This window comes from Vipera ursinii (assembly GCF_947247035.1).
Source record: "Vipera ursinii genome assembly, chromosome: 2".
Taxonomy (NCBI): Eukaryota; Metazoa; Chordata; class Lepidosauria; order Squamata; family Viperidae; genus Vipera; species Vipera ursinii.
The window spans coordinates 198,999,470-199,071,558 of NC_139513.1; the positions used below are offsets into that span (position 1 = coordinate 198,999,470).

Consider the following 72,089-nt stretch of genomic DNA (forward strand, 5'->3'; position numbering starts at 1 on the left):
TATGAAGCCAGATTTCTGGAAGACATTTGCAGAGGTGGAGAAAGATGAAAAGTTAGAAAGGGTGAAAATAATGACTGTATCCATGTACTAACGAGGGTGGGATGTCAAAAGGACAGAATTCAAAGGCTACAGCAATTTGCTTACTTGGTACAAGGAAATGATAGATCTGTTCTTCTGCTTTGCCGTCATATCCACGTTTTAGTGGAAACAGAATAATCCCAGTATTGGGAATCTTTTTGCCCGTGTTACGTCCCTATTCATTTTTTTGCTTAGTATTCTTCTAGGTCTTCATTCTGGAAGAATAAGCCATATATTTGTAGGGGGAGGTGTGTGTGTGTGTGTGTGTGTGTGTGTTTGTGTGTGTGTGTGTACAGATAGAAATGGAGGAGGAGGAGGAGGACATGGACATAGGCATAGGCATAGACATAGGCATAGGCATAGGCATAAGCATAGATAATAAAGTGAGGGCAGAAAGAACTGTATTTTCATTAACTTTGGCCCCCTTGGAAAAGGCAGAGTTTGCACAATTTGAACTAAGAAGAAGGGGACGGTTAGAAGCACCTGCTGTCTTCAGATAAGGTGCATGACTTTGTTTAATTTCATAATAGAAAGTTGGACGAGAAAGTTACAATTACTGAAAAACCCGATACACATCTAAAAATTGGGAAAGGACAAAACTAGCAATTAGTGGTTTCCCACACTAATTATTTTTAAAGATACCATCATTTACAGAAAAAGAAACAAATGTGGATGGTACAACTGTTCGTTGTTAAAAATTGCAAGTGCCGAATGAACTCGATTGCAACCGAGGTCTTGGCATTGCTTCATGCCTTCTGAGTCAAGGACAAATGCTCTGTTGTTTCTAATCAAGGTAAGGGATGACAAGACGTTGCATTCTTCAGTGGCTGCAGCTTATCCACCTAGGGTTTTTCCAGTGAATAAAGGTATGCATTCCGATTAAAATTTATGGAGTATCCTGATCATATAGCTAGGAAATACTAACTAGTTTTAATCTTTTTGCATCTGCCTTTATAGCAGGAATTTAATCCCCATTCTCACTAACAGCTATGGATCTATTCAAGGTCATTTTATCAAAAATCTTAAGAGACTGTCAATTTCTGTTTTCCCAGAGTCATAAAGGATGGCGTTCAGTGTTACAATGCCACTATAATGCTTATCTAAATCAGATTGCGCCAGATTGGAGATGAGCAATACGTAGCTCACCAAATGTTATTCCGTCATCTAGTTAGCTAGCTATTAAATCGTTAGCTCACTTTTCTATTTGAAAAAGCACTTAGGGTGGCTTATGGTTTTCATTCTTACCACTAGTAAGGCCATTGAAGAGATAAGATGGAAGATAGTTGAGCAATAACTGGATAATCTGGATAATCACGTATTTCCCATCTCTGGGCTATGTGATCAAGAATTTCATTAATGCCGTAGAAAATATGGCAGGCAAAAAAAAAACACAGGAAAATATCTTACAAAAATTTGCTCTAGCTACAATCTTAACTTTGTTTGGGCCAGCAAATGGTACTGTTTTAGTGCAAGACAAAATAAGTTGCAATAAATGCTGGATTTTTTTTTTTGCAGGTTGTCCAACCACTCCTCCTAAAATGGTCAGAGACTGTGGTTGGGAGAGGTGGTGAGTTCTGGCAGATTGTTACTGCAGTGTGTTCAGTCATCTGTTAAAACCTCTAACTGTTCAATCTGTTGTGATTCAGGGTCAGCCTGTGGGTTCAGCAGTTGGGTCGGACGACGACTCAGAGGAGGAGGGGGGTGTTGAAGATCTTGCTGATGATAGCCCTCAGGCAGGCCCCTCCCACTTGGTCACCATGGAGACCCAGATGTGTGAGCCTGACAGTGTGGATGAAGATGACCCACAGCTGGCCCTGTTCAAGGACGCCCAACGCAGGAGGCAGTCAAGTAGGAGCAAACAGAGGAAGGCTGTGGGGCTTCTCGGAAGGAGGCAAAGAGAGGCCACGCCCTGAACTCTTTATAAAGGGAATGTTTGGGGAGGGCTGGTTTGCTGAAAGCAACCGCTCAGATAGTGTTTCAAAGCTCCTGTATCTTGGTACGTGTCTTGTTTGTTTTTTGTAATAATAAATTTGGCAGACGTCATTCCAGCCTCTTGCCGTTTATAAAGGGGTTGCCTTTCTGCAGGGCCGGTAGCAGGCTGGTACAGAACACAATCTAACTGTCAGACCCATATAAGAAAAATGTAGCCCAGCTGACAGGCAAGATGCTTTAGAAAAGTCCTGATCACCACGGCATTATTTTAGCCACAGCAAACAAAACAGAACCTAAATAAGTAGACCGGGATCTTTCAAAATCAACCCAGCTGATGGGGTATTTATTATTAAATGGAGCTGGCAGACGGATCACTTAGAAGGACACCAATCAACTACTTTCTCTAGCAATCTTGATGGCATTTCTCTACTAAGTGTCGCATCAGTAGTACAAAACCTAGCCAGGGAGGGAGCTGGTTGCAAACAGAGAAAAGGAGAGACCTGTCCACAGCAGCTCATGTTCTGTTCCAGCCTACGACCGGCCCTGTTTGTGTGTCAGGGACAACCCCTTTTTCCTTTTTACAGTCAATAGGCTGGTAAAACCCAACCCAAATTTATTTACAGTTCAAACAAAAAAGCTAAATCAAAATATCAGACAAGAGTCAACAAACAAGAGATAAACAGAAGTAGCAAGAACAGACCAGGATTCTCTTAGAATGTCTCCAAATGGCTGCCTTCAGCAACCAGCCCCGTCCACATCTTCCCCTTTTATTATCAGTCCCAAGGCGTGGCTTCTCACTGCCTTCTCCTCCTCTCACTGAGTTGCCTCATTGATTTTCTCTGCTCTGCTCTACTGGATTGCCTTCTGCTTCAATCAGATTCAGCTGTGACTCTTCTGAGTCCGACACCTCATACTCACACAGCTGAGCCTCATGAGGAACATGACTGGAGGGGCCAGGCTGAGAGTCCTGCAGTGCATCAGAGCCTCCCTCTGACACCAAAGGCTCTCCAAACCCCTCCTCCTCCTCCTCCTCCTCCACAGATTCATTGGACTCAGCTGCTGGGAGCACAGGCTGACACTGAATCACAACAGCTCAAAGCAGGCCACGGAGGTAGAGTGGATTCCAGTCCTTACCATTTCATCATCATGATAGAATGACACAAATATTGCCTATGAATAAGACTAGTAATTGGAGAAGAAAACGCCAATCTAACATCAGAAAAAAATAGTTAGCTATCCTTAACTATGGGTTGAGATGAGAGGAAGGTTACATCATACAAATATGTCCTTATAGAATGGATAACAAGGCGTTTTCCTAGGGAAGTTAGGGGGCTGTGAGGTTATGGGTTTTCACTGACATGTGATGATGGATGCATTTGTTGTGCAAAAGGTATTATAGCACGAATGTCATACTCAGGCTGAGATGCAATTACAAAGATGTAGGAATCTTCCTTTGAATATTCATCTATCAATGCTCATTTATCTAAATTTATTCTAAATAAAAACCTGTTTGCTTTAATGATTAATTATTGCACATTACTACTGAGACCCAATTGGGAATGACAGTACGGTTATGGAGATGCGGCTTGCATGCACATCTTTTATTAAAAGAAGTAAACTTTCATGAGCTACAGCTCACTTTATCATAGGCATAGAAGGACTAAATTCATATAGAACTTAAACAGAATGCGGTAGAGGAACTGCTAAACTCATCTACATTAAAGTTTCAGATAATCTCTAAAGATTTCAAAAAACACAACTGGGGTTTCATATATTACAAATGTTAATTGTTGACATGCACATGAACTGTCTAACATGTAACCTGCATTACTTTTTTCTTTTCTGTGGTGTCTGGGCCATTTTGGCTTGGACTGCAGCAAGCATCTCCAAATTCACCCCATTTGCCTCTTCCGACAGTTTATTCATTGGCTGTTTTTGGACACAGTGCTCTTTCTTTTTAAAAAATAAATTTTATTAAAAGTTTTACAAATAACATAAAAATTATCAAAAAGGATCAGAAAGAAAGGGAGGAAAGAAGGAAGAGAAGAGAAGAGAAAGTGCAGAAAAATTGAAGCAAAAGATGTAGAAAAAAGAAGCTTTCAATTTCTTCTGCAGCAAATCCATTTACAGTATTGGTTCTAAGTCTATGATTACAAAATAGATCACTTTTTTCTATTATTCAATTTTTCCTAATCATCAAAACTCACAAATCATTAGTTTATTTTTTTCTGCTTCATACAAAAAATCTGTAGATCATTTTACTATTATTCATTTTTTCCTAATCATCAAAACTCACAAATCATTAGTTCATTTTTTTCTGCTTCATACAAAAAATCTGTAAGAGGTTTCCACTCAGCCATAATATTGTTTCTGATCTTATCTAAGAGGTTTATTTAGCCACGTCTCCAAGTTCCAGCCTTTCCACCATTTTGGGTGATGTGAAACCTTTCCGTTTTTAAATATATGTCGCTGTTGTTATATATATATATAAATAAAGCTCCATGATTTTTTTTTCTTGTTATCTGCCTATTAATCCAGAAAGAAAATCCTCTGGTTTCAACTGCGCATACCTCACTACATTCATGTAGTATCTCTGCTTCCCAATCTGCACTAGCTACCAATGAACTTCTAGGTGCAAAGCAAGCATTTCGTTCTTCTCTCTAAATCTCTTCATGCCACAGGGCCATGCTACCTGCAGGATCATCTGCAAGTCATTATTTCCGCCCATTCAATAAGTTCTGGCAGGCTCAAAGTGCACTGAGTCCTGCTGTTGAGTCAAAATCTTCTGCTGGGGCCAAGGACAGGTGTCTGTTCTGTTCCAGTCTATGACCGGCCCTGTTTGAATGTCAGGGACAACCCCTTTTTATAATCAACAGGCTGGAAGAAACCCAACCAAATTTATTTACAAAGAGTTCAAACAAGACTTAAACCAAAAGGTTAAACAAGAGTTAAACAAGAATAACAGACCAGGACTCTAGCAGAAGATTTTAAATGGTTGCCTTCAGCAACCAGCACCTCCCACACCTTCCCCTTTTATCAGCAGTCCCAAGGTGTGGCTTCTCATTGCCTTCTCCTGAGTTGCCTCATTGCTTTCCTCTGTTCTGTTCTGCTAGATTGCCTCCTACTCCTAGCGTCCCTGAACAGAGCCAGCTGTGGATCGTCTTCTTCCAATCCCTCATGCTCACACAGCTGAGTCTGAGGAGGAACAAGATGAGAGGGGCCAGGCTGAGAGTTCTGCAGTGCATCAGAACCTTCCTCTGACACCAAAGGCTCTCCAAACCCCACCTCCTCCTCCTCTTCAGAATCATCCGACTCAGCTGCCGGAACCACAGGCTGACACTGAATCACAACAATGTCTTTTCTGTTGCTACTCCAACCTTTGGAAAACATCCCCCATGAGATTCAGCTGGCCCTGCTCCTCCTTCCTTCCAGAATACATTCACCACTTATTTTTACCTCAGGCACTAGATCTGACTTTTTTGGATTTTTTCCCAGCACTTCATGTGTTTCATGTGTTCCTATTTTGGATTATATTCATTACACTTTGTTTTACTCTGTGTGTGTGTGTGTGTGTGTGTGTGTGTGTGTTTAATTGAGTCATTATTTTTTATTAGTAAAATAAGCTACCCTATTTCATTTGCTGAGTGGGCAGCAATATAAATCAAGCAAACAAATAATTAAAATACTACTAAGCTTGAGTTCAGCTGATTGGCTTTATAAATCATGGTTTATAGCCTGGCATTACACGTAAGCCAGACCAATATGGCTTGTTTAACTAACCTTGGTAAAACAAAACATGACCAAAGAGGTCATGAATTCCTTAAACTGTTCTAATTATCCCAATTCATATCTAGCCTTATATAACTGCATATGATCACAAGAAGACCACTGTAGATATTGTAACTGTTTGGTCAGAATGCTTCAGAGTAACCAGAGATCTTTTAATGCCATGTACAATTTAGCTGAAGAGCACAGGTGAATCACTGTTTAAAGAAATAAATTACTGTCCCTTCCCTCCAAAAAAATTGACATTAAATAGTTCACACTCATAGCCCTTTAGTTAGGCTTAATTTCTAATTCATATTCTCTATATTTAGCCTTCCTGCATTTATGCGTAATCTTGCATAAAGCTGTTAATTAATTTCTCAAACATGGACCCTTAGTTTCCAGTTACTTAGCTTTGGTTTTTCAATTAATAAGTGTTTTCTTTCATTCATATCATCAGTCCAAAGGCAATTTCTGCTCAGAATGTCAATCCACATTATGGAAAAGAGCGCAGTTGAACAACAGCCGTAGATAGGGCTCGCAACTTGGGCATCCTCCTGGACTCACAGCTCAGTTTGGAAGACCATGTAGGAACTGTGACCAGGGGGCTTTTGCCCAGGTCCGCCTGGTGTGCCAGTTGCGACCCTATCTGGACCGGGATGCCCTGCGTACAGTCACTCATGCGCTTGTGACCTCACATATAGACTACTGCAATGCTCTCTACATGGGGCTGCCCTTGAGGACCACTCGGAGGCTTCAGCTGGTGCAGAATGCGGCCGCGCAAGTTGTGATGGGGGTCTCCCAATACTCCCATGTAACACCTCTTCTCTGCGAGCTGCATTGGCTTCCAGTTGCCCTCCGGGTGAGATTCAAGGTGCTGGTGATGGCCTATAAAGCCCTAAATGGCATGGGTCCAGATTACTTACGGGAGCACCTGCTGCCGGCGTCAACTTCCCTTCATCCTGTGTACTCCCACAGAGAGGGCCTTCTCAGGGTGCCGTCGGTCAGAGAGTCCTGGCTGGCGGCCCCCAGGGAGAGAGCATTCTTTGTGGGCGCGCCAGCCCTTTGGAATCAATTGCCTGTTGAGCTCCGGATGGCTCCCGACCTTCGCTCTTTCCACCGTGACCTGAAAACCTGCTTATTTGAACAGGCCAGCCTGGACTAAGGGTTTGGGATATTTTTTAACTATTTATTGTTAGGGCTAAATTAATTTAATTTTACTTTTAACTTTTGTATGTTGTATTTTAACTGCCCTGTACACCGCCCTGAGTCCTTCGGGAGAAGGGCGGTATAGAAATTCAATAAATTATTATTATTACTATTATTATTATTATTATTATTATTATTATTATTATTATTATTATTATTATTATTATTATTATTAATTAAATAATAATAATAATAATAATAATAATAATAATAATAATAATAATAATAATAATAATAGGAGAAATAAGATTTTCCAACTTTCCACAGAATCTAGAACCTAAATCAGAAGTCTATGCTCTTTTCTTTTCTTTTCTTTTTAAAGAGTAACTGGAACATTGCCTCTGGCAATTTGAAATTGAAGGACACAAAGCATTTCTTGGCTGCAAGCTACTCACACAAAATCTTCATGATCAAACAAGAGTAGGCAACTCCTGGTGGTCAAGAGCTCCTGGTGGTTGTAGGAAGTACAAAGTCATCAGCTTGTGATGCAAGCTTAAGGGATATACTCACGTTCCTGCTCAGACATCTTAAGCCTAATAAAAAGAAAACAGCTGCAAATCTTGGTGTATATATCTCATTCCAGGAAGGAGATATATTCTAGGGCAGGGGTAGGCAACCTTGGCTCGTTTATGACTCGTGGACTTCAACTTCCAGAATTCCTGAGCCAGCTAGGTTGCCTACCCTTGTTCTAGGGATATAAATGCTGGAGATGCCACCTGGCCTATGAACCACATAGTCCCCTCTATACAATAGAATTATGAGGGAAATATGGGCCAACTTTCACCTGCACATGTCAACCACCATGAAGGCCCCCCCGACCATCCATTGGAAATCCATGGTAAAGGGCCACAGGATTGGCCTTCTCAAGACAGTAGAAGTAAAATCATTGACAGGACATACGGAATCATAGTATCACAAAAACAACCACCAAATTATATGTGATGTCTGTTCTTAAGGCGTGTGATGTCTGTTCTTTTTCCTCCAGTTCATCAAGATGCTGGACATGTCAGTTATCCTTCTATAGGCAACCTAAGTCCCAAGCAATAAAGAATCAACACTGTCAACCACCTTAGAAATGGCACCTTAAGAAATGGAGGCAGGGAAGAACAGCCAAAGCATTGCACATTCCCAAAAAAGACATGGACTTCCTGTTCCTTGCAATTCAGCCATGCAAATGTTGTATGCAAAACAAATTACAAACTGAGACAAATTTATAATAAATATCCTGGGGAGGATGGGCAACCTGTGGCCCAGAACTATGTATTTTCCTAACCTTCAGCTGTGCCACCAAGAACTGTAATATTCAAAAATGCCAAACTGGAGGGGAGTGAAAAAATCCAGCCCTGTCTAACAGTATGACCTATCACTAGCCGTTTGGGTGTCATTGCTCATTCCTTGTGGTTTTGACATGCCACAAAAAAAGGGACTGTGTGATCTCCAGCTCCCTAAATTTTGTCCAGCAGAATAAGCTGTCTGCTTTCTTGCTCTTGAGTGATGACTCTGCTCCATCATTTCATAGCAGTGCCATCACCAAGAGATCCATTTGGTACCCTCAGATGTAGTGAGACTGCAATATCCAGCATCAGGAAGGTGTCAAGTTGCCAAACCATCCTGGTATAAAATTTATAAAGTTTATATATTATGGAATAGAAAATCATGTGGCCGGGCGACCTTTGGAATGGTTGTCTACTGAGTTTCTTGATTTCGAAAAATGGCAAAAGAGCAAAGGAAGCCTGGTGTTGATTGATTGAGAAGTGTTTCTGAAGAAATGAGTCAGCCTTCATTCCATGACAATAATAATAATAATAATAATAATAATAATAATAATAATAATAATAATAAAGCAGAGGGCAAATACAAGGAGGCATTCATCTCATTTGGGGCCAGTTCCTCTTTATACATGCACAATGCAGTCAAAGACGTAAGAGAGGGAAAAAGAGACGAGAGCAGGAAGATGTGGGATAAAGCATAATTCACTGTACCTTCAGCTCGTCTGGAAACACATCAACTGCCAGGCTAGAGCAAGAGGGAAATGTATATATATATTTAAAAAAGGCTGTGGGCACAGGCCTTTGATCAGTGTATGCTACAGATACAGCAGGAACAAGAGAAGCTTCCTTATGCCGCTCAACACCAAAACTTGTTTTGCCTTGGACAGAGGCTCAGGGGTTTCTCTTCATTCTTCTTTCTTTTCTCACAGAAGTAAATAATAAACTAAAACCTCATTCCTTTCTATTCATCACACACACAGTATCAGAGAGGCAGAAGATGAGATGTCTGGTTGGAATGTATATATAACTAACTAGCTAGAAGCACAGAAGATCTGAGATTCTTCAAAGGGCAAATCAGAGAAGAATCGGCTGGGTAATTTGTGAACCAGACCCACTCATGGCTACTCATCACGCTTCACTCACTGCCTTTGGCCAGTGAGGACCTCCCAGTGTGGTCCAGATGATGTTTACCATTTCTTGGTCAAATTTGTATAGCTGTTGTGATTCAGGGTCAGCCTGTGGGTTCGGCATTTGGGTCGGATGATTCAGAGGAGGAGGGGGGTGTTGGAGAGGTTGCTGAGGGGGTTGGAGAGCTTGCTGATGAGAGCCCTCAGCCAGGCCCCTCCCACCTGGTCACGACGCAGACCCAGCTGTGTGAGCCTGACAGCGTGGATGAAGATGACCCACAGCTGGCCCTGTTCAAGGACGCCCGATGCAGGAGGCAGTCAATCAGGAGTAAACAGAGGAAGGCAATGGGGCACCTCGGAAGGAGGCAGAGAGAAGCCACGCCCTGAACTGTATAAAAGGGGAATGCATGGGAGGGCTGGTTTGCTGAAGGCAACCGCTTGAATAGCTCCTGTTTCATGGTTCGTGTCTTGTTCTGTTTGCTTTTGTATCCATAAATTTGGCAGGCTTAGTTCCAGCCTCTTGCCTTCTTGTAAAAGGGGTTGTCCCTGCCTTTTCTTCAGGGCCGGTAGCAGGCTGGTACAGAACAATAGCCATCCATCTCACAAAAAGCAACTGTGGGTAGCATACAACAATAAAAAAAACCCAACAGATATAAAAATATAAAAATACACATTAAAAGGTAAGTGTTAGAAAATGTCCGTGTCATTTTCATAGCCCCATGATGGATACTAGAAAGAGCAACAGAAACAGAAGTTATAAAACAAGAGGTTTTAGATGCAGCAGAACCAGACATCTGAAATCCTATGTTCTAGTCTCAGAACCTTCAACCTCAAATTGTCACCAACAACTCATGAGACCGGCTTTTCATCCCAAGGGTTGCAACTCTGGAGCCATGTCATCCATTGATACGAAAGCCTGCGGGTCCCTTTGAGTTTGTTTTTAACTCCTGGCAACTGTTAGGACTAGTCGCTGCAGATTTCTTGGTGAGTTTTTTCGCCATTGCCTCTTTCCCAGGGCTGAGAGAGGGGGACTGGCCCAAAGTCACCCAGCTGACTTGTGCCCTAAGCGGGACTAGAACTCAGAGTCCCTCAGTTACCAGCCTGGTGTCCTAACCAAACTAGCTTTCTATAAAAAAAAAACTCTGGTGAGCCAAAAATGGAGAAGAGCAGAAGGTTCAAGATTCCTACCATACTATACCATTCATACCATTAAGTATATATCTATTAAATAATTGATTGCTGCAAAACAGAACCGCCCCCCCCGCCCCAAACCCAGCCATTTCACTTTGGCCACTTATTCTTCATTAAACTGTGTACTTTCTAAGTTCCTATCTAGGAATGATATAACTAGGGAATCCCATGCCATTAAGAGCTGTTTGAACTGTCTTTTTCTTTTCTCTCCTGACGGAACAGTCAACCCTTCCTTTCCTTTGGTCTTCTCATTTGCTTTCCCCTTGACTTTCTCTCTCTCTTTTTCTTGTCTGCCATCTTCCCCATTTTGGGGCCAGAAGAGAGACTCTTATGCCAACCTGCCAGATCCAGCTTCCTTCCTTCCTTCCTTCCTTCCTTCCTTCCTTCCTTCCTTCCTTCCTTCCTTCCTTCCTCCCTCCCTCCCTCCCTCCCTCCCTCCCTCCCTTCCAGTGCCCCCTGGTTAAGACTTCCCTCCTTGTTGCCCCTTCCCAGAGAGTCCAGGAGAATCAGATTTGTTCTGTCCCCATGTGCTGAAATGGGCAGGGCTTTTCGCAAAGATAGTCTTACTCAGGACAAAAGGACCAAGGCCTCAGAGCAAAATGAATAGGACCTGAGACAAAATCATTGCTCTCTCTCATCCCTAACACTGATGCGCATCAGGCTGCATTCATTAAATCGGCTCCAAAGAAAAAATTGCAACTATTGAAAAAGGTAATAGCCATGAATAGAAGCCTTTCACAACTCTGACTCATCTCGCTATTGATTTGGTTTGCCGTAGTCTATAAGCCTTAGTTAGAGATTTAATCTGTTTTGCTCCTTTGTTTTTATATCTCCTCTACTGAAATAATTTTTCTGATGCATCACAATGGCAGCTCAAACCAACCATTGTGTTCCATCTTCTGCCAGCCTAACCTGCATTCTTTATCCGCAATAAGGATGACCACAGTTTATCCTGGCTGGGTATGAGGCACATTATACCCCAACTCATACATCTGGAGAACACCCAGTTGGGATTGAATGGACCAGACCTTTCCAAGACAGAAGGAACCCAGTATTTCCAACTCTTGTCTACTATGGGGTATCCCATACTGTCTATCTGACCACTTCAGTCTTGCATGGTTGGTGTGCACTCAGTTCTGCAGATGATGAGGCTGAATCCAAGGGAGGAATCAAACATCTCAACAGTCACGAGTCCCTTCGCACCCACAAGAGATTTAAGTCCACCCCACCTTGAATTCCTTCTACTCTTTTCTACCCCAATTTCCTTTGGCCGTTAGTAGTTCAGATTCTTGTAGAGGGCTTAACTTGCAATAAATCTTTATACCCATTTGAACTGCCTGGATTTCCTGATTTCCCTGGCGTTTGACACATTCCTTCAGTTAAACAACATCATCTATCAGGACCCTGGAAGATAATCCAGACAAGAAGCACAAACAGGAGTACCCGCTCTATTTTTATTATAAAGTTACATTAACAGAACTTTGCAAGACTGAAAGTATTTCTCCCCTCCTTTCCTTTTACTCTTCAGAAGAGAAATGTCAGTTCCACCATCTACAGCTTGGCGACGCGCTGGCATCCTGCCATCAAAGGGCTGGGAGGGAGGGATGGGGAACAAATGGGTAATAAACCTGTACGCATCTATTGTGACAATTTGGGAGGGGATCTGACAGCTGAGGAAGAGCAGGTCTACATGGAACCAGTTTGCACCAGGCATCTTCAAGGTCGTTTACCCCAAGTGTGGAAAGTTACCAGCATGTGGACTGGTCATGGGGGGAGTGACGGGGACTGAAGGAAAGAGTTTTGTGTGGCTGCGCGGGAAACGTAAGATTCCATCTGACTTAACTGCAACCAGCATCTCTTGGTAAAAGTACTTTTCACTTCAACCAAATGGAGTTGAGGGCTTTTCTTTCCTAAGGGATCAAACTGGGGCAGGTCTGAAAACAAGGGAGGATCCCTACTGAAATGTTTCCCAACCTTGACAGGGCTCAAGGTTGACTGAGCCTTCTATCCTTCCAAGGTCGGTAAAACAAGGACCCAGAGTGTTGGGGGCAATATGCAAATAATGCTTCTACATTGTAAACAGCCTAGAGAGTGCTGTAAAGTGCTATGGGACTGTACATAAGTCTAAATGCTAATGCTATTGTTATTCCCACACCTTCCCTCCTTCCATGGGCTGAAATACCTTTTACATGCCTGTGATCCAATCTGTGGCTCTCCTTCCTGTGTCCCAAGACCCTTCCCACACGTCATTACAGGAAGCACAACTTCTCTGTACAAATGCCTACCCTTGCGAATGAGGGACCCCTCCCAAGATCAGATGCCCTCCCCTTCTGCTGTTTTTCAAAAGAGTTGTGGCAATCTTTTTTTTCAGGCAGGCCTTTGGTGAGGGTGAGGGTGACACCTCATTTCATTGCCCTTGCTAACTTATGCCATTATTATTATTATTATTATTATTATTATTATTATTATTATTATTATTATTATTATTATTATTATTATTATTTCTACTCTAATGTTGTGCGTCTCCCAGGGTTGTTGGAGTCAGGCAGCATATAAGTTTAATATGTTGCTGTTGTCGTTTCATCTTTCAGAAGGCAGCATAGAATCCTAATGGTTGGTCTGCCTCAGAAGAAGATGGTGGAGGTTAAGAATCCTTTGCTGGAATCCACAAGATCCTTTCTACCAATAAAGAGCCTTTCTCTCAACAAAGCAGCAGAGCCTAATTAAACACACCTACACTATTTCCACTCCTAGGCAATATCCATGTCCTTGAGAATCCATCCTTCAATTAGAAAGAGCTGGACAATTTGTGGGGATCAAATGTATCCATCATATGCTTTATTATTTATTTATTTAAACCCTTTATATGGCCACCCATCTCACAAATGTTACTTTGGGTGGGTACATGGATTGAAAACCACAATGTACCAAACCAGTCACAATGCCTGTAGTAACGAACAAACAATGCCAATTTATAATGATAACATTAACCAGCAGAGCTCATCTAAACATCTGGCCCACATGCCTAGAGAAATAGGCAGGACTTTGATTTATCAATGCTTAAAGCAGGGGTAGGTGAATAGTTTAAGAGTAGACATATGAGCAGTTTCCTCCATACTCTTTGTTTCACCTTTAATTTGGTGGTGGGTGGGGGGCGGGATGAGAAACTTCACTGCTGAAACTATTCACTTTGCTGCTGGATTTGAGTATCAAACTGGCTGCATCTAACTTAGCACTTTCTGGCAGGAAAGGGCAAATAATTTTCTTTTGAGGGCTGCATTCACTCGAGGATCATCTGACGAAGACCTATGAAATGGGAAGGACCAAAACCAAAGGACCAAAACCAAAGGAGGTGTTCCTTTTATATGGTTCTGCTGGTCTTCTGGCAGATTGGGCCAATATTTTTAGTCTTGGATCCCCAGAAGCTTTTGGTTTAAAACTTCCAGTTATTCCTGGAAACACAGGACACCTGGGGTCTCCAGTGTGGTAGCCACTAGTCTATACAGAGCCAGCAGCAACCGCCAAAAAAAGCCAATGCAGTCCTAGGCTGCATAACAGAGGGATGGAATCAAGATCACCTGAAGTGTCAGTACCACTTTATAATGCCTTGGTAAGACCACACTTGGAATACCTCATCCGGTTTTGGTCGCTGCAATGTAAAAAAGATGTTGAGAGTCTAGAAAGAGCGCAGAGAAGAGCAACAAAGTTGATTAGGGGACTGGAGGCTAAAACATATGAAGAACAGTTGCAGGAATTGGGTATCTCTAGTTTAATGAAGAGAAGGACTAGGGGCGACATGATAGCAGTGTTCCAATAGCTAAGGGGCTACCACAAAGAAGGGGGGGGTCAACATATTCTCCAAAGCACCTGGGGGCAGGACAAGAAGCAATGGATGGAAACTAGTCAAAGAGAGAACCAATCTAGAAATAAGGAGAAATTTTCTGACAATTAGAACAATTAATCAGTGGAACAGCTTGCCTTCAGAAATTGTAGGTGCTCCATCACTGGAGGTTTTAAGACGAGATTGGACAACCATTTGTTTGAAACGGTATAGGGTTTCCTGCTTGAGCAGGGGGTTGGACTAGAAGACCTCCAAGGCCCCTTCCAATTCTGTTATTCTCTAGCCAAGCAGTTATATGAGGTGTTTAACAAAATATTTTCCAGTCCCACTGGATTTCAAATTAAAATAAAAAACTTATTCATACAAAACATGTGCTTTCTGTCCCAAGAGAATTTTCTTGAGAAAAAAAAATCATCAGGTTAGGAAAAATAATGAATTCAGGTTTAACCAATTCAATTATCAAGGCATTCAACTCATGGTATCAATTGCACACACATTGTCTCTGTGGTTTATCCCCACCTGTGTACTGTTCCGATTAAAAAAATAATACTTTCATGGACAGACTTGTAAATTCCACTGTTTCCCCATAGAGTGGAAATAAATGGCAACAAATATTTAGAAAGCTCTAAAGCAGTGACAGCAAACCTATGACGTGTGTGTCAAAGGTGACACACCATGACATTTTGGGGGGGAATATGCCAGCCTTTACCAACACCCAACAACTATTCTCAAAAGCATGACTCCAAAAATGAGTGTTTTATTCATAGTTCACTTTTTAATTGTTTGACTTTTCTTTATATAATATATAGCGCCACACGTGATTGGATTGGATTTTAAAAAAAAACACAAAATCAATAAATATGTAAAAAAATTGTTTCTCTTTTGTTGGGGTGGGGACATGCCAGCAGAGTCAAATTAGGCATTTCTGAACGTTCACCATCACTGTGTTGTGATTCAGAGTCAGCCTGTGGGTTCGGCAGTTGGGTCGGACGACTCAGAGGAGGAGGGGGATGTTGAAGAGCTTGCTGAGGGGATTGGAGAGCTTGCTGATGAGAGCCCTCAGCCAGGCCCCTCCCACCTGGTCACGACGGAGACCCAGCTGTGTGAGCCTGACAGCGTGGATGAAGATGACCCACAGCTGGCCCTGTTCAAGGACGCCCGATGCAGGAGGCAGTCAATCAGGAGTAAACAGAGGAAGGCAATGGGGCACCTCGGAAGGAGGCAGAGAGAAGCCACGCCCTGAACTGTATAAAAGGGGAATGCATGGGAGGGCTGGTTTGCTGAAGGCAACCGCTTTAATAGTTCCTGTTTCATAGCTCCTGTTTCATGGTTGGTGTCTTGTTTTGCTCTGTTTTATCTTAATAAATTTGGCAGGCTTAATTCCAGCCTCTTGCCGTTTGTAAAGGGGTTGTCTCTGCCTTTTCTGCAGGGCCGGTAGCAGGCTGGTACAGAACACACTGCTCTAAAGCATCTGAGAGTTTAAGGCATATTTCAAAGCAGCACCGAGGGCACATTTCAGAACCAGTCTCATCCTTCACTCCATATCCCTTTTGAATGGCTAGTTAAACGCACTGAATACAAAACAGGTGCAATAAATCTTACTCAAAATGGGGAGAAAGAGATGATTTCCCACCCACCATAAGAGGGATGGGTAATTAGTTTTCCCAAGGAGTCACATGAGAAGCTAGGACTGTTATGGAGGGATGAACCAATAGGGCTGTGAAGGTGTGCAGGCACGCGCGCATGTAAATACATACATTGGGGGGGGGAATAGCAGTCACCTTCAAAATAGAAGCAGTCCACGTGGGTAGGTCAGGGCCAGCCCAAGGGCCAGATGTGACTGTAAATAACCCAGGTCTGCATTAGAATATCAACAGATTAAAGATGAGACAGCCGAGTGACAGGTCCTCAAGTTGGGTATGTGATGTCAAGGCTCCATGTTCCTTGCAATTCCAGGAAGATTAGCAGTAAGAAAATAAAAAAAAGAGAATCAAACATTTTAATAGATAAGAAAGACAGCTAGGAAAAGAGTGCAGAGAGATATCTTGCTTTATAGAAAGGTTGGCAAGACTAAATATATTTGTCCAATGACTCTTCTACCTTTTTGAAGTTGAAAGATTAACCGTTTGAAGTTGAAGACCTGAGAAATGAGTGCATCCTTATACAAGTAATTGGCCCACTAAAATTGATACTCGTTTTCTAAGAGAGGACACCTCTTCAAGGCTTTGGGTGAAGGTCTGGTTTGGGCCATTCATTCTTTTATTGAAGATGCTGAATCCTGTGAGTTCTTGGACAAAGTGGATTAATAATTTAGTGGTAAAGCAGCTGTTTTGCATGGAGAAGATCTCACGTTCAGTTCTTGGTATCTCCAGGTAAAATGGGGGAGAAGCCATATGACATTGGGTGAGTTAGATCAGAGATTCTCTCAACTTCTCCAAAGCAGGACAAGAATTAACAAGAGAAATCCAATCTAGAAATAAGGAGAAATTTACTCAGAGTGAGAACAATTTCAAAGAGCCTTGGTAGAGCACTGGGCTAATGCCTCCTTAAGTAACACCAGCTGCCTGCAATTAGTGCAGGTTCGCCTCCAACCAGGCTCAAGGTTGACTCAGCCTTCCATCCTTCCGAGGTAGGTAAAATGAGGACCCAGATTGTTGGGGGCAATTAAGCTGACTTTGTAATAATGCCGCTTGGGGGGGGGGTGTGAAAGCCCTAATAAGCAGGCATATACATAGAATGAAGGCTACTGCTAAGCTTGTAAGCCGCCCTGAGTCTTCGGAGAAGGGCGGGATATAAATGGAATTAAAATAAAAAAATAAAAAAATAAAACAATTAATCAGTGGAATGGCTTGCCTCCAGAAGTTGTGGATGCTCCATCATTAGAGGTTTTTTAAGAAGAAGGCGTTTGTCTGGAATGGTATAGTTTCCTGTTCGACCTCTAAAATCCCTTCCAACAATGTTATCGTGTATTCTAAGTCCTGGAGCACAAAAATCTGCCTGCCGTGATCTACTAAGGAGAATGCTGCATTTATTTAAAGTTTGTCCAGCTATGGTTTGAATCTTTGTCAGTCAACAATGCTCACCTGCCCCTCCTCTTAATCTGAAATTCTCCATTAAGTACTAATTTCATTTAGAATCGCAACATTATAATAACATAAACTGTGAAAGTGATAAGATTTTTTCCCCCATGCCAATTACCAGCTGGTAAGCAATTTAGGAAATACACAGAATTTTTAGACTAAAGCAACATCAAGATGTTATTAAATTATATCCCTGTATTATTCAAGTAATTTAATTGTGATTCAGATTCATGGAAATAGCTTGATTTGTGGATGAAAGGACACATGGAACAAGAAATCAGGCCCTTCAACCTCCCTGTCTAAAATCTAATATTCCTGTACCTTTTAAAAAATCTAATTAAAAAAAATAGAGAAAATGTGTCAAATATAAAATGCATTATACATCTGCCTTTTCAAAGCAAGTCTTAATCCACGTGTCCATCTAGCAAATGCCACAGAAGCAGCGACGTATGTGGGAATTTCAATATAAACCTTTAGTGCCATCCCTGGGAAAAAGTGGGTATCACTAGACAACTAGAGCAAACAGGAAGGTTTCTGCATTGAGGTTGAGAATGCTGGCTTCAGCATTTTGCTTGCTACTGAAATAAATTTAGTTTCCAAAGTACATGCTGTGTGACATGAATTAAAAATGTACCTTGGGTGAGAGACTATATGGAGGGAAGGATCGTGAGGATGGTAGAGCTAATAGAAATTGCTCCACTGATTTGTCTGATTAATGGGGGGGGGAATAATTATTTTTATAAAAGACTGGAAGCCCTATATGAACTATATGTGTATGTATGTATATGTATGTGTATGTATATTATTAAAAGAATGGAAAAATACTTAGAAAGTTAAACTGACAGTTTTGTATTTGTGGGTGGGAAGAAGCAAAAGCACAAACAATTTGTGCAAAAGCACAAACAATTCACTTGGGAGGGAGGGAGGGAGGGAGGGAGGGAGGGAAGGAAGGAAGGAAGGAAGGAAGGAAGGAAGGAAGGAAGGAAGGAAGGAAGGAAGGAAGGAAGGAAGGAAGGAAGGAAGGAAGGAAGGAAGATGCCTCCAGAGATGCTGAAGCTTTTTTATAGGAATTACATAGGAATTGCACAGGCCAATAATTGGCATCTCCTGATGGATCTCTGGCTGAATTCTGTTGCTCAGACTTTATAGAATCAAAACTCTTGCTTGAAATAGCTGGTTGGAATGAGAAAAGCTAGAGCAATATCACCAGGGATGGATTTGCATGCAAGACCAGGAGCTGTGTTTCATTTTATTACCCAAAGTATGGTTGTGTTGCTAAGTTTACATCCCCCTTGTAGAATTTGTAAGGTGTGGATCATTTTGTAAATGGAATGCTCATATATAAAATACCCTCTATACACTACACTGTGATTACAATCAAACAAGGTGCAGGTATCAATACTTACCCTTCGTTGCCATCTCAACTTTCGGGTGTCAACTTGAGTGCATGCTGTACAAGCAGCCCAAACATTCAAGGGTATGCAAATTTTTGTAGAGGAACATTTTATTATTTTTCTTTATTGTACGGTTTGTTCAATGATTGTGCTGTTCTGTGACACCCAGTAGCTTAATTTGATTCATGTTACGGTAAGAAAAAACGTATCTTGCCTGATCCCTCATGTTTGTTTACTAAATGGTCCACATCTTACAAAGGGTTGTATAAGCCTATGAGCAGAACTGTGCAGACCTGGACTCAGGATTTTTTTTTTAACGCCAAAACCCTATTTTCTCCAACCAATTCCAACTGGTAGATGAATAGTAAAAATGAATGGGTGAAGTTGTATATAAAACTGTAAGGCAGCAGCTCCGTCTGTCAATATCAATGATATTGATAGGCGCTGGAGGCTCTTAACAATTATGAACAATGGATTTTTGTATCCATATGTGAAGACTATCTAACTCATGCAGATTACAAGATTGCATTTTGTAAAATTAATGCAAAATTTCAACTTTTTTTTTTGCTCTGGTATATTCAGCAAGAAATATTAAGCCACCATATAGGAGAAATCAAGCATGCTATCCCTTATGGTGGGAGTTTCTAAGCTTTTAAACAGTGTCGCAAGAAGCTCAACAAAAGGACTGACACAGGTACAATAATTTGTAGTAATATTTTTTAAAAAATAGTTACCTATAAACTTCTGGTGTAAAGGCGGAGAACTGAGGCACAGATCAGGAAACATGTATTATTTTTTTAAAGTGCTAAAATCATTACTGGAATATCTTTAAAATGTCTTGTGTATGCATTGCTGTGATATCAAAAACCACCAGTGGCTCGAATTTTACAATGCAGTCTCCTGAAGTCAATGCAACTTTTAGTTTGATTGGGGAGGGGGTATTTCATGTTTAAAAAATATCACAAAATCAAGGCATACATATGCCAAAATAATTAGTTTTTCATCCACATCTAAGTTCGTTAATCCAGAACCTAAAGATTCACGACCCATAGATGTACAACTGTTTGATTAGAATCAAAAGACATAAATGTGTATGTGTGTGTGTGTGAATTCTCCATAACTCAACAGGCGAATACTACAGTACAGAAGCAATAGATTGGTCAGTCAGTCTGTCGGTCGGTCAGTTGGTTGGTTGGCTGGCTGCCTGGCTGGTTAGATGGATGGATGGATCTCAACGCAGCATTGCCGTCATTTGCAAGCCTTATGGCTGGGCTAAATTTTGAATCTTCAAAATCCAAATGCATTAGTCAACCAAATGCATGTAGATAACATTACACCAGGTTTCAGACACAAGAAAGCCCATATAGATCACTGAGACATAAATTTGCTATCTGCCATGGGATGGAGTCACAGGCCGCTAGCCTAGCAGGCAGCTTTTTCATTGTGAATGATTGACTGATCATGTGCCATCAAGTCAGTGTCAACTCATGGCAACTACAGAGATTCTCTCCATGACAATCTATTCCCAAACTGATCTTTCAGGTCTTCCATTGGACATGTTCATTGTACTGGATTCCAAAGTTATTTACAAACACAAAGAGAGATTTGTCTGTTACTTTCACACACTTGAAAAATAGAGATTAGACAACTGTTGTTGTGTTTTTTGTTGTTTTTTGTTGCTTTTATTACAAGCATATAATATTAATTGGCAGAACACTGAATACAAGCTTCACTATCATAAAATCAAAACAAGCAATAATTCCCAGAAAGGCTTATTCAGACAAAAAACTAGCCACCAATAGTACAAAAGTTACACAGCAACACAAAGCATAAAAAAATGTAAACGTCCAATTGAAAACAAGCCAAAACTATGATTTTTTTCCCCCAATACGGCAAGAATTTTCAGTCACTTTATTATGCCACATAGTAAGGATAAAGGATTAAATGGTTGCACTGGCTTATTGTCCTATAACCCTAAATTGCTTGCTTGCTATACTGATCACGTTTTTAAAAAATTAGGGTATTTTGGAGGGCCCTGTTATACAACGGGGATGCACAGCACATCTTAGTTGACTCCTCATGCAAGAACATGTGCCTGATCACAAAAAGTATAGGGGACAGGGTGACTTACCAATATTTTTTTAATTTTAAGTTCGAATTTAGACACCTGCCCTTGGCAAAAGCTATTCCATTCAGCAACAGATCTAGATATGGGATTCCAGATATTTACCAAAGAACTGCAGTGCAGTATGTTTTGAGCGTGTGTTTTGCAATAAACAAAGATGGCGGGAAGCACATGGTGCTTCCTCTACTGCTTTTCCTTATTAAACTTTCTTGTCTCTTCAGCCAGGGATAAAAATGTCAGGTGGATTGCTGGGTTGCAAGACAAGTGGTGGATAGGGAAAGGTGTTAAACACACACACACACTCCTCCTCCTCCACCACCACCGTACATCACCCTTTAGGGTTAGCTATCTAAGTTCTTGGAGAATTTAGGGTTAGATACAAATTCCTGGAGCAAGTTTATGTCACATGAGTTCCACTTAGAAAGGAAAGCGTGCTTCCAAGCCCACAGTACACCCCTGAAGAAAAATGCTGTGTTTTCTGTGCACATTTTGACTACAAGGTGAAGATGTCCACTTGCAATTTTGACATGCAGTGGTCTGCCTGTGTGCTTGTCATTTTACGTTTAAAATCCCAAAGCACACACACAAATATATGCTAAGTTAAGGTATCACATGAAGTGTTTTAACACCAGAGCAATTACCTGAGGAAATACAGAAACAGGATTTTTCTGTAAAATACAGTTTGGTCTGCAGTAAATGCATTTCTTATGTACTGATTAAAATATAAAGTTATCAAAGAGTCATAGTGTAGATGTACAAACTGGTTGGCTTTCTCCTATTGCATTTACAGCTCAGTTTCAAATAATTGCAGATAGGTTAACATTAACTTAATGCTAGTAAGTCTGCCATCCACTGGAAAAGAAGTAAGACAGTAAATTTCCCAAAGATTAATTAAATCGTTATGAAAACAACAGGAGCCAGATAAACTTTCCAAAAGCTCAAATCCAATTGAAAGGGGGGGGGGGGAAATAGCACCGTCATAGTTTGTAATCTGATATTTAAAATTACTGTATTACTCCCAGAACATAAGAGATTGTGTCTAGAGCATTGCACAACCGCAAAGAAATAAATATTTCCAAGTTCAATGGTATCATTATGAGAAATACCAGACATACCAATGGCACACAAGAAACATTTCTGATAGGCTGCAAGTTTCCACGGTTCACATTGAAGAGGTCTTGCCAGATCGCTGTTAAAATATTGCTGACAGGTAGTTCTTGCACACAGGAACAACTCCCCATTTGTCACTCTTAACAATCCCAAGAAAAGGGAGAAGGAAGGAGATCCCATTTGAATGTAAACTTAAAACTACCTACATCATTTTTCTCCAAACTGCAGTTAGTCAATGCTACATTTACCATTTAAAAAGTATGCCTAACAGAAGCATGTTTCCAACCTATTGCACAAAAAGCATAAAGTAATGCTCTCTTTATCCATACAAAAACATACCATTTATTTTATTTTTTTTTAAAAAAGAAGAATAAATGGGGCCAAACTAAATTTACACTAAATGTGGCAAGTATGGTAGCCAATCACTGCTCTATGTTTGTTTGCTGCTTTACAACGTCTCATTAAACTTACCCAGGATTTAAGTTACAAAGTTCTCTGAGCTTTCCTCCCTCAAAGTGATGGGAAATACAGACTATAAAGACAACCCATGGTCTTTACATCAGACCATAGAACAGGTGGAAAACAGGCAGACAGGTGCCATTTTTTGGTAGGAGACCCCCATTTAGTGCAAAATCTGATTTGGCCCCTCACAAAAGGAAGGAAGAAGCTTGTAAAAAACATCTCACAATTTCATTTTATATGCCCATAAATAAAGCTGGACCATCGAAACCAAGACAAAGTAAAAATAATAATAAAAAAAAATACTTAAGATGGTAAAAAGTAAGAGAGAAAAAGCTTAAAATAGAATAAATAATTTTATAAAGTTAACTTCTCGACCCCCCCCCATCTTATTTAAAATTCAATATTATATATTCTGATTTCTCTATCTTAAAAAGAAAATTATACCAAGCGAGACCATCCGCCTGCCTCGTCCTGTCTTTTTGTTGCTAAAGATAATGCAACAAGACCATTTGACTGCTTTCGTTTACCAGTGGTAAGCAGTTAATTAAAACAAAGAACAGAAATTACTTCACAGTTAATTATTTATCACTGAAATCAATCTAGACAAACTCAATGTGGCCGAAGCAGCTCCAAGCCGCTTACGGTAGAAGTGAAGACCTAAAGCCAGAAAAATTAACATAATGTTTCCCAACCCAAATCATTGTGCAACCTGCCCCTTAAAAGCTTCACAGAAGAGAGACAGCTGATATAACAAGAATCTGTTCTACTGGTATTAACCATCGTTTTTCTGATAAAACAAGACAGGCCTTTGAAACTAATAATCCCCAAAGGATGCCGTTTCCATAGGAGAAGAAATATTCTGAGAAACTGTTTAGAAGGAAAACAAAATTTCTTTTTTTTTTTTTAAAAAAAAAGTATTTTCTGCCACTGTCGTCAGGCTGTTAGAAAATAATCATCTATGAGTGATAAAACCAGCCTGGGTGTCAACAGCTGGCTTTTGTTTCATGCACCTGATTATATAATGTAGTAATATAGCACCATATCAAATTCAAGTGATTCAAAAACTTGCTTAGAAACATAGCAGTGCGGCGTCTGTAAACCGCTGCAGCCAAGAGTTGTGGAGTTACAGTTTGCACCTTAATACTATTTAATCCCTCAGTTTAAATTATGCAATGGGGGAGGAGGATGTTGTATTCTGCATTTTAAGATGGCATTGGTGGAACAATTCAGCTGTGTTATCTATTCTGAGGTAGAGTTAGTAGTTGCACAAGGTCATTATAACCCTCTACAGGTTTAACGCACTTCTCCCTAACCTGGTGTTCTTGAAATAAACGTGTTGAAATCAAACTCTCATCAAGCCCACTGGCCTTGACTAAGAGAGCAAAAGTTTGGGAAAGGCTGAATCAAATGGGTGTTCCGACAGGCTGGCTAAATTTAAGGCTCACTAAGCACTGTTAGCCAGGATGTTTTCAGATAGCACCTGGTGACCTGCAAAAGGAGAAGATGGGGGAATTTTAAAGGCTGTCCTATTTATGGCAGCCTGGCACATTTTCATACAGCCCTCCTCTCCCCACCCCCAAATTCAATAAAGGTGTCTTCTTCCATTCCCTAACCATTTTATTTATATCTCATCCGGTATTTTCCAGAATAATGGCGAGCAATCATCTGTCATTAGTAAGCACTTACTTCTTAGACAAATTTTATATAATTAAGAACGATTACCTTTTAAGCGCACTTACTAGTAGAAAAATCTCCTGCAACACGCCCCACTTAAATGAGTGCAAACGTTACAAGAGGTGCCAGTGCACTCATATTAATCTCATATGGAGAGTGGAAAATTGCTTTTAAGGTGTGTGATGTACTTTTTTTTCTTTCTTTTTTTCCCCAACTCTAGCTCACTGCGACAAGACATGCGCAGAACGCTCTCTCTCGAAAGGTTGCCCAATGTTTTTCCTCCGTTCCCACGTCCACTGCTAATGTGCAAGCTGACCCTTCTACTTTTCTTCAACTTCTCCCGTTACTCCTTTGTTCCTTTCATTTCCATCTAATTTATCATTATAAAATTAGAGAAGGGAAGTAACTCAGGAGAGGTGGGCTCCTAACAGACCCATGTGCTGCCTACAGGAGAAGCTAGTTCTTATTTTACAAAAACGTGACCCTTTTAACATCAGCTGATATACAGGAAATAATCAGCATTATGAAAGGAATGTGTTTTTCTCCTTCTAACAGAAATTGTAAGGGGTTTTCCACGGTGTGAGGACAATTCATTCCAGAAAAAATGAGATCTAATAGATTAATTGAATATGTATTACTGATGTCTAAAAATCACTGAACGGTATTAAAAGAACCCTTCCTTGCCTCACACTCATTTCCAATTGTTTCCTGCCCCATCCCTCTGCTTATTCAGGTTTGTCCACTCACTCACACCCCCGTCATGTAATCTTTTTTTATATTCTGCTGAGGCTTGCTCCCTATAGGAAAGATTCCCTGTGAGGCACACCTGCAGAGCAAGGGTATTCCAAAGAACAAGAAACATAACACTAGCAAATTGCTACCCATCCTGAATAACCACCATCAGAACATAACCCTCCAAAGAATGGAGAAAGCTTCCGTCTTCCTAGAGATCTCTCTCTGAAACGCAGCCATTATAACCCGCCCTCGTTGGGCTATCCTCTGCTTCTGTCCAAGGACCCGTTCAATCAGCAGCAACCGAGCTAGTAAGCAACAGAGCTAGTAAGACAGTGTAAAGGCAATCTTCTGCATCAAAGAGAAAAGTCCCGAGAAATTTTAAAAAAAAACAAATAAATACACCCTCTCAGCAATCCCTCTCGGCAGCAACTTCTACCCCGTTCTGGTCATATCCCATCCAAACTGGTGTCCAATGGAGGAAAAGCAGACTTGTGTTCATGCAAAGAATACTTGTGCCTCTTCATATGTATGCGCATATGGAAGAGAGACACAGAAAACATGCCTATACACATGCAACAAGGAGTATGCGCATGCATTTTTGAACACACTGGAGTATTTAAAATCAAATGACGTGGTTCTCCCAGATGAAAGAGTCTTACGTATCCTGTCCAGATGAAGAACAACACATATTTTGCATGGTCCATACTTGCAACACCACCACTGAATGCAACCTTTTTTTAAAGAAGCAAAAAACAACCTTAAAGTTATTAAAGGGAAAGCAACATTGATCTTCACACATCGTTCTCACCTTTACTTAGAGAAAGTGCACTTACATAGTCTAGAGGGAGAAATCAATCCCTTGGGGGCTGGATTTAAAAATAAATAGATTCATAGGTTAAGGCCCAAACGTACCATAGTGCCAACTAAATCCGAACACATAAAGATAGTTCAAGTAGAGAATTAGGCAAACACAATGGTCTTCTTAAAGAAGGTAGAACCCAGCAGGAAAGGTCAGTGAACTCATGCTCTCGTCATAGAATGCATGCTCCAGCATTAGCATGGTGTGTTGTTCAAAAGAACAATACTGGAGTTCAAGTAGTTAAGGCTGCTAAAGGCTTATTTCATTTTCAGAACAGGAAATCCCCCCCCCGTTTCCGCCCCGGCTATGTAAGTCACACATATGACAGAAAAAGGATCTTTTCCTCCCCCTAAATGCTCAACCGTTTGTGTGAACTGATAAAACTGAAATAAAATGGAAATCACTCATTCCAATACCTCCCTCAAATGAATCAGCAGAGGAACAAAGGAGCAGAATCCAGAACTGTATCTTGATAGCAAGTCACTGCCAACCATTACATCTTGTTTTTTTCAATGTTAAATACTAGGAAGGGCTTACTGATCAACAAGATGCCCATGAGGTTTAAGAGACAGAATACCTGGTGAGAGGAAGGAAGGAAGGAAGGAAGGAAGGAAGGAAGGAAGGAAGGAAGGAAGGAAGGAAGGAAGGAAGGAAGGAAGGAAGGAAGGAAGGAAGGAAGGAAGGAAGGAAGGGCTATGTTTAAGCTAAGTTGCAAAAGAATCCAAGAGCTGCTTGGTGACAACAAATTGAAAATTATCTCCTTCCCTACATTTCAACCTATTTTGCATCTTTCAAGATGATGACCAAGAACTGAGCTACACAGAGGGAACTGTGAAGTGCTTTCAATGTCTGTAAACATCATGCTGGTAGTGTCCGTTCAAACTGCACTTTCCTTTTTTTGTAGAAAATAGTATAAATATCTTTTTTTACTGTCCTGAAAGTTGAGTTTAATGCATCTCTTAGAGAAATATTCAGAATGGCGGAGTGAGAAAGTACTACTGTTTTCAGGGATGGATTTTTGCTGGTCTATGTCACGAGTGAATTGAGTAATGATGCACTAAGAAGAAGGTGCCTGATGATAGTCTCTGCAAAAAACCGTCCACAAGGACAAAACAGTTCTTACAGCAAGTCCATTTTCGGTCTGTAATGTAGCAGTAGAGGTGCTTTCTGAAAAATAAATATAATTGATTGAGGAACTTTCCAATGCAGACCATTAATAAACAAACCAACATGTTTTTAAGCTTAACCTTCATTTAGGACACTAAAGGCCCACAACTGATGGCCCAGGAGACAGAGTAACTCTCAGGCTCAATATCTCAGCAGGTTCTGCAGGGCTAATCCTTGGTGGGGAAACTGGACATTTCTGGTCTGAAGATTTTGGCAGACACTGTCTCTCTCCTTGCCCAAAGCGAAGATGTCCCAAAGCCTAGCATCTCCCTTTATTTTCCTGCCCAAGCTAAAATAAAACAGTAAGATAATTTCTGACCTGCGAACATGAAAAGAGAAGGACCACAAGGAATCAGGACATCAGTTATATCTTTATGAATGATAAAAGTAAAGGTTTAGAGCAGACATGTCAAACACAAGGCCCGGGGGCCAGATCCGGCCCGCAAAGTGGTTTCATGTGGCCCACGAAGCCATCCTGGAAACAGTGAGGGAACGGCCCCCACTGCCTTGGCTCTGGCCCAGACACCCTCCTTCTGCCAGAGACCCTCAGATCTGTCCCACTCCTGCCCAGGCCCCCATAGGCACCCTTGATGCGAATGATGTAGAGCTGGCCACGCCCACCCAGTAGGCCATACGCACTCTAGCCACACCCACCGAGTAGGCCACGCCCACCCGGCCCCCTGAGGGCAACCGCAATGCTGATGCGGCCCTCAATGAAATTGAGTTTGACACCCCTGGTTTAGAGTTTCAAATGGAAAAAAAATATTAAGTGCGTCAATCGATTATCGGTGCTCCGTACCTTAAATCTCCATCTTGTAACAACTACAAATTTGAGAGTATGGTCCTTGCCCAGAATTTCTTCATTGCATAATATATCCAGCTGATAAAAGAAACAGAAAGATTTACATTTTTACGAAAGAGATCAGTTTGCAAGATCCAAATAATGATGCTATTAAAACAAGTTTTCTTTTGCTTTTAATGGCATGAAATGGTAGGTTACTACAATTCAAATATGGCCTCCCAGAATCCCTTCAGGTTTCTGGACTTTTCCAATACTGTTAAAGTCAGCTAGGGTTTTAGTTCTAACCAACAAGCTGCAAACTGAATAATATGTATATTCTATCATTTAATTTTCCTGGTGGGTGGGAGATAAAATTTCAGCACTTACAGGAGATGCAGAGTTATTTCAGGGAATAAACTTCACTCTTCACTCTGCTGGATCACCATCTGCTCCATAATCTAAAAAAGACCAGATATTCTGGCCTTATAGAAATTAACTAAATCCCGATGGAGAAAATTGACAAAGTGAACATGTGCAAGTTCTGAGTATCATTGTTTGAAAAACCTGGAAGTGAAGGCCTGAGAAAATGAATTCTAAAACTGGTAGTTAACAAAAATGAGTTCCTGATAGGATTCTATATAAGATACATGGAGGCCAATTTAATTAGCTATCCAGGGAATGATTATTTCCAAATAGGCAAGTTACAAGCAATAACAAACAGAAAATGGTAGAAATAAGCATCCCTTCAGATGTGAAATTTCTTGCCTGCTTTTAATTTTTAAGGCAGAATCTGATATCACAAAGATCAAAAATCTCACATAACTATTTCAGTTATAACCTATGTACGCCCTCAAAACATAGCAGATGTCCTACTTGACATGTAAATGATTTTACATTTATTTTCTCCTTCTGGTCCATCGGTTGCGGATATTACATTTTACACTTAAAATCCTCACACTCCAAAGGTTCTGATCACAATTTGCCAGATACCACCAGAAAAAAGCATATATTGCCCAATATTGGAAAATCTTTTCTTTCAGGATTCTTCCAACAGGGACTAGAACTTCATACCCACTTCCAAAGAGCTACCAAACCAGCCTTGACTCTCTCAGTCTCTTAAATTCACAAAGTAAAAAAAAAAATCTGTGGTCCAGGATGAACAGGCAGTTATTTTATCTGAAATAAACACTGTCCCTGAATCAGTAAGAGGAAAATTTAGATATTAAATGCTAGAAGTCCTTTTGAACCATTTTTACTGCCCATCGGCAGATGCCTTAGTGGAAGCCTGGGAAAGGACGGCCACGGAGGCACTTGACCGAGTTGTACCCTTGCGGCCCCTGACCCGGCGCAGATCCCAATGGGCTCCATGGTTCTCCGCGGAGCTCCGGGAGATGAAGCGTCGGAGAGGGGGCCTAGAGAGCGTTTGGAGGTCCAGCCGATCTGAATCCGACCGATTGCGACTAAGAACCCATATTAGGTCTTATCTCGCAGCGATGAGGGTAGCGAGATCTAACTACTTCACTGCCCTCATCGCGTCCGCAGATAATCGCCCGGCTGCCCTGTTTAGGGTGACCCGCTCCCTCCTTAATCAGGAGGTGAGTGAGGAACCCTTGCAGGGGCGTGCCGAGGAATTTAGTCAACATCTGTTGGACAAAATCGCTCGGATTCGGACCGGTTTGGACTCCGACTGGGCAGTATCGGACGATCAGGACACGAGCGGTCTTGTCAATGTCACCTGGGAGGAGTTCGATCCTGTAACTCCGGAGGAAGTGGACAGGATCATGGGGAGGCTGAGCTCCACCACATGTTTATTGGACCCGTGCCCTTCCTGGCTGGTTTATGCAGCCTGGGAGGGGACACGAGGCTGGTTCCAGGCGGTTATATCTGCCTCTCTGAGTGAGGGTAGTTTTCCCGCCGCCTTGAAAGAGGCGGTGGTAAGACCTCTCCTCAAGAAGCCTGCCTTGGACCCGGCTGTTTTAAATAACTTTCGTCCGGTCTCCAACCTTCGCTTTCTTGCGAAGGTTGTTGAGAGTGTGGTGGCGCATCAGCTCCCTCTGGTCCTGGATAAAGCGGATTATCTAGACCCGTACCAATCGGGCTTCAGGCCCGGGTACAGCACGGAGACGGCATTGGTCGCGCTGGTGAATGATCTCTGGAGGGCTCGGGACAGGGGATATTCCTCTGTTCTAGTCCTATTAGACCTCTCAGCGGCTTTCGATACCATCGACCATGGTATCCTGCTGCGGCGTCTCAGGGGATTGGGAGTGGGAGGCACAGTTCTTCAGTGGTTCTCCTATCTCCTGGGACGCTCACAGTCGGTGTTGGCAGGGGGGCAGAGGTCGACCACGAGGCCTCTCACTTGTGGAGTTCCTCAGGGGTCGGTCCTCTCGCCTCTCCTGTTCAACATCTACATGAAACCGCTGGGTGAGATCATTCGTGGTTTTGGAGTTGGGTATCATCAGTATGCTGATGATACCCAACTTTTCATTTCGACCCCAAACCACCCCAGTGATGCCCTTGACGTGATGTCCCGGTGCCTGGAGGCGGTCCGGGTCTGGATGGGGAGGAACAGGCTTCGACTCAACCCTGACAAGACTGAGTGGCTGTGCGTACCGGCATCTCGGGATATTCAGGATATCCCACCCCTCATTATGGGGGGTGAGTCATTATCTCCTGTAGATAGGGCTCGCAACTTGGGAGTCCTCCTAGATTCACAACTCTCTTTAGAAGACCATATTGTAGCTGTGACTAGGGGGGCCTTCGCCCAGGTTCGCCTGGTGCGCCAGTTGCGGCCCTATCTAGACCGGGATGCCTTACGTACGGTCACTCATGCGCTCGTGACCTCTCGTCTTGATTACTGCAACGCTCTCTACATGGGGCTACCCTTGAAGACCACTCGGAGGCTCCAACTGGTACAGAATGCAGCCGCGAGAGTTGTACTGGGAGTTTCCCGATACTCCCATGTCACACCTTTGCTCCGCGAGCTGCATTGGTTACCAGTTGTCTTCCGGGTGAGGTTCAAGGTGTTGGTAATGACCTACAAAGCCCTTCATGGCATGGGTCCAGAATACCTTGGGGAGCACCTGCAGCCGGCGTCAACTTCCCTCCGCCCAGTACGCTCCCACAGAGACGGCCTCCTCAGGGTGCCACCGGTCAAAGAATGCCGACTGGTGGCCCCCAGGGGGAGAGCGTTCTCTGTGGGTGCACCGGATTTATGGAACCATCTTCCGGTTGAGCTCCGGATGGTGCCCGATCTCCGCTCCTTCCGGCGCGATCCTAAAACCCATCTCTTTAAACAAGCTGGCCTGGCCTGATGGGATGGGGTGGGATTTTTATAAATGACTTTAATTTTAAATCTGTATTAATTTATGGGCATTGTTTAATCATGTTTTAATAATTTTAATTTTTGTATCTAGTTTTTATGTATTGCCCTGTTCACCGCCCTGAGTCCCCCGGGAGAAGGGCGGTATACAAATTAAATTAATAAATAAATTAATAATAATCTGTTCCAAATTACTAAAGTAGAACTGCTTCAAGTAAGGAAACAACCCCAAATCCTTCTCGTATTTGTAAACATGCTCACCACACATTAACAAGTTATCAGAAATAGACTAGAAAAACCAAAGGCAAAATTTCTAATGAACTGGGATGTTTTGAGACATGCAAGCATTTAGATGAGTCTTTCTCAATTTTGGCAATGTTAAGATGTGTAGACTTCAACTTGCCGTTGCTGGTTGGTTAATTCTGGGAGTTGAAGTCCACAAATCTCAAAATTGCCAAGACCAAGATATACTGATACAGATCAAATTGAGCTTGTTCCACCATAGTCTATGTGGAAAAAAAAGAGAGAAAAGTTTGATATGCCTGAGTGAACATTTTCAATGGAAAAAAGCAGTAAGAGAAGGAAACCTTACATTTATCAACAGATCATACTAAACTTTGTGTGTGTGTGTGTGTGTGTGTGTGTGTGTGTGTGTGTGTTCTTAGTCAAGCCTGCAAATCAAATGCAGGTTGAATTGTGCTATGAACAGGACTTTTTTTTCCTCATAGAACACTCAGAACGGCGTACCAGCACCTTTTTTTTTGGGGAAAAAAAGCTCCCTCTATTGGCTTTCGAAAGCCTATTGCAGGGATAGGCAATCTTGGCTCTTTTTTATGACTTCAACTCCCAGAAATCCTGAGCCAGCCATGCTGAGGGGAAAGAGAGAGGTTTCCAAGCTGAGCCATGCTGGCTCAGGAATTCTGGGTGTTGGTCCTTGAGCCATAAAAGAGCCAAGGTTGCCTACGCTGCACTAGAGGAGGACATTAAAATTATTTACAAGGTTACTTCTTTAGGAACCAAACTTTTAGAATCTAAAACAGCTATTTCAAAAAAGCCAATAGGAAAGAACTTCACATTTTTTATCAGCTTCTGTCTTTTGAAAGGTAAAATTAGATAACAAAATAATCTATTTCCTATGTTAACATCTCTGCAATGAAATCAATAAAGGTAACAGGAAAGAAATGAGAAACATTTTTCTCGATGTAATGTCTAATTTAGCTGATGCTAGAAAAAAATAGTATCTTTTGTAAATACTCTTGAAAACTATTTTGAATCTATAACCGTCTATTACAACTAAACCACTTTAAATTAAACAATTCTTAAGAATGAAATATTCTTAATTTGGACTTTACTTTTACTGTTTGGACTGTTGTGTGTTTTGAAAAATAGATATTTAGAATCTAGTTATGTTGCACTTCAGTCTTTAAATAATTAACCTAGTATATACATAACAATATATGATGTTTTCCATGGTGAGCTTAACATCAATAACAACATTTATTAAAAAGGCTAAAATAATTTCTGGTGGTATTATCTGTACATTAAAATTTTGTTTAGTCACAATCTTTCACTTTTCACATTCTGGACAAGCAGTGGTCATGTATCCTAGCAAAAGATGTTACATATGTACATAAGCGTAGTCAGTAGCATATGCCTTTTAAAAAACATCAAACATGCAAAGAAACAAAAATAAGTCCAAAATATCTGTATTACATCCAGAAATGCCAACTTTGCAACCAATATTTCTTATCCATAACTATGGCTTCCTAAGGATACCTGCATACGTGCAAATGCTTCTCTGGGATCAGTAAAGCAGCAGGGATTGCTTTTTCCTTCCAGTAAGAGATTACTGGGAAATACCAATTCTCTCACCCTTCGCTCGCAAAAGCCCCCCCACTCACTCACACTTTGCTCACAAAAGCCTCCAGTCGCTCTCACTCACTCCTCCGTCTCCTTCAAAGGCACCTCGTTCAGTCTCTCCCCCACTCCGTCTCTTTCAAAGGCCTCTTGCTCGCTCACTCACTTACTGCCCTGTCACTTCCAAACACCATTTGCTCGTTCACTCACTCACTTACTGCCCTGTCGCTTCCAAACACCATTTGCTCATTCACACACTCACTTACTGCCCCGATGCTTCCAAACGCCATTTGCTCATTCACTCACTCACTTACTGCCCCATCGCTTCCAAACACTTCCAAATGCCACTTGCTTGCTCACTCACTTACTGCATTTGGAAGCAACGGGGCACTAAGTGAACAACAGCCGGTGCCGGAGGCCATCAGCTGTTTGGCACCGGAGACCACTGCTATGAGGAACACAGCTTTGGGTTGGGGTTCGGAGCAGCTCCGGGTGGGGGCTCAGCATGGCAACTGCAGGGAGGGGAATCCCCATGGCGGCTGTGGGGAGGGGAATCCCGGCGGCATGCGGCCTGGAGCCACAGTGGAGGGGGTGCAAAGGACGGGCGGTGACGCCATAGAAAGACACCAGCATCGCTCCCAGTGACAGAACTTCTGAGTTCCGGAACCTTTTCTTTTTTTTTTTTTTAGAAAAAAAGCACTGGCTATGAAACAGCCAAAATCTTTCTGCCTTTCACAGAATCCCTGTACTAAGAGTGATTTTGATACTGAAATCAAGTATTTTCTTGATTTCAAGTTGATTTTCTAAAGAAACAAAGAATCTCTGCATGTTAATTAACAGATCTTCATTAACATGTCTTAGAACATTTGGGGGCTTTCAAGGCAGTGTTGACTCCTGGCAATTGGCTGGACAAGTCCCTGGAATTTTCTTGGTAAAGCTTGTCATTGCCTTATTTTTAGGGCTTGGAAGGAGTGACTGGCCCAAGGTCACCCAGCTGGCTTTGTGCCTAATGAGGGATTCATGGCCTCTCAATTTCTAGCCTGGTTCTTTAACCACTTTAAACCACTACATCAAACAGGCTGCATCTTACTCAAAAGCCCTAGTATATTGCCAAGTAAGAATTAGACAAGACTTTTCCTCAAATGTAAAGCCAATATGTTTATATGCTAATGAAAAATGGGTGAAACTCAATTTCCTTGCAATAAATACAGCAAATAACCTAGACATGAGAGGTCCTTGGTACTCTCTGAGCGTGCTTGTTTTCTAGGAGACATTTCATTACCAAACAAAGTAACATCATCAGTGCTAGTAAAGAGTACAGTTTGCTATCAGATTATATTCTAGTGGCTTGCCTGTCAGTGTTGGTGGGTGTGGTTTTAGAGACCACACATATTAACCCTGAGCTACAAATATTCTCTTTTATTAGCTCTTCTATTAGGTAGCTGGCTTTCCAAGATATTATTTAAATAAATGCATGGCATTTTAGCAGACATTAGTTGTAACAGATTATTCTTCAATTATTTCCACTGAAATTTTACATCATTTCTTTCATAATCCATCCACAATACATATGTAATTTGAAATCCTAAAGTTTAAACTGGCAACTTTTTTATTTTTAAGGAAATTATGTGACCTTCAGAATTCATATAAAGGGCTGAAGGCACTTGCTTGTTCTGCAGAAAGAGAGTACACTGTCAATTTTAAACACTTCTTTGCTAAAGGTCTCTTCGCAAATTTTTCTCACTAGATATATTTACATTAATGCTTCAAGCGCAAACTAAGGAATACTGGGAAGCTTCAGAATCGTATTTCAAAAGCTTAATATCTTTTAAGGCAGTGCTTCATTTATTATACATCAGTTAAGTGATTGAAACAGCGATTCTGTTTCAGGAAAAAGCAACCAACTCTAAGGATTTAATATGACTTTTTAAGGAAAAAAAAAGTTACACAACTATTTTTTAAAAAAAAAAATCAGCCACACTTTTTTCCTTCTTTTTTTGTTCTACTCTATCAGCATTGATTACCTCATTAAATGAAGAAAGATTAAGTTTTTTGGCAATGAACTTCTTTAGATGCAAGACTGTAGCTTGTGCTGAGCAACGAATCCATTTCCTCTTCAGTCCACGCAATTTGCTACTGTTGCATTCCAAGCAGATGCTTACCTTTAAGGAAAGAGCCAATACTGGTTACATTTTAAGTTCTTATTTCATAGCAGCAGAAGAAGAGAAATGAGGACTCTAACTATGCAAAGCTCATATTACTTAACAAGGAGAAACAACAGATCAGTGGTGGATCTGCTTAAATTCAGAAGGAACCCTATCTGGCATTGCTTGCTATGAAGAATTGGTTTTCTATGGTGGGAAAATCCTCCAATATGGAAGAGCTTCAGGACACAATAGAGAATAGTGTACTAAGGTGTTCCATCCTATGTTACTTGGAGTGACTTTCCAAGGACAATTGCCTATCAAACTGAATTAAATAATTTGTTTGCAAGCAAGAGGCAATTCCTGCATCGTGAACACAGTTTCTTATTGTGTTCAGGTGCTGGTTTATACATACATATATATGTGTGTGTGTGTATATGTGTGTGTATGTATGTATGTGTGTGTGTATGTGGTGTGTGTGTGTGTGTGTGTGTGTGTGTGTGTGTGGCTCAGGAAGTTAAAACTGCCTAATATATAATCAGCCCAGAATCGAATCTCAGATAAAGGGTATGACTGACTGATAAGAACATAAGAAGTTCGAAATGATCATCTCAGCCTCCCAAATTCTTTATTAGCAATTTGAATAATTTACACAAATAATGAGCTGTCTTAAGTTGACTATATCCTGTGGATAAGCCTTGAGTCAGGCCAAAGCAGGAAAGAAAGAGTTAATTAGCAAGGTGCATTCAAAAAGCCTTGACAAATTCTTCACACACACACACACACACACACACACACATATTGTGTAGAATGAATAATACTTATTTGTGCCCAATATTCTAGCCCTTCAGTGATTAGATTTTTAGATCTAATGAAGTAGATTATAGGCCGGATGACTGTCAAAGTCAGCCTACTGCTCCAATGAAAACAATTACTTTTTCTTTGAAAGAATTTTGAATAATTTGTAAACAATAGATTGAGTTAGTAAATGAGAACAAAGTTAGTAGTGAAAGGGGAGAGAGCCAACTGTGAGAGGGTCACTGTTTTCAGTAATTTTTCCCCTCAATTAATTTTTCCCCAGCAAAAATTCCAGGACTGGTGCCAGAGATTTCAGTCAAGTTTGGGAAGTCACAACAAGCCATTCTTAGGATTTTAAAAGTCATTATGGATATCTAGGACATTCTTGTTTTCATTTGTGACAATTTCACATATTTCTTCTAAAAATGAACCACCTAGCTAATTCATGAATTGATCAATGTTATTTGGAAGCTATTTTAAGAAAAAAATTAAAGAAAAAACCCGACAACCTTAAACCTGTATATCTGTACTTGGGCAACTGCCAAAGGTGTGGAGTTCAGCTCTTAGAATTATCCAGACAGCATATTGAGAATTCTAGGAGTTAACGCTACACATCTGGAAATTCCCTCACTGAGAAATGCTGTCTTAAATCACCCAAAAGCGGAACAGCTGCTAATTCTTCTGAGTTCAAAGGTTATATTTCAACAATACCTGTTCATCACTTCTGTGATAATCATTATCTTCTTCCTGTTTCTCCTCTGATGTTTCTTTGTTTGTGCTCTCATCTGCTTTAGTTTCCCCTTATGACAAAAGCATAGAGGATCTGTTATGAACTGGAAGACTCCACAGATACATTTACATGAAACAAAATTACATCAGGATCAAGAACTTTTTTCAGAATGAAGCCTGTTGGTCACGCAGAACTGAAATCTCTTCAAATCTCAGATTTCGGTAGTATTGGCATTGTATTTTGATCAGTTGTGCTGCAATAGCACTTAGCAAATTCTATCCTAAAATATATTTGCAATCTATTTTAACATTGAGAAATCTGCTGTCAGGTTAGTCAGTCAGTCAGTCTGCCTGCCTGTCTATCTATTCAATTTATATAGCTGACTATCTCACATATATAACTTTGTGCTGCTCAACGTTAAAACACAAAAAAACCAACGCAAAGGTTTTAAAGTCCGACCCTGTCACTCAATTGTAGCTGAAGAAGCTCAATCAGTTTATAACAAAGTAAAAATAAAGAATTCTACAGCCAGCAAGCCATCTGTACTACACACCTTCCTAAAATAATGCTTGTAGAGACAAAATGACCACATAGTATTTGAGACAAAGTGGCCCTCTGCATTTATTTTATTTTGTTTTGTTTTATTTTATTTTTATATCTCATATCCAACAAATCTGGGTGCCTTATCCTTGTAGAGTGGCAGAATCTTCCGTAGCAAGGTGATGCTCTGTTATGAATACAATTCTGTCACTGGTGCAGCAATAAACAGTCTCCCAGCGCAGCCAAGTCTAGCATTTACTATTGTATCTGCCAAAGAATTAGCAGCATGATCTTTCCTAGGAATTGCTCTCAAAGGAAGCTGTTGCCATAAGACTTACCTATCCGCCTTAGCACATAAAAAGGCAATCATTTTTGGAATGTTATTAAATGCAGCAAGCTCACTGAACTTGACTATTTGATCATCAGGTTTCTTACCTTGGAACTGTTTAATTGACAAGAAAAACCAGTTTGCAGAGCACTGTGAAGACTTTAAAGTAGGATTAATGTCCTAGATCAGCAGAGGGCAACCTATTGGCCAGAAATCTCAACATTCTATTTCTAGCCCTTTCCTAAATCCCAAAGTAAATGGGACGGAAAATTTAAGACCTTCTTTATTTTGTTATTATTATTTTTTTACTTTTATTTTATTATTTATTTTAGCAATTTAAGAAGACTTTTACTCCTTTAACCTTGCACAAAGCTACAAAAAAAAAATCAGTGCAGCCCTATCTACATCCGTGATTTCTTAACAAAACTACTGTGCCCCACAGTGACACACACAGAACTGTGCAGACTAGCAAATCTTGCAAGAGCCGTCTTCCTGCATGAGATTTTGGATCTTAATGTTTACATTTATACCATTGTTTATCTATATCTTCGTGCCCATAACTATGTGTGAAATCGCAAAATGGTTTCTGACAATGAAAAATGGTTGCTAAACCCTGTCCTACAACAGAAGTTCTCAACTTTTTTGTTCTAGTGGGAGTACATGGAATTTTGGAAGAGTGCTATGCTTTGGTCAAACTGATACCCATTTTTCCAGGATAGCCACCATTTATGGGTACCATAAATCTAAACAGAGGCTACATATAGACAAATAATGGGGCCACTTCGACAATTCTGGGACTAAATGGGCCATTCCAAATCTTGGAGAGAAATCCAGCTGTGAAGAACTTGTTGCAAACACATGGAACAGAAAATTAGTGAATTTTCAGCTTTCCAGTCAAGTACTCACAGCAAAGCACTAATTTATGCAAGAAATTGACAGTTTATACTTCTTTAGCAAGGTTGTGATAAATGTACTATATGAAACTAATCCAGTTAACCAAAGAACAAACAATTTCCTTTGGCAAACACAGTAATTATCCCGAAAAGAACAAGCACATGCATTTCTATTTACCATTACGGTGAGAATCTAAATGCTGCTTGGCTGAGCACGTCTCCCCTTTGATGTCACCTGGTACTTCCATGCCCAATTTGTGGTAGAATTCCCTCTGCTTCTTCATTTCCGCTGTTTAACATTTTAAAATAGTGTCTTTAGCTAAAAACACGGACTTCATCAACTCAAGCAAACAATGTATTCCTCTCCCTTGTTTAGAACATGTGACAAGAGCCCCCTCTAACGTTCAAATATGTTTTTTTTTTTGTGGCCAATTCATAACACAACTGGACAAATCTCAGGATTTTAAGAACATCCCACACAATGCAATACTACTTTTCAAGCGTTACCCAATACTGTTCTCTCGCTTGTCTACTCGTACAGTAACATTTGCAAAAATTAGAATCCAGAGAGAAGCTAATTTTTGTTTTATAACACTGACTTATGCATTCATCTTTTTGAATTTTCCCCTCCTATTTACATACATCAGAGAAGTGTATTCTCCAACCACTTTGGGGAAGAGAGTCTAGAAACTGGGAGTCAACTTCTTACATTAGTCTTCTCTCAAAGAGTTATCAACAATATGATCCCCCAACTGTTATTTTTTAATATAATTTTCAGTAAAAAAAACACCTAATTGTGGTATTTATAGTCCATCTATCATAGATACAAAATATAATAAGTAAATGTAAAATTGGACACCATAATTGCTTCTATACCACCAAATTTCCTCTGTATTCATTTTATGTTTATAAGTATGAAGAACTTTGGGAGATGCCAATATTCCTTCAGATTTAGAAAATGCCCTGGGAAGTGCCAGGAATGTTAAAATTTTAAAACCTGTTTCAGTCAATTACTTCTACTATTTTATAGAAAAGGATCTTTTTGAGTCATATGACTAAAATGTTATTTGAATTATATGACTCAAAAAGGACCTTTTACTGAACCATTTACTGAAGATACTTTAATTTTTTACTGATTAATGTTGAGCATAGCTGCCCCTTTATTCCTATTCATATCTTGTAAACCATGATATGATACTATGACTCTAAGGGGACAAGGAATGAAGAAATTTAGAACAATACCAGCTATACTGGTTGGGGAATTCTGTAGGAACTGAAGTCTACATATCTGGTGGATGTCCAGGTTGGAAAAGGCTTCTGTGATTTTTTTTTTCAATCTTGAGGATTCTGCCATCACATTTAAAAAAATAAAACTTTTGCTGTGGGTTCCAATGTAATGTGTGGTCATCTTTGCTTTGTTAAAGCAAGCAAGTAAAAGCAAAGCAACAGTAAATGCCACTACTTCCTGCAACCATTTGACAGTTTGAACCGTGTATCCCAAACATCATACGGAGGGGATTTTTTCACATATATAAATGTTTTTTGAACAGTTTACTGTTGACTTACCTTCTTGAAGACCTGGAACAAGCTTGTAAACAATATCTTGCATTGTTCTGTCATGACTGACAAGACAAAAAATTAGAAATTAAAATGGTTACTGCAAATACCTGTAAGAAGCCTTTATATATTTACACCACTAGGATAACTGGAAAATATCCTCTTTCTTTGGGCACAAATGAAAGGGAAAGAAAGAAAGAAAGAAAGAAAGAAAGAAAGAAAGAAAGAAAGAAAGAAAGAAAGAAAGAAAGAAAGAAAGAAAGAAAGAAGAGAAAGAAAGAAAGAAAGAAAGAAAGAAAGAAAGAAAGAAAGAAAGAAAGAAAGAAAGAAAGAAAGAAAGAAAGAAAGAAAGGAGTTCCTATACCATTTCCATTTCCATTCTGCTGAAACACAATGGTCAAAATCCACTCATGGGCACAGCAAACCCTTTTCCCAAATCATGGTTTAGAAAAGATTTCTGCATGTATTTTTTTTAACCCCATACGTACCCAATATACTGGAGAGGGTGACTCTGGTGTATTACTATCCTACATGTAGGACAGGTATTATTTTCTTCCAAATATTTTACCAGGCAACTCCTGCAAACTGTTTTGCCAAAAAAAAAAATCAGTTAAAATGATTGCAAGAAAACATTTTTGTTTATCTGCCAATAACATTTTAAACTCCGCATACGCATAATTCAACTTGTATAACTTCAGGATGCAAAGTTAAATAATGTCACTATTTCATAGTTGTGAATGCAGAAAAAGCAGTTGTATTCACAGCCCAGTTTTAACGAACACAGAACTTGCTGAAAAAAAAGGGCTTGTAGTCTAATGAACATTTTATAGGGAGTATTTTTCCTTTCTGAATAAATTTAGCATACCCCCAAATTAGCATCTGAAAAATGCCAATATAAAGGTTTCGGAATAAAATCTATGTTTTTGGTGATGTTATTTGAGATATGTAAGATTGTAAACAATTTAAACATTGCGGGGTCATTTCAACACAGAATAAATAGTTACTGTACTCTGAAACAAACTTTGTGTTAAGAAAAAGGAGTATTATTTAGTATTTATAGTGAAAGATCTTTAGTCTTACTTAAAAATAAACCCTGAAATATATGCAACAGCATGGCATAATTGGTTGTTGACTGTTGGTATACTTGCAACCAAGCTTATTCTGAAGCTAGTGATGGCTGTTACAAAATGAAACTTCCTCAGTAATAATTCAATTAACATTTTGCTGTAACCTCTTGAAAAGTGACAGTACCAAAGACTAAAAGCTGCAGTTAAACGGTGCCATCTACTTTTCATATACGAAGATACACACTGTAGGATATAAACAAGCAAACTTGTGATAAGTGTTTACAGAACATACTAGCCTTCCAGAAAACCTTGAAGATCTGGTTTTGTGGCCAAGCCTGGGGCCACAGCCATGTGACGGAGCCTATTCCTATTCCTACTTCCCTATTCCTACTCCTTTGGAGCCTCCCCAAAAAATGTGTGCTGTTAACACATTTGGTCATCCCCTGAACAACAGCTTGTAACTGGCCAATCCTTTCAATCCAGAAGCATCCAAAGCATAGTGAGGTGCTCATTCGTATGTATGTATGTATGTATGTATGTATGTATGTATGTGTATGTATTATCAATAAAGGAGAATATCTGTAGCTCAGGGTTGAAATGAGCTCTCTGAGCTTGCTTTTTTCTTGCAGACGTTTCATTATGCAAACTAGGTAACATTATCAGTGCTAGTTAGCACTGATGATGTTACCTAGTTTGGGTAATGAAATGTTAGCAAGAAAAAAAAGCAAGCTCAGAGAGCATGTATGTATGTATGTATGTATGTATGTATGTATGTATGTTGTACATCACCCTAAATCATGTATGTGAGATGCCATCAATCAAACAAATATATAAAGCATTATTATCATTATTATATGTGGGTAATCTACATTTAGTTTCACAGCCTAAGATCGGGAGAAAGTTAAGAATTCAAATCCTAACCAAGGACCTAAGAATTATTAAGATAGCGTCTAAGAATGTAGGCGGTTCCAAGCAGAGTTGTTTTTTGTTAAATTAGGGTGCTCAAGTTCGATAAATTCATTATTTTCAGATATCAAGGAAGTTGTCTAGGTATTGCTTTGAGAGCTCCAATCACAACTGATATCAGAAATGATTTCTTTTTCCATAAACATTCAACTTAAATCTGCAAGTCTCGGTATTTTGTAATTTTTTCCAGTTGTTTTTCCTCAATCCTAGCATTACCTGGTATAGCAACATCAATGAACCAGACTGTCTTCTATTCAACAACTATCATATAAGGCATGTTATGAACAAAATACTTGCCTGTTTGGATCTTAGCATCCCATAAGATCTTAACCTGCTCAGTTTTCTAACTTGATGATTCCAGTAGTTTTTACTACATTCAAATCCAAACCTCTAGTAAAATTTCCAACAAATAATTTTGGCCACTTGATCATGAACCTGCTTGTAAACAGTTTGTGACATTTTGCTACAGATACTGATCAAATGGTCAATTGCTTAGTCCTTTTCACTAGAAAGGCAACATTTGCTGTTGTCTGTTACATGTTGAATTTTCGCCTTCTTCTGAGCCACAGGCCCTACTTACAGTCACATATGCCATAGTCACCTTCCACCTTGACTGCTGCAATGAGTTCTAGATAGGGCTGCCCTTGAAAAGTAACCAGAAGCTTCAACTGGTTCAAAATGTAGTGACTCACATTATTTATTCTAGATTTGCACACGTGTCATCTCTCTTTGCAGGAGCTAGACTGGCTGGTGATTTGCTTCTAGGGCCAATTCAAGATGCTGATTATCACCTTTAAAGCCCCACAGGTGGCCAGGTTATTTGAAAGACCATCTTTTCCCAGTTACACCTACCCGACCCACCAGAGAGGGGAGGCAGAGTATGTTATGGGTCCCCTCTCCTCAGAAGGCCCATCTAGGAGGCCCTTCTCCATTGCAGTTCCTTCTCCTATGGCAGGGGTAGGCAACCTTGGCTCTTTTATGACTCGTGGACTTCAACTCCCAGAATTCCTGAGCCAGCATGCTGGCTCAGGAATTCTGGGAGTTGAAGTCCACAAGTCATAAAAGAGCCAAGGTTGCCTACCCCTGTCCTATGGAATATCATCCCTGCAGAAATAAGATCGGCTCCCACCTTAACACTCCTTCAAAAGGCCGTGAAGACATGGTTTTGCCAGCAGGCATGGGGAACCCCAGGGTGATATGGAGCCCAGTAAGTGGTTGAGTTGATAGTTGTTGCCCGGGGGGGAGGGACTTATTGTTTTTTTAATTGGGATTTTATTTCTACATGCCATCTGGAGTCACCATGAACGAGTTGGGCTGCCATATAAATTTTCTAGGCGTTCAAACCGGTCAGTCCTAGAGGAGATCAACCCTGACTGCTCTTTAGAAGGCCAGATCCTGAAGTTGAAACTCAAATACTTTGGCCACCTAATGAGAAGGGAGGACTCACTGGAGAAAAGCCTAATGCTGGGAAAGGTTGAGGGCAAGAGAAGAAAGGGACGACAGAGAATGAGGTGGCCGGATGGAGTCACTGAAGCAGTAGGCATGAGCTTAAATGGACTACACAAGATGGTAGAGGACAGGAAGGCCTGGAGGAACGTTGTCCATGGGGTCACGATGGGTCGGACACGACTTTGCAACTAACAACAAAAACAATAAATTTTCTAAATAATTAGCTGTGCACTCGAAGAGGCAGAAGGGAAGCCACTGGAAGAAAGTTTTTTGTTTTGGAAGCACTGAATAATGGCAATAAAGTTTACGAAGATGAGATTCATTTTATTTGATCCATTCTTTCTGTTTACAGAAAAGGAGGGTCTTTAATATGCCATCATATTCATAAAATCCCCAGTACGAAAAGTAAAAACTAGAAAAAGCAAAGAAAGGTTTGAGCTTAGGAATAGTAGGTGATTAAATGCAGTGCAGCTACCTGAGCTAAAGAAGTTTACTGTAAGCCTCTCAGCTATTTGACCATAATTACACATTACATAATTCTCATTAGCTACCCTGCGACCTGTCAGTCTTGTAAGACACCCTAGCACCCAAATTAGATCTGTCATCTTGTTAAACAATGACATAATTGGGTCTACCAATTCTTATATAATCTGGCAAATACTGTTTTAACTAAATCAATTTATTTGTTATTTCTAACATCTTTTCATGCACTATCAGCAAAATTCCCTTCATTGTATTAGCTACAGATCTGCACATTCAGTTCAAAGGGGAGAAAGGAAAAACATGATGCCTTCTCAGCAGCAGTTAGAAACGTAATGTGACCTGCAATAAAACAGCATCACAACTTTTACATCACACTCTTTAGTAAAAGCTCCCTTTTCAGCATTCCTAGGTATGTGCCTGAAGGATTCATTACCTACTGTTTTAAGTAACATGACTTTTTTTTACATTAAGTAAAAAAAAGTTCAGAAAATATATATTTACATCCTCTCCTAGATGAATAAGTAAGAGGTCTTAACAGTTCAGAGCAGAGGATTTTTACTGATATGTTCTTATCTCTAGAAAGATAATAAGGTGCCTTAAGTTTCTTCTGCAAGAGCAGAACTATTCATCCCCATTCCTTACATAATCAGCTTTCATTCACTTGCCTCTCAGGGAATTATACAATATCCCAATATTATGGGATTAATTAAGAGAAGACCTTTTCGGATATTGATAGAACTGCACAATTGGCTCACATTTGTTGCTCCATAAAACAGTAGAATACAACCTCTTCAACCTGGTTGGTTCACTAAATTTATAGTAGGGTGAACCAGAACAGAGCTGAGAGTGGACACTTTTTAGGCAAACCCTGGGTGGGAATTTTAAAAATAATGAAGATTCAGACAAGTTCTATTTCATACAGAAGTAGGCAGGCTCTTACTCCATGAAAAAGCACAAACAATTTACTTGAGGGGAAGCTATTCAGAAGGAAGGAAGGAAGGAAGGAAGGAAGGAAGGAAGGAAGGAAGGAAGGAAGGAAGGAAGGAAGGAAGGAAGGAAGGAAGGAAGGAAGGAAGGAAGGAAGGAAGGAAGGAATCTAATCCTGCCAACTAGTGTAATTCAGAGCTCTCTGAATTTCTTAGTAATGGCACAGGAATGCAATTAAAAAAAGATTCACAACTGAATAAACAATTTGAAATCAACTTAATAAACATTAGCCTTTCAAATAAAAATTAAAACTAAATAATTATGTTTACATCAAAGTAAGTCTAAATTCATAATACACAGCAATTATCATACTCACAGGTATGCAAGCATTCCGTTACAGTGGTAGCATCAATAAGATAACCATTGCAAAGGCGGCAGGTTATGTGGGCATTGATGTCCCAAAGTTTAATTTTTCTTGTCAGCATCTTTGGTGTCTGTAAGAAAATAAGGATAGGCAGGTATTTGAGATATAAATGTCTACTGCTTTTAAAATAACTGACCCTTATAATAAGCCTTGAATACTGTGGGGGGGGGGGTGTGTGTGTGAAAACAATCTAACAGCTTTCTTCTCCAAACAACCTTATTTGGGGGGGGAATAAGCCTGGTTTAAGAATAATGCATAACCGTGAAGCTAAAGACTGCAGAAACTGTTGTTCTGGGCTTTACATTGCAAGATTTATGGCATTCCATAGTATAAAGTTTAATCAGCCTACTTTTCAGGAACAGTAATATATCTGTTTTATCTGTGATCTATATTGTGGAAAATGCTTAGCTCTTAAAAAAAAATCTATAGTTTTCTAAAACATATTAGTAATTATAAGAAAAAGCAAACTCTAGCCAACATATCTTTTCAGATGATTAATTTTCAGAAGATCATACATATAAGATAAATGTACAGCATTTTAGGAAAATAGTGTTGCCTGCTTAAATATGTTTAGGAGTCCCCTGCCCACTTTTAAACTACAGAGAAATATGTCTCTTAAAGTAGTTTTCACAAATTGGAAAACAAGTGCAAAATAAGCACTGAATTATATTTGAACATTATAAAGCACAACTCCTTCACTTTTAGAAAATATTTCAATAGAACTTGCTCTGAAAAAGAAATTACTGTATGTCTATATGTAACCTATAAAATTTCAAGGACAGCCATGGAAAAGCTTTTGTATTTGGTTTTTCAGTTTTCCCACATTATTTGGGAAAGTCTTCACCTGATAAACAATTAAAAAATAAATGACAGATGGCTGCACCCTAACTACAGAACTTTTTGCGTCTTTAGTTTTAAGTACACTGTTCCGTATGATTTTTACTATCTGCTTTCCGACTTGCGATTTCACTGTTTTTTAAAATCTATAAATAGCTTTAAATTTTGAAGTTGCTAGTTACCCTGGGACCCCTTCTGGATGAAAAAGTAATTTAGAAATTCCTATATAAATGTTTTTGAAAAACCTTCACATCTAGCAGATATAACATAAAAACATCTGCTTTTATTTTCTCACTGGGGGAAAAACGCACCAGAGGAAACGAAATAGAGTACTAAATAATAAAAACCCTATTTTTACCATCTGCTGCAATGAATTTATACACGGCAGGTGTCACCAAACTAAGATGCTTTCAATAAAAATTGCTGAGACATTTTGGCTGAAAAGTTGTCGTTTTTTGTAACTTAGGCTTATAATTTGATTAAAATTAAGACAGTCAATATGTTTATGACCTTATTTTTCATATTATATGTAGCCGGCTCAATTAGCAGATTTTTTCCCCCCTTGTAGCTGTTCTCGCCATCCTTATCTTTCTCTGAAGCTGCTTTAACATAGAGAAGATGTGGCAGCCAGCTAGCTTTCCCTAACTGACTGGCTGGTTGGAGCCTCACCCCAACAATTGGGACAGGGAGGGATCCTGGAGGACTTCAACTCCCAGAATTCCTGAGCCAACATGGCTCAGCATGGAAACCTCTCCCTGTCCCCTCAGCATGGCTGGCTCAGGAATTCTGGGAGTTGAAGTCCACGAGTCATAAAAGAGCCAAGGTTGCCTACCCCTGATCCTAGGCCATTGCCTCTGGCTGGAGAGGTGGACTCCATAGGCCTCTCACTAGACTACAGAGGACATGTTTATACAGCAATAGAATTGGTGAGGGGCCATTTGGCCAGTCTTTAGGACCTATTTGGGTGTTTTAACTGAACTGAGGCTTGGACCATTATGCTGGCCATTGCTGAGCCTTATGAGAGGCACTGAGACATTTTTAGTTTGAGCAACGTTGCTCACCATCAGGTTTAACATTTTATACTATTGTGCTGTTCAATCTGATTTTATGTTAAGGGCCACCATTTTAATGTGTTTGTTGTGTATCTATTGCACTGATGCTTGTTGCTATTATCTGTAGTTGTTGCTTAATTTGATTTGATTTTAAGGACCACTATTTTAACAGGCTTCTTGTGTTAACATTTATGTTTATTGCACTGATGCTTATTGTTACCTGTAATTGCTGCTTAATTTGATTATTTTAATTAAAGTCCATAACTCTCTCCCACATGGGTTGGTATGCCTGGGCCAGGTGGGGAAAGGGATAGAAGGACCCAATTGTTAGCACCCCCTTTGGGGGAAGTGCTACATATATTTATATCATCCCTTCTTTTTTATCAAATGCATATTTAAAGATTTAGCTAACAGAATCAAGAACCAAGTTTAAGTAGAAAAATGCAAAATTTTCAAGTGCTTCACTTTCCTTTTCCATTCCTTCTTCTTCCCTTCTTCAAAATGCTAATTTATTTTAAATAAAAATGTGCACTCATCAAGCAAAACATTTTTATGTTAAAATTCTCAAGGAATTCTGCATAACTTGGGGCCCAAAATTGTGATGTGATAGGATTTGTAATATATCTGACAGAATATAAATATAATAGCTAACAAAAAAAGTGTCTTCTATTTCTCTCTTCTTTTCTCCAGGATCAGCCAAATGTTTATATAACAAGATTTAACCATTATCATTCCCTCACCAGCTAATGTTACAAATTAATTACCCATTGTGTAAGGAAGTAAACAAAAACGCAAGCCATCTAATTAATCCAAAATACAATGAAAAGTATTTTCAAAAATCCAAAATAAGTAAACAGTGTACCATAGATATGGGATATCCAAAGCCCAGAGATAAAAACTGAACAAGTTAATCTAATCCTCAAAAGAATATAACTTAATCCCAGCTAATCTATGAAAACAGAAAATTCAGTTGTTTTAGGAGAAGCAAGGCATGAATTAAGTATGGACTAGAAACCGTAATGGAATCAATCTGCAACCAGGACTATAGTATTTAATAATTCAACTGTCAGAGAATTTATAATTTCCAATCTCCACGCTAGTCTGTTGCTGAATTGTTTGGTATCTTTAAAAACTAAACCCTCTCCAATACTGTTTCTTTGAAAAACGGTGTCTTCTATTGGTCAGGAGGGAAGTGATTCCTAATGAAAAATGGCACCAAGAAAATACTGCATTTGAAAGTTCATTATATCTGAAACTGTAATTATAAAACAAGCATGCATGTTTGTTATAACATAAAACTTATATTTTATATCAAGTTATTAATGATACCAACACAGGTGCACAAAGAGGACTATGTTGGCTCAGACTAAAGAGCTATTGAAACAGCATTCTGTCAATCAAATGCCAACAGGAAACTGACCTGCAGAACACGATCACAACACCATGCCTGTTCCCATTACTTAAATTGAGAGACTTACTGTCTTGCTATTATAGCAGTCACATCCTATCCTAATCAAACTATAGATACAGGATTCAAGACCATGCATGGAAGCGGGGGGGGGGGGGGGGAGGAAAACTGAACTTTAGCTCTCCCACAGTTGTACCTGGTTTGGTCCTGAGATACTCTTTCTTCCTTACAATGGGAAGTTTTTAGTTATTTTTCAGTTTGTTTATCAGGAATTGTTGTTCTTCCAAAAACAAGATAGTATAAAATTGCACTGCTCACTTTCAGAGAAAGTTAGCCGTCAGTCAACACAACCATTTTCTTCATTTCCTTAGTTTTGCCTTTTACACAATATATATTTTTAAAACCTTGCATTTGGCCTAATTTCTCAAATGAGCCAAACAAGTTATTTTAAAAAAAACATATACCTACAAATTTTATTGATTTGCATACTTCTGGATAAAATTCTAGTAACTTCCCTCTTTTATTTTTAAATCATGGGGAAGACTCTACTGCAGGGGTCCCCAATCTATGGTCCACGCCCCGGGATCGGGCCGTGGGCACTTGGCCAGCGGGCCACAGAAACCACTGGCCAGTGCACGTACACATGGATGCACATTTCCCCCCCCACACTTGCACTAGTGCCCAAGGTGCTGTTTGTGCATGCGCATGCGCGAACGAGAATGCTAGCATGGGACCCATTTGCGCATGCACCACTAGGCCGGGCAATTTTGAAGACTGCTCTCCTTCCCTCCAGTCCTCGAGCCCGGAAAGGTTGGAGACCTCTGCTCTACTGTACTTTTCCATTTTGCACCAATCGTGTAAAGGTTGAAATTTTACATGATGCTCGCACGAAAATGAGACAGCAGCAATTATTTTACAAATCTGTGGCTTGCACATTTGTGTAAATGCTGTTATCAAAGTACTATTTTTAAAAAGATGAGTGACCAATCCTAAGCTGGTAGATCATATGCTGGTTCACTAATTCCCAAATTATAGCCACAGGAAAGAACATGCATTTATTTTGAAAGGTTCTGCAAGCTGAATGCCCACCCACAGAGTTGGCTGTATACCCCACTCCTTTATGAGTCACTCTGTGGGACTGGTAGCTTGGATGAACTTCCTTTGCAGTTTCTGCAGAAGGCTCCTTTCAGAGGTCTGTCTGCATTCAGTTGAAGGCAGCTGAATTTTTCACTTGATCTGGAAGGGGAAATGAAGCAATTTCCCCATAGACTTGTTAAGTATTTCAATTTCCCCATAGATTTATCCAGTATTTCTCGTTAATGATTATGTTATTTTGAATATTGTTCCTCTGATTACTAATGTAACTGCCAAAAAGCTTGCTTGCTAAACTTTGTGCGATGTGTCAAATCAGTAGCATAAAAAGAGCATTTGCCAACTAACAGGGATTCCCTAATTCCCATTAGCAGGATAAGTGATATGGGAAAATTCAAATATTCTCCTGTGATTTACATTTAAATAGGTTGTAGGAGTTCACCTGAAACACTTCCACACATTAAATAGTATGATTAAAACAGTGAAATTATTTCTTTTTAGTTTCAACATAGCTATCATGCTCTAGCACTTGAAGCCAATATAAAATCAGCTTATACCTGCCCTGGAAAGAACGGGATGTTCCCATTAGAAATATTACAGCTGAATTTGGTGAAACTGCAGCAATATTTCATGTATATACATACATACACATATACATATCAAAAATAAACATTCCCCAAAGAGAAACACTCTTTAAGTTCTAACCAAATCATAAAATGTTTTTGAGTTTTTTTTCAGAATACTTAGTTTTTTAAAAGAAAAAAACCAGGACATCCTTGAGATACTTTTACATTTATTTAAAGCAGGTTGTAGAATTCAATCAGAAAAAAATCTCTTTACATACTGAAGAAAAATATTATTTTCTCTAAGCATACCTCTTAAAACAGCATTTCGTTTCAGAGTCTGCCATCCAGAGACCTGAAAAGATTAAAAAAACAAGTCTGAAAATGAACACTGTAGCTACTTAGAATACATTGAAGGAAATTCAACAGTATCTATTAATAGAAAATTATCAGATAAACAAAAATTTGTTTTTAACATGAAAATGATTGATTTCTGCTAGAAATCAGTGTCTAAAATCTAGTAGTCTAAATTAAATACGCTAAGTAAAACTGATGTCATTCTTCCTACCACCACAGGGTGACAGAAATGAGAAGACTAATGTTTTTCTATTAAACCTGTCATCTTAAAATTAAGTATATTGACCTAAGTTTGATATCACAAGCCAGTTACTTTGTTATGTAACAATAGAGCATTCAGCAAAACTACTCCCAAGACCTATATGATGCTAGTTCATCCCAATATTTAAAGGTCTAAATATATTTCTTGTATCAAGTTAAATAATTTATGTATGCTGCCAAAATGTATTGGCACATTTATATTCCCATTCATTTTCCCAAGGAAAAAAATACACAAAACAATCTTGAAACCCAAAATAAGCAAGCCAACAGCATAGCACTTGGCCATAATTGCTTAAAATGGTTTAAAAGAGGTACTCAAGGGCTAATAAAACTATTAACTAATAATGAGAGTCAGTAATAAATGAGAGGCCCGTAGAAAGGGCTGTTCACTTCTTTCCTGGGTGCGATGGCTGTTTGTGAACAAGTTTAGGAACTAGCTTTAACTTACAACTCCAGTTTGTCAATCCCAGTTTTGAAAGGTAATGTTTTTGTTTTTTTTCAAACTGTGTGTGCATTTTACCACTTCTCTAGCTCCTGTGCACATAAGTAGCCTTTTGACCAAAATTTCACAAATAAGATCCAAGACCAGGGATGTAAGAAGTATCTTGAGAGGACTTTTCAATGTTTTCTTAATTCTCTGAAAAGAAAGCCCAAATTTTCAGAATGAACTTCAACTAAGCACAATTAGTCCCAAATTACGCTCAAATACCCTTCAGAATTATCCTTTTTAAATGAAAGAGACTATATGTCTTCATGGTTTACAAGATTTCGCAGATCTTCCTGTTCTGCCTTTCAGCAAAGTCACTGGATATAATATAATAATAAAGTTGGAAGGGACCTTGGAGGTCATCTAGTCCAACCCCCTGCTCCCGCAGGAAACCCTATACTATTTCAAACAAACGGCTGTCCAGTCTCTTCTTAAAAACTTCCAGTGTTGGAGCATTCACAGCTTCTCGAGGCAGGTTGTTCCACCGATTAATTGTTCTAACTGTCAGGAAATGTTTCATTAGTTCTAGGTTGCTTCTCTCTTTGGTTAGTTTCCATCCGTTGCTTCTTGTCCTGCCTTCAGGTGCTTTGGAGAATAGCTTGACTCCCTCTTCTTTTTGGCAACCCCCAAGCTCTTTATTAAACTAGACATACCCAATTCCAGCAACCGTTCTTTATATGTTTTAGCCTCCAGTCCCCTAATCATCTTTGTTGCTCTTCTCTGTACTCTTTCTAGAGTCTCAACATCTTTTTTACATCATGGTGACCAAAACTGGATGCAGTTTTCCAAGTGTGGCCTTACCAAGGCATTGTAAAGTGGTATTAGTACTTCACGTGATCTTGATTCTATCCCTCTGTTAATGCAGCCTAGCACTGTGTTGGCTTTTTTGGCAGCTGCAGCACACTGCTGGCTCATATTGAAGTGATTGTCCACCACAATCTTACTTACATATACAGGACTTACATATACAATATATATAGAAAAAGGACACAACACGATTACTATTTTTAGTTGGATATCTATTTATCCAAAAAAAAGGTACCACTAATGGACTTATACTTACATTATGTAAGTATATACACCTAAAAATATGGGACCAATAATTTTCAAAAATCCTCTATCATAAAATGATAATAGAGCTAGGACTGGCTATGGCCCCCTGCTGATATGATCAAGGGTTAAGGTACTTTACTGAGAAGAAATCGGCTGCTACAGTTCCTTATACAGGTAGTCCTCAACTTACAACCATCATTGAGCCCAAAATTTATGTTGTTAAATAAGACATTTGTTAAGTGAGTTTTGCCCCATTTTATGACCTTTCTTGCCATAGTTCTTAAGTGAATCACTGCAGTTGATGAGTTAGTAAGCAAGGTCGCAAAAGGGGATCACATGATCCTGAGACACAGCATCGGTCATAAGTATGAACCAGTTGCCAAGCATCTGAATTTTGATCACATGATCATGGGGATGCTGCAAAGATTGTAACTGTGATAAACAGTGATAACTCACTTTTTTCAATGCTGCCGTAACTTGAATGGTCACTAAATGAATTGTTGTAAGTCGAGGACTACCTGTAGATTGTATCTTTGTTACAATACATCTATATGTATACATCAGTGCAATTTTCAAGGGTATGGAAACTACATTTTACCACACTTGGCTGAATCCTTAATAATATTATTTGTAAAAGCTATTAAAAATGAGTCCTAGTCGTTCTAATACGACCAGTAAGCTGATTCTCTGATAAATATTTGGTTTAGTTCACATGGTTGATGGGTGTTACATACATGCACAGAGAGAGACACACACACACACAAACTCACCTACAAATACAGTGGTGGTTAAAAGTTCATGTACTTTTGCCACACATTTTTCTCAATAAAAAAATTGATAGATATAATGTTTTGGACTCATTTTTTTAGTTCTCTTTATCTTGCTTTAGGACTTGTGTAGAGAACAAAATACATTTTAGGTCATATTTATACAGAAACATTGACAAATTTGTAAGCACCTCTGAAGTGTGTGTATGTGCGTGGGTGGGTGGGTGGGTGGGTGGGTGGGTACGTGTTAACAAAAGTTTTGACTAAACCATCACAAATGACCAATTAAGCATCATTTATTCAAAGACATCCATTATTATACAATCATGTACCATTTCCTTCACCTTCTTCTCAGCATCCATTAGTGAACAGATGGTGCCAAAGGAATGGATCAGAACTGCCTGGTTAATTAAGTGGGTTAAGGAAGTCTAGCCTCATTTGCCTGCAGAGAGGATAAACACAGTAGGAGGGGAGAAGACTGAAATCAACTTCCCCCTCGTCCTATTATCTATCACTCAACCTAAGTAAGCTGGTGACCACAACCAGCAGTGCTTACTTTTTGGATGAAAAAAAGAAACAAGCCCATGTCCAAAATGGAAATGATGGGCAAAGTTCAACACATCATGTCATCCCGAAAACTAACTGGAAAACGACTCTATGAAAACACTGGAATCTTTTGATACTTCAAAAACAGGGCTACTAATTTTGGGGACAAATGAGTAAAAAGCTAAACTCAAAGATGTACCAGCACTGTGCTACGTACAACTAGAATTCTGATTCTAGTGATACAACTAACATAAAGCTGAAACAAATTTCAATGAAATATTGGTAATGGGGGGGAGAGAGAGAGAGAGAGAGAGAGAGAGAGAGAGAGAGAGAGAGAGAGAGAGAGAGAGAGGGAGAGAATATTCCACCACAACTTCAATCTCTCCTACAGGTTACTAAGGTGTGAACACTGGTCATAAAATCTTTTAAAGAAGAAACTGGCATGTAAAAAAAAAGTGCTTCATGTGCCAATATCAACTTCCTCTTAGAAATATTGCAGTTTCTGAATATTTCAGAGACATTGCTCCATCCATTTAAGCTTTTTGCAAATCTACGAGAACTCTTTCATCAGCAGCTTGTTCAATTCACTCAATAATACAAGCAGCTTTATGAAGACAGCAGTGGCTCTGGCAAATTTAAGCTCTTTTGCGAGAGCATTCTTTTCTGTGCCAGCAATAAAAATAAAAAAGTGACAGGTTAAGGTGAAAAGTAAACTCTGTCACAAATTCAGGAGCAAAGTTAGCTTTCTTTTATACCTGGAATGCATACAATGTCCTGGTGACCTCCGGTTCAAGTACTATCCAACTTTGAACCTGCTTAACTTTTTTGAGATCAGCTAAAAGTTCCTCTAAGCACTGCCACATACATGTGGGGATTGCATAGACAGTCCACAGTTTTGGATACAGATTACAAAGCATCTTCCAGAGTCACAACTGAAATCTTTTTAAAAACATGGCATAACGAGAAAATAGTCACATTAAATGGTTTTGATTAAAGTTTAATTAAATTTAAATTTAATATTTTATTCTGGTTACACTCACTACAACTTTTTCTCTGGCCCTATATCTTCTTGGCAGTGCAGCTCCTGGTAAGGCATTGAATAGCCCTGGCCTAAAAAGCTAGTTCAACTATCTGTTCAATTGCTTTAATAGGAGGAGCTGACACTAGGACAGGGCCTCTCTAATCAAAATACAAGAAGTAGCTTGCTTCTTGTACATCCTTTACACAGATACCTAATTTGAATTACTGTTCTTCAAGAGGTCTCAACACCAAAGAAATACAACAGGAGCAAACCACTTTACACTCTCCAAGCGTTTTAGATTACCCTTCATAGGTAAAGGTAAAGGTTCCCCCGCACATGCGTGCTAGTTGTTTCCGACTCTAAGGGCCGGTGCTCATCTCCGTTTCAAAGCCGAAGAGCCAGCACTTGTCCGAGGACATCTCCGTGGTCATGTGGCCGGCATGACTAGACGCCAAAGGCGCACGGAACGCTGTTACCTTCCCACCGTAGTGGTCCCTATTTTTCTACTTGCATTTTTACATGCTTTCGAACTGCTAGGTTGGTGGAAGCTGGGACGAGTAACAGGCGCTCACTCTGTTACGCGGCACTCGGGATTTGACCTGCCAAACTGCCGACCATCTGATCGACAAGCTCAGCGTCTTAACCCACTGAGCCACCCTTCATAGAGTCTGTAATTATTAGTCATTTGAACTGTGGATTATAAAACTTGAAGTGCAATAAAAATGGAGGGTACCACATAGTCTGGAGAAGCAGAAAAGAAAGCTTAATTTATTCTGGGGTTGTTGGCTTTTTTGGCTAAAAGAAAGCTAGATATACTGCCTTGAATTCATGGAAGAAAGGAGAGATATAAATCTAACATAATTAAATAAACAAACAAACCAGAAACTGATTTTGCACTGAATCACAAAAAGATCTCAACTGAATCTGGTTTTCTAAAAAAATACCAAAAATACAAATTAATTCCACCACACTTCCCCAAAGAGTAATGAGTACAAAATATGAAATACACTAGGTCAGGCATGTCAAACTGCCGGCCAATGCGTCACGCCAAAACCACGCCCACCCCATTGCAGGCAATGGGGAAAAAGTCACAATATGTCGTGCGACGTCACGTGACGTTGCAAGTTTGACATGCCTGCACTCAGTCTATCAAGCATCAACAAAAAAAGGAAACACTATAGTGAAAATGCAAAGGGATTTTAATAAGAGGAAACAGCACTGTGAGAGATGGCCTTGACATATTTCTAAGCTCCAGAGGACCTATGGTAGTTATGGGAAGAGAAATATGCCTATGAGCATTAACAGAATTAAATCAATCCCCAAGATCTTAACAATGGACTTATACAAGGCAAACAAAAGCAGCTTTCCACGATATACGAAGCTAAAAATTTGAAGAGTTTTAGAAGCCACTGCAAAAACTGGAAGGAATTTGAACCTTACTGGTAATTGCTGTGGAGTGCAAGCAACAGGTACACTATAGTCTGGAACTCACCCTCTCAAGCGTCCTATCCTGCTTTGAATCAAATGTTTATTCACAAGAACTAGAAGCGCAAAATGTAATACATTTCATTTTTATGAGATAAAAGCAGTGAATTAAATTTCTAAAGGTAGGGGACAAATTCATTGTACTGTTCTTACAATCTCATCACCTACGGTATTACAATTCAAAAAGTCTTTATTAAACTAACGAGATTTGCTAGCTTGCTAGTCCTCAAGGGCCATCTTCGTAAGTGCTTGATTCATTCCCAGCTTGGGATGGAAATTCTGGAGTTCTGAAATACTAAATGACAACATGGTAGAATATTCTGGTTCGGGTGTAAAGCTCATTGGCTCATAGCTGTGTCTTACTTTTGCTACTTTGCAGGGCTTGTGACATAACAAAATGACATAAGGTGCAGAAAAGATGTTTCAAAATTCCTTTAAAAAATTATCAGTTAACTAAAAATACCATAAAACTGGTTTTATAGCATACAGAAAACTTTCCCAAATTCTTGTGGTAGGGCTGGCTACAAACGAATAAATTAAGCAATGAAAGTTCATGAAATGAAAGTTTACCCTACAGGGGTGTCAAACTCAATTTCATTGAGGGCCACATCAGCATTGCGGTTGCCCTCAGGGGGCCGGGTGGGTGTGGCCAGGGTGGGCGTAGCCTACTGGGTGGGCTAGAGTGCATATGGCCTACTGGGTGGGCATGGCCAGCTCTACATCGTTCGCATCAAGGGTGCCTATGGGGGCCTGGGCAGGAGTGGGACAGATCTGAGGGTCTCTGGCAGAAGGAGGGTCTCTGGGCCAGGGCCAAGGCAGTGGGGGCCGTTCCCTCACTCTTTCCAGGATGGCTTCGCGGGCCACATGAAACCACTTCGCGGGCCGGATCCGGCCCCCGGGCCTTGTGTTTGACATGTCTGCCCTACAATATAATGATTATATGCTCTGCGGTTGCAATCAATTGCATACTTATCTGGGAATAAATATTAACTGAACCTATATTGACACGCATACAATGCATTGGGAATCCAGTTTCTTTTAGACGCTAACTGCTGCAACTATTTTAAAGTTAATTTATATAAAGGTTCAAGTGTCGATTGTCTCCCCATAGCGAGAAGCCGTTGGTGAAATGCCTTTATGGAGAAAAAAACAAACCAACCCAGAACTGCTATGAGTCCGCCAAGTATTTTAAAAAATAAAAAATAAAACTCTAAATAAAAAGGATCTTGAGGGTTAAAAGACCAAATATGCAGTAGCCAGAGTTGACTATATTAGATTAGACAAATCAAGGTATGAATCAGAATAAAATTTTGTACAATTTATTTTCAGCAGATAAAAGACCTTCCTGGATAAAAACTTTTAAGACAGAAACAAGTCTTTTTGGAACAAGGCAACAAAACAAGCTTTTATTCCAAAGGAATTTTGGCCCTATTGCAAATTATCCTAAAAACAAGATTACACCCTTACTACCTGTACAGGTAGTCCTCAACTTACAACCATTTGTTTAGTGACCATTTGAAGTTAAAACAGCACTGAAAAAAGTGACTTATGATCATTTTTCACACTTACGACTGTTGCTGCAGCATCCCCACGGTCACGGGTTCAAACTTTGAGCGCCTGACAACTGGCATGTGTTTATGACAGCTGCACTTTCCCAGGGTCATGTGATCGCCATTTGTAACCTTCCCAGCTGGCTTCCGACAAGCAGAGCCAATGAGGGAAGCTGAATTCACTTAACGACCGCATGATTCACTTAACAACTGCTGTGATTCATTTAACAACTGTGGCAAAAAAGGTCACAAAATGGGGCACAACGCACTTAACAACAGTCTTGCTTAACAACTGAAATTTTGGGCTCCATTGTGGTCATAAGTCAAGGACTACCTGTAATATCGTGTTTCCCCGGAAATAAGACCAGGTCTTATATTAATTTTTGCTCCAAAAGGGCTTATTTTCCGGTTACGGCTTATATTTGGGGAAATAAGATACTAATGCATCCATTTGGCGTACAATTTTAACTGGGTCTTATTTTCAGGGAAACACTGTAGGTAAAAATTGTTGATAGCACTTAGGCAACCTGATTTTTTTTCTTCCATTATTCAATCTTGAGCAGCTCCAGACGATCAAGAAATGAGAAGGTTAGTTAATAATCACTGCTTCCATTTCTGCTTCTGTGTCATATTTTAAGTAGCAAATTATGAACTAGTTGTCATTAACGTAGGTGAGGGAGATCTATTTGACAACTGACTCTGGAAGATATCTGCCCTAAGCAACACTTGAACTCTTCATATTTTAGAACAGACATGTCAAACACAAGGCCCGGGGGCCGGATTCGGCCCGCAAAGTGGTTTCATGCGGCCCCCGAAGCCATCTTGGAAACAGTGAGGGAACGGCCCCCACTGCCTTGGCCCTGGCCCAGAGGCCCTCCTTCTGCCAGAGACCCTCAGATCTGTCCCACTCCTGCCCAGGCCCCCATAGGCACCCTTGATGCGAACGATGTAGAGTTGGCCATGCCCACCCAGTAGGCCATACGCACTCTAGCCACACCCACCCAGTAGGCTACGCCCACCCTGGCCATACCCACCCAGCCCTCTGAGGGCAACCACAATGCTGATGCGGCCCTCAATGAAATTGAGTTTGACACCCATTTTAGAACAACACAGGCAACAAGGAGTGTATTTACATATTCATAAGTTATGCTGATACATAGTCGGAAAACTGCATGCAAACTCCCATCCAGCATTTTACAGCTCCAAGTCTACCCCAAGATCAGAATATAGAAATTCCGCTGTGCAATATTTCTCCCCCACCCCATTGTCCTGGTCAGCACACACACAATGATGAATTTCTTAGAAAACATTTTTCAGACCCACTTCCAGATATCACACATCTTTTAGCACCTAGGTACTACTGCTGCAGAACCGAGCAACCTGAAAAATGAGGTGTAGGACATTTTTCTATAAAACCATGCGAGCCAGTTGATGTAACTTGGAAACAAATGCTGCTTTATCTATTCTGTCTGCAAACCTCTATGCAAATTACCTGAAAAAAAGGACTCATCTGAGTGTTTTTTTTCACATTACATAATCTTTTAACAAATGGCTCCATTACAAATTGCCTATTGTTTTTCTATTTTTCAGACATGCAGGCAATTTGATGCCCAACCAGACTAATGCTCCACCTGACTTCAATTATATTTTCCACTTCATAGATGGTCATACTAGCATTTGTAGTCAAAATAAAGAATGTTGTGAAACCTTAAAACATTAACAAATTTATTTTAAAACGTGTTTAATTATCAGATGCTGTAAGAAAAAAGAAGCAGATAAGATGCAGTGGCAAATGCTTTTTCGGAAGTGCGTCTGTCCATCCAAGATTGTGGACCCATTGTGTCATTGTTTTAGAGATATTTTCTTACCAGATTCTTCAGTGCCTTCAACAGTCAGAGCTTCTAATGCTGCATTCACTGGAACAATTCTTACAAAATTCAGGGAAATATTCAGAGAAGGATCTGCCTTGGAAATAGCTCATATTGACCTGTATAGCGCAGTCAAACATCAGTAGTTGTCCACAGGAAATGTTTTATGACATTTTGTATTACTTCATAAAATGCTTTATGATGATTTTTCTGTCATAAAATATTTTATAAAATTTGCCAAATTTCAACTCCACTGGAGTCAAGGGTTCAGGATTTTGGAAGCATTCTGTAAATTAGATTATTTAAGGTACCTCTGTTCAAAATTGTTGCCTTTTATATATTTCTTCACCCAGTTAAAAGTTATAGGCATAAGAGTTTTATAATATAGATTCTTTTAACATTCCAACAAAAACATGTTGCTTAGTTAGACATTCTCCCCATTCACAATGCATGCTACAAGGAGATGTTTGTGATTATATATATCTGAGTAAATATCTATTTAACATTGATTATGTACATATATATATATGAGCAAATTTTTGATATATACCCAACCAAGCTAATTATATTTGTTCATATTCAATTATGATACCCTCATCTTTTTTTTTTACTTTTCTTTCTGTTGGTATAACTGTTGTCAGCTTTCAACCCATAGCTTCGTATTGTGGACTTTGTTTGGCTCGTTTTGCACTTTGGTCTTCTAAACACGGAGACCACTTTTATTTTCATGTGTGTATTTTTGCAAAATACAGGCAACGATATAAAAACCATCTGACGAGAGAAAAAAGGAAAGGAAAAACAAGTCCAGAAGAGCAAAACAATCAGTTGCATCCAGCTTATCTTACATGATATTTGTTCTTCCAAAATTTGGAAGTAACTGTCTTTACAAAAAAAAAAAAAGTTTTAGAAAACAAACTGATTCGACAAACATCCTATGACACACACAAACCACTCAGAAAAACGCAAAGGTACACATATTCTCATTGCTTCTTCCAATAAAAAAATAAAAAAGGAAAAAGCAGCAGAAGGGGGTGGGGGGGGGAGAGATTCAAACCAGAATGGTAATGGGACAATGAGGAATAGTTGCACTGAGTACTTTCTCTTTACAGGAGCAAACAAAACTGTATAGAAATAAATGTGTATGGAGATTCTCAGTCACCCAGATCATGGTTGTCCCAAAGACGGTTTTTCAAAAGGCAACTGGACTTTTGTTTTTTTCTTGAAAACATTTCACATCTCACCCAAGAAGCTCCTTCAAAACTAAACAAGCTTCTCGGATGAGAAGCAAAACATCTTCAAGAAAAAAAACAAAGAAAGTCCAGTTACCTTTTGAAAAACCACCTTTGTACAGAAATAGCTTAAGAGTTTGTTTCCACATAAATTACGAAAGGAAGAGAAAAACAAAATTTCTCCAAGATTACAGAGGAACAGAAATAGATCATGAATAGACCTATGTAAGGAAAATGTCTAAAGCTATAAAATAAATTAAGCCTGGAAAGATGCTTGGACCAGATGGATCATCAGGTTCTTATTATAAATGTTTTGAGGAGGAACTTTTACAAACTTTTACAGAATGCTATGAATTTTATCAAGGGGAAAAGTGTCGGACAGCTGGAAAGAGGCCGATATAACACCAATATTTAAAGAGGGACAAGATATTTATTTATTTATGCCGGCATCAACTTCCCTCCGCCCTGTGCGTTCCCACAGAGAGGGCCTCCTCAGGGTGCCACCGATCAGAGAATGTCGTTTGGTGGCCCCCAAGGCGAGGTCCTTCTCTGTGGGTGCCCCGGAGTTATGGAATCGGTTGCTGGTCGAGCTCCGGATGGCGCCTGACCTTCGCTCCTTCCGACGCGATCTGAAAACGCATTTATTTGAACAAGCCGGTTTGGCCTGATGGGGGATGGGTTGGGTTTTTATTGTTCTTAATATTTGTATTTACTGTTTTTAGCTTGGGCATTATGTTTAATTCCTTTTAACTTTTGTATTTTTGTATTTTTATACATTTGCCCTGTTCACTGCCCTGAGTCCTTCGGGAGAAGGGCGGTATATAAATAAATTATTATTATTATTATTATTATTATTATTATTATTATTATTATTATTATTATTATTATTATTATTATTATTATTATTATTATTATATTTATATACCGCCCTTCTCCCGAAGGACTCAGGGCGATGTACAGGGCAATTAAAATATAAAAGTTAAAAATAAATTAAATTAATTAGCCCTAACCAATAAATTAAGTTAAAAATAAACCCCAAACCCTTAGACCAGGCCGGCCTGTTCAAATAGCCAGGTTTTCAGGTCATGGCGAAAAGAGTGAAGGTCGAGAGCTACCCGGAGCTCTACAGGCAGCTGATTCCAAAGGGCAGGCGCGGCCACAGAGAATGCTCTCCCCCTGGGGGCCGCCAGCCGGCACTCCAATACCGACGACACCCTGAGGAGGCCCTCTCTGTGGGAGCGCACAGGACGAAGGGAAGTTGACGCCGGCAGCAGGTGTTCCCTTAAATAATATGACTTTAACAAGAAACTGTAGGTTGATATCATTACTCAGTAATGACTGTAAGCTATATTTACAACCATTTTAGCTTATAGACTAAAAATAATTTTGCAAAAATTTATTCATGAGGAACAATGTGGTTTTTTACCCAAAATAATAATGTTAGAAATGTGTTGGCTATTTGGGAATATTTGAAGCAACATAATGAAAAACAAGCCACACTGATTTTCTGAGATACAGAGAAGGCCTTTGACAAATAGAACAAAGTTCAAAGTTCAAAATTTAGGAAAATACCAACTTTGGAGAGAAATTTATAAAATGGGTAAGATAGACTTATACTTCATAGAAAGCTCAAATAATTGTTAATAGAGATCTAACAAAGCCTTGTGAGATACTAAAATGAACAAGGCAGGAATGCCCACTGACTCCTCTCTTGTTTATTTTGGTTCTTGAGATATTGAATTGAGAGATAAGGCAAGATGAGAGAATTGTGAGATAGATTTAAAAAAAACTTTTTAAAGGTTTATTTTGCAGATGACTTGGTATTGATCTTGGAAGATTTTTAGTTATTTATTTTAACCCTATCTTTATTATTTTTACAAATAACCCAAGGAGGCAAACATATCCAAAACATCTTCCTCCTGTTATTTTCCACACAACAACAACCCTGTGAGGTGGTTTGGGCTGAGAGAGAATGACTTACCCATGAAACCCAGCCGGCTTTTATGGGTAAGGCAGGACTTGAACTCATGGTCTCTCACTTTCTAGCCCAGAGCTTAAACCAAACTGCCTCTGGCGCTACGATACTTAAAAAAAAATTGAAACATTTAAGGAGAAAACTAAAAGAATTTGCTGCTTTAGCAGGTTTTAAAATAAAGCAATTCAGAAATTACGTTTAAGACATTCATAGTATGAGAGCTTTCAACAGACATTTACATATTAAACTATGTGTGTGCATTTAAACATATATCTATGGGTACTGCATAAAAAGTAGAAGAACCCTGGCCAGAATTACAGGCAAAAAAAGCTAGAAATGACCATATCATCAGAATTTTTCAAGTCAACAACATTTCCAGATTGCACTTATTTTAAGAATGCACGCATGTATGACACACACAGAGAAAAACTGTTGATGCCAACTCCTATATAGAGATATCACTCCACAGCAATAAAATATTAATTCCTTAAGAGACTAAGCATATTTGCCATCATTAACAATAAAGAAGGAAAAAGGAAAAGACTGCAAAGCTGCCTAAACACACGAAAGCTCCAAATCACAGTTAGGAAATAATTAACACAACATTTGTACAATTCAATACTTGAAAGTGCAGAGTTAAGAGATATTTTCAAAGAACTAAAAGCTTAGAACAACTCTATTACTGTTCCTCTAAAGAAGAAGAAGAAGAAGAAGAAGAAGAAGAAGAAGAAGAAGAAGAAGAAGAAGAAGAAGAAGAAGAAGAAGAAGAAGAAGAAGAAGAAGAAGTTGTTGTTGTAGGGAACCTTGGAGGTCATCTAGTCCAACCCCCTGCTCAGGCAGGAAACCCTATACTGTTTTCAGACAAATGGCTGTCACTGAATAATCACTGAATAAAAATGAAAAAGTCTAAAAAAGTTGCTCTTGTAAAAGTGGATTACAAAAATAATGTGGAACAGATAAACATTTAGCAGCCTTGTGGAGGAAGAAACTTGATTATTATAGGAATTCTAACAGGAGCAACATATTAATATTGTTTTATGTATTTCTTAATAAACCCATCAGCTATCAGAAAACTAACTCCTGAACCTACTTGCATCCAACAATTAATATAAAGAAATTATCCACCTTTGTTTGCTTGTTTTAAGCTTTAAAAATGTCCCCCTTTAGAGCATCATTTCCTCTGAGATTAGATTGGTTTTGTCCCTTTTGGTCTTTCGTTAGGCCCTGAAAACCTGCCACTGTGCTCAAGCCTGGGACTCTGGATGTGGGTTGGATATAAATATATGGATAGGTCAGATCATGACTGGCTGCTATGTGCTTTTATTTTTGTATAATAATGATGATGATGATGATGATGATGATGATGATGATGTTGTTGTTGTTGGACGAGACCTTGGAGGTCATCTAGTCCACAGGTTGGCAACCTGCGGCTCCGTCGCCCGGTGCACGCGCACCTCTTCGAACGGGCAGTGGTGCGCGCACACCTCTTCGAACGGGCGGAGGTGCACGCGCACGTCTTCGAACGGGCGGAGGTGGGCACGCACCTCTTTGAACGGGCGGAGGTGCACGCGCACCTCTTCGAATGGGCGGAGGTGCACGCGCACGTCTTCGAATGGGCGGAGGTGGGCGCGCACCTCTTCGAACGGGCGGAGGTGCACCTCCGCCCGAACAGAGTGGTTGAAAGATGGCATCACAATAAGGAGGTGACCATTTGACTGGGTGCCAGATTAATGTCGGCTGTGCAAATGGGCTGTCGCTGCCACACAACCGGTTCCATCACACATAAAGTGGCAACCGCGCGCACGCGTCTACGCATGCGCAAGAAACAAAACATTTTGCGCATACGCAAAACATTTTTCTGCATGCGCATGCATGGACGCACGCATGCGGCTCCCACTTTTTTTTATGTGTGATGGAACTGGTTCGCAGTGGCTCTTTTGCTTTTTCAGGTTGCCGACCCCTGATCTAGTCCAACCCACTGCTCAGGCAGGAAACCCTATACCATTTCAGACAAATGGCTGTCCAGTCTCTTCTTAAAAACCTCCAGTGTTCACCGCTTCTGGAGGCAGGTTGTCCCACTGCTTAATTGTTCTAGCTGTCAGGAAGTTTCTCCTTAGTTCTAGGTTGCTTCTCTCTTTGGTTAGTTTCCATCCGTTGCTTCTTGTCCTGCCTTCAAGTGCTTTGGAGAATAGCTTGACTCCCTCTTCTTTGTGGCAGCCCCTGAGATATTGGAACACTGCTATTATTTTTGTTTTATATTATGTCTTTTGATCTGTTTTATTCTAAGTCATCTAAAACCACGTAATAGTGCAATGGGCAGCTATACATAAATCGAGGAAGTAAAATACCTGACATAGTTTATATTTACAGAATAGTAGAAAACTTTTTTAAAAATGAAGAGGAAAAAAAGAACTGAGAGTTCAGGGACTATAAAAAGAAATGAACTGGTCAAAAATTAAAACAGGATAAGAAAGAGAAAATGGAGAATGAGACAAGGAAATAGTGTTTATCAGAAAAAGCAGCAGTCTCCCAATAGGTCTTTGCTTCCTCAAACATGTTTCTGGATTTAAAAGGAATAGGGGAAGATTTATGCCAGTTCTTTGTAATCTAAATATGCCTTCAGGCAGCAATGTATTTCTTCTTTGATGACTTTTTGGTGAAAGCCAAGCCATTTAGTATCACAGATGAAGAGGGTTTTAAACAAAATTTTCAGTGCAATTTTCAAGCATTCTTTCATTCAGCACCTCTATGCAAAGGAGTGGTTTAAAAAAAACCCCTTTTTTTCCTAAATTGAATTTAACTGGATCATTTTAAAAAAAGAACCATTAAAACTCACCCAAGAGTTTCTAGGACATCGGAAATCACATTTAATCTATTTAAAATTTAGTTAAAATTAATTCTCACGGTAAATGCTCAAAACCTTTACCTCTTCAAATTTAAAGCAAGATATAATACTGAATATGTGTCATTATGATTTTTATAGAAACAATGCCACTAAGACAGGATTTTGGCTTCACTGGGCAAAGTCCTTAGATTAAAAAAGGCTCAGAGAAACCCATAAGGACAAAGAAAGCTGTCTGAAAATGTTATAATGAATTGTGCAAAGTCAACTGGAATATTGTAAAAAGTGAGGAAGATTTACCAGCGGTTTTCATACCACAAAGCAACCATTTGAGTACTTTCTCCATAAAACTAAACAGAGTCAAGCAACTAATAATTAGCAAACTTTTTTTTCTCTCGCCTTTGAGTCAGACTTTACTCCTAGTGGCAACATGGACAAGTCTATGTGCTTTTCTAGACAAGATTATCAGAAGTGGTTTACTATTGCCTTCTTCCTAGGGCTATGAGAGAATGACTGGGCCAAAGCCACCCAAAGCTGGTTCCCCTGCCTAAAGCAAAAACAGAAGTCAAGTTTCCTACTCCAGCAGCTTCATCACTAGACCAAACTGGTTCTCAAATCAATTCTTCTATGTAGAAATGGTAGCACCCCCTCTTCCCCCTTACAGGATCCCCCCAGCTGCATCAAGGTCCAATTACTGAAATGGCTACTTTCATCTCAGAAAAGAAGAAGAAAAATGTCATTTCCTTTACTTCACAAATTTATATACTACTTACTCCAGAATGGCTCTGGCGGGCTTATAGTAAAAATATATACACACATAAAATCATTTATAAAAACTTTTAAAAAGCAACTACAAAAATTCTTTCGAACTCAAATTTTCAATGAAGAGAAGATATAAGAAGACGTGAACAACTCACTCCTTTTACACAAAGCTGTGTTTTGTGCAACTACAGGAGCTCCACTGGGACGTTACCAAGCCACAGATGACACTAAGAAAAGACTCTAAAGGATAAAACAGAAATGCAGGCAGTCTTCAGGTTATGACAGCAACTGGAACTGGAATTTCTGTGGTTGTTAGCAATAGAAATAGGACTTAGATTTATCTACCGCTTCATAGTTTGCAGCCCTCTCTAAGCGATTTACGGGGTCAGCCTGTTGCCCCCAACAATCTGGGTCCTCATTTTACCCACCTCGAAAGAATGGTAGGCTGAGTCAGTCAACCTTGAGCTGGTCAGGATCGAACTTCTGGCAGTTGCCAGAATTAGCCTGCAATTACTGCATTCTAAGCACAATGTCATATGACCACATTGCTTATCAAAGGCAATGGTTGCTGCTATAATTTCAGGACCCTGCAGGCAGTTGTTTGGGTGGTGGGAGTCCCAGGCAAGCAGTTTAGTGAGTGTCCAGGTGCCACAGGAGACAGGACACTCTAAGAGTGCAGGCAGGTGTATGGGTGCTGAAGGGCAGGGGATACCACAGGCAGACACTACAAAAATAGTAGTGCAAGTGGAAGTGAGTTCTTGCCAGTTTCCCACTAATTTTGCTTGTAAAAAACCGGCAGGGAACATCAGAAATCACCCTCATGTAACCACAGCTTACATACACTATTGTAAACATGAACCAAGCACCAACAGCCCACATCATGGTTTCTGGAGGCACTGCAATAGCTGGAACTCTGATGACTTGTCATAAGTCCCCCTCATTCAGTGCGATAACTTTGAAAGGTCACTGGACAAGCAGTCATAACCAGAGGACTGCCTGTATATTCCAGGCAGTGAATTCCAGACACTCCAAATGGGTGACAGTAGTTACCAAGGAGGGTTAAACTTTTTTAGTTTGACAAAAGCCTTGACCCCACAAAATCACAAAGCCAGGCAGTACTCACAACTCCAAACTTTTCTGGGTTGTCAATGATTAACATAACTCTACAGTTTTATTTGTCCCAAACAAGAGATGGAAAAACGATAAAGAGCTACAGCTACAAAAAAATTTTTTTTATTATTTTATTACTCACATTAATATGTTGGTCATCGCCGTATACCCAACACTGACTGAATTCACACAACCCTTTAAGCCATAATCTGATTTCTTTGGTTCTGGCACACTATGGGATACATGAACTTGGCTACTGTTATATAAATAATAATTCACATCTTAGCATGTTTTGTAAACTCAGTCATGACTAAGCAAACCATTGGTTAGCACATCATTCAAAGAGCCAAGACTGCCAGACTTGGGCCAGATGGAGAAGGAAGGCTGAAATGAGCATTACAAGCATGTTAAGGCAAGACTCCAGGTAATATCCCCCAGCAGCTTCATACTCATATTGAAAAAGGAATATGGAATACATTTTTACCTGTGCATTTAACTGAAGAGATTCTAAATTGTATTTGAAATTCTAACGGTAATGGAGGAAAGACACATGAAATTTGGTTTTGGAATACAGGCAGTTCTCACAACTATTTTTACAGATGATAAATTTACGAATGGAATACATAGAGTAAATATTAAGATCCTGGATGTTGTGGCTAAAATTGCTTGATTCCGGAACTGTGTCAAATTCCACTAGATTCTCAATAATGCCCATATTTTCCCCTTACTCCCATTAAGCTCTGCCACTTTCTGTCACTCATTTGTTCATTCCTGACATTAACAAAAAACAAAGGTCTTCTGAATGGACTGCTGCAGGATGGCTACACAGCACAAACAATATCAAGACATTATATTTCAGTTGAACTTGTGTAGCAGATAAGAAACATGGAGCAGAGTTGATTACTACAATGGTTCAACTCTCATTCAGAAGTGCCACTGATGATACGGAAGGAATTTTAGTGAGAATGCACTACAGGTAGTCCCTGACTTACGACCACAATTGAGCCCAAAATTTATGTTGCTAAGTGAGACAGTTGTTAAGTAAGTCTTGGCCCATTTTACCACCTTCCTTGCCACAGTTGTTAAGTGAATCACTGCAGCTGTTAAATTAGTAATACAGCTGTTAAATGAATCTGGCTTCCCCACTGACTCTGCTTGTCAGAAGGTTGCAAAAGGTAATCACATGACCCCGGGACACTGCAACCTTCATAAATACAAGTCAATTGCCAACCATCTGGATTTTAATCACATGACCACAGGGATGCTGCAATGGTTGCAAGTGTGAAAAACGGTCACAACTCACTTTATTCAGCGCCACTGTAACTTTGAATGGTCACTAAATGATGGGCAGCACATAGGTTTAATAGACAGAGAGACAGACAAGACAGATACCAATCCCTGATGGCAGCTTTGCTTACATTTGTAGCAGGCAAGACTCAGTAGATTCAGTATTTTAACCACTCTTAATAAATTATTAAGTATTTAACTCTTGTGCAATCTTGTCTAGCAGCAACCCTCCCCCCACCCGCCAGCTAACTGGAACTACATACCCTGTCTCCGCTTACAGTCCTGGTGTAACTGCTTCATAGTTACTACTACCACTATCTTTCAAGGAGATGCCTCACCTTTTCTCCTTCCCCTAGTAGAGGGGTAGGCAACCTTGGCTCTTTTATGACTCGTGGACTTCAACCCCCAGAATTCCTGAGCCAGCATAGCTCAGCATGGAAATCTCTCCCTTTCCCCTCAGCATGGCTGGCTCAAGAATTCTGGGAGTTGAAGTCCACGAGTCATAAAAGAGCTAAGGTTGCCTACCCCTGCCTTAGTCAGATACGGTTCCCACAACTTATACTAGCCTCTTAGCCGTACAGCCTAACAGCATTTTATTAGTAGTTCCAGCCTTTCTCCTTGGTTCAAGAGATAAATCAATCTTGCAAAGCAAAAATCACACTTTTAAAAAAATAACTCAAAAAATATGCAGCCCAGTTTATAAAGATATATGCATACTACAGAGTGCTGGCCCACTATAATTAGCAGTCTTGAGAGAGATGGCTTCCAAGTTATATATCGGCTTCCAGCAAATGAATAAAGGGAAAAGCAATATCGTGAATACAGTCTGAAACTAGGCAGAATGTGCAAAGGAACAGGAGAGAATACAGAGATGAAAGAGATAATAAACTTAATACAATATCTCACTAAAGTAGTTACCTATTCTTTCTTTCTTTCTTATTTTCTCACTTGTTTTTCTTTCTTTTCTCTTTTTTTTCTGGTCAGTTTTTGACTCCTGGCGGCTGCAGTTTTCTGGACAAGGTTTTTCAGAAATGGTTTGCCATTTACTTTTTCCAAGGTCTGCGAAGGTCACCCAGCTAGCTTTGTTCCTAAGATGGGACTGGTGCCTTAACCACCTCACCAAACTGGCTCCCTGCATAGAGATATCTTAAAGCTTGAAGTAAAGTCCTGTTTCTTTCTCTCCTGGCTTCTTGGAATAATTCCATTTATCAGAGCTGCTGAGGAGAAGGTACATCTGTTTGCTTTCCCAGCTCAGGGTTTGCTTTGAGTCCCTGGAGTTCCACCTGTGTGTCTTTTAAAAGAACAAATGTTTTTTCTCTATATAGAAAGGGAAAGGTGGATGGAATCTCCTAATTATGTTTCTGTCCCATGCCAGAGAGAAACTATATTCAAAAGCAGACACTGTTTGACATTTACACTAGCAAGGAGGCTACAGTAAGGTGAATACTAGCTGGCTATTCATAAGACCATTTTCTCTACTGACATTCTGATGTAAAGAGATCTACATCAAGTGTAAATTTACTTCCTTTTTTGTAGCACCACCCTGATATGCTGTACTACAATTCCCATAAATACCACTCTCTACAATTTGGGACATACTTATTTGGGATTGTAGAATTGGAAGGTACTGTTCTAAGTCACCTTTTTAGTATATTTATCAAATCTTTAGCACTCCCCGCTTATTCTTTAACCATTCTCCACACCCCAATCTCTGGAGGCGAAAAATAAAAACCTTCAATCCCCTATGGCACTGAATTATGGCAGCTCAAATATTCCCAAAGAAATTAATGCAGTTTAAAAAATAGAAACAAGTTAAAATACATTATTCTTAACAGGAAGCATTTGATTTTGACAATCCCTCAACTGTTCGTCTCAAGGTAAAGCCTCTTCAGTCAAGACTGATTCCCAGTGATTACATGGACTCATCCATTTTACAATGGGTTGGCAGCACCTAGCTGACCTTAACTATACTGAAAAATGAGCTGAACTGGGGCCGACTTGGTTAGGACTTAGATAGGAGACCACCAGGAAATCTCACAGCTGTATACCAGGCTAGGAAGTTGAAAATACAGTATCTTACGTATTACTGCTAAGGATTTCTCTGCGTAGACATTTGGAGTCAAACATGATTCAACGACGCCTACATTTTTCATCTCATGACAACTAGGGATCACCTCTAGGCAACTAACTAAAATGTCTCCATTATATGTAAATTAACAATTTAATTAATGAGTTGGGGGATGAAATTCCATCAAAATCAACAAAAATCTAAGCACTGTGGTGGTTTGTCCATATTGTTAATTGACTAAACATGAATTAATTTATCCCTATGTAATCTTTCTATATCTCTAAAAAACTTTTGGTGTTGCTCCTTAGGATTTAAATTCTGATTCAAATTGTTTTACTCTTTACCCTTTCTTAGCATAAATAAAAGTAAGCAAGGTGAGAAAGTGGGAGTTCAGGTTTTCTTCCTGCTCAATAAGAAAATCAGATACAAAGATTGGAACCTGAAACTAACTATATAAGGAGCAAGCGTACACAGTCCACTCTAATTCTAACATAAGATGCAAAAAAGGAATAGGTGTGTTACTTCTCCCGATATGTTTATGGGAAAATCTACACCCTGGTGGCAGAATCATACTGTATTTTCCTGCATAATAACGTCATGCTGTTTGCTTCTCTGAAATCGCTCAATAATAATGGGATGACAGAGAAAATTATCCAACATAGCGTTTCTGTAAGTATGTATTATTGACAGGGCAGGAAATTTGACATACCCTTTTTATTTTCAGCAATCCTATCTCTGTTGTGACATTTTTGCCCTAAACCAATTACATATTGAATGTGTGTCTGCGTGTGACCTCTTCTATGGGGAAGGAGGGCTTGCTAATTTTTGCTACAGCATGAGAAAAAAAGTACCAAACCTAAATTTGTAGTCTTTTTTTCACCCCTAATGAGTCCAAATTAATCTGTACTGTTAGCTGTCTACCAATCAAGGTAAATAAAGTACATTAGTAGAAAAGCAGAATGTGATTCACTTACTTACGAGAACCTTTGATCACTTCACACCTAATTAGCAACGTGCTAAAAACACCGGGAGTCAAAGTGCTATTGTTTAGAAGGACTGTTAGCATGCCACATTACTGCCAAGTCATTGATTTGTTTGCTCACTTGCAAACTTATTTATTTACTTCAACTTATATTCTGCTCCAGTCCCAAAGAATTCCAAGAGGAATAAACGTGGTCAGCAT

The 72,089-nt window shown here is 39.7% G+C and overlaps 1 protein-coding gene across 1 annotated transcript; it reads right to left on the reverse strand.

Moving 5' to 3' along the window:
• Nucleotides 1–26,972: 26,972 nt before the first annotated feature.
• Nucleotides 26,973–45,359, reverse strand: PCGF3 (polycomb group ring finger 3; the record flags this gene model as incomplete). The annotated part of the gene is made up of 8 exons (XM_083351233.1): nucleotides 45,239–45,359; nucleotides 40,459–40,555; nucleotides 39,980–40,035; nucleotides 38,592–38,702; nucleotides 36,634–36,722; nucleotides 35,005–35,142; nucleotides 27,820–27,900; nucleotides 26,973–27,020 (listed from the first exon to the last, which is right to left on the reverse strand). Exons 1-8 carry the CDS (start codon nucleotides 45,345–45,347, stop codon nucleotides 26,973–26,975), a joined length of 729 nt encoding a protein of 242 aa, XP_083207359.1. The 5' UTR covers nucleotides 45,348–45,359.
• Between the last annotated feature and the right edge of the window lie 26,730 nt (nucleotides 45,360–72,089).